General features: G+C 47.4%; 1 protein-coding gene across 1 annotated transcript; it reads left to right on the forward strand.

Annotated features, from left to right (window-relative positions):
* The first annotated feature begins 15,750 nt into the window (after positions 1-15,750).
* Positions 15,751-38,980, forward strand: CA1H13orf42 (chromosome A1 C13orf42 homolog). The gene is made up of 4 exons (XM_049647441.1): positions 15,751-16,167; positions 35,012-35,159; positions 37,403-37,643; positions 38,806-38,980. The coding sequence occupies exons 1-4, from the start codon at positions 15,751-15,753 to the stop codon at positions 38,978-38,980; spliced, it is 981 nt and encodes a 326-aa protein (XP_049503398.1).
* The last annotated feature ends 18,520 nt before the right edge of the window (positions 38,981-57,500 follow it).

A 57,500-nucleotide genomic window follows, 5' to 3' on the forward strand; every position in this document is an offset into this window, starting at 1 on the left:
CCCCATCAACCCTCAGTTTGTTCTCAGTTTTTAAGAGTCTCTTATGCTTTGGCTCTCTCCCACTCTAACCTCTTTTTTTTTTTTTTTCCTTCCGTAAGGGATCATTTTCTAGTGGACTACATTTGCACCTGTAGTTCAGACCTGCCATGTTTGTTTTGCAAACATCTTCACCCTATCACATTTGCTAATCAAGGAAGGTATAGATGAAGCCAGATTTCCAAGGGCTTCTCTGATTTCAGCCTATGGCTACTTCCTGTAGAAGAAGATCTCTCTCTGCTTTGGAAAAAAATTTCTGAGCAGCCTTCAGAACCAAATTAAATGATTGGAACTGTGAGCTGCACAGATGAAGGACCCCATCTAGTGGGAAAATATGAAGCTGCTACTGCGGTTATGGAGTGAAATTAGCAGGACCCTGGAAATTGCTGGCCAGCTCTTCCTGTGGAGCCCAAGGAGGCCCCTGTAGAAGCTTCAGTTCCAAATCTTAAAGAGACCAGCCTTTCTCTAAAAGCAGGTAGGGCAGCAGTGGGCAGTCCAGGCAATGCTCTGGCAAGGGAAGGAAAAGAGGCTTCCTTTATGTTGCAGGGAGATGCTCCCTGTGCCCCTCTCCAGAGTAAAGGGAAGCCTGATCTGGAGTCAGGAGCAGTCAGCCTGCAGAGAAGTCTGGGCCACTGGAAGATTCTGGAACCCCCGGCAGCCTCAGCGCTGGGGGAGCTACAGCATGGCGGGACCAGCCAGGGTCAGTCAGGGCCGGTCTGGCTAGAACCCAGGGGGAGGAGCATACTTCCTGGGTCCTGGTGCCTGAGGCCCAAGGGAATTTGCACCCTCTGCAGGTGAAGGGGTTTTACTCTTCTCTTTCCTAAGGCAGGTCTTACCCGTGGAAGTAGATGCCTGTCCATCAGCTGGAAGCCCCGCCTTGTGGTGGAGGGAAGGTGTCTCGTTCCTTCTCCACGCCACAGATCTGATCCCTAGGGGGCCATCTCACACCCTCGTGGGGCCCCTGGTGGGCCCGCGCAGGCTGCTGTCCATTTGTGAGTCTCCGGGCTCCTCCCAGCGCTGCCTCCCTTGTAGTTTATGGCTCTCCACTTAAATGCCACCTCCCCGCGGGCACTTCCGCTGCGACTCCAGGGGCTTACACCTCCCACTGTCAACAACCAGTGCTCTCTGCACGGCACCCTGTGGGTTTCCTCTGCGGTGCTTATCACAACCTGCTGTGTTGAGTAGGTTTTCAATGTCTGTCGCTCTCTCCCCACTGGGGCAGGGACCGTGTCTGGTGCAGTGCCCGCCGTGGAGTTAGGTGCTCCCGTGTTTGTCTGAAGGGATGGAGAGACGGCAGCCCAAGGGCTGGGAGGCAGGGTGGTGGGAAAGGCCCCCCAAGACCCCCCACTCTGCCAGCCCCGGGTGTTTCCGGCCTCTCTACTAAAAGTAATAATAGCGGCACAATTTACCATGGGTTGTTAAGGAAATCAGACGGGTCCAAAGTGCTCTGCAGATGCAAAGTGTTATCAAGTGCTGTTTCATTTCCATTTGCTCGGTTCCATTTACTGTAAATGCATCTGCTTTCCCGGATCCCTTTATTAGGGGAGACGAGGCGTGAGGTGGGGGAGGGCCCACCGTCACCCAGGGCCATACAGGGATGGCGAACGTCAGACATAGGGGGGCCCTCGGAGATCCCCCATCCAGGGCTCCCCAAGCCTGTCAGCATGAGCAATTTGCAGCCGCGGGCACAGGCCTCACCCCAGAGGTTCTGATTTAATTGGCCTGCAAGGAGGTGCAGGCACAGGCGTGAAACAGCTCTCCAGGTGATTCTAATGTGCACCCACGGCACACAGCCCTGACGGGAACCACCCTGTGCTTACAGACGGGTAAGCAGCGACAAGGAGGATGACAGTGGAAACATTTCCCAGGGCACCTGCCTCCCAGCCCGTCCCCCTCTCACCATGCCGGGGAAGGGAGCCGCCACAGACACCCCAGTGCGATTTGTTCCACACAGGACTCATCTGAGAGGCCGGTCCCTTGCATTTAGGTTAAGAACGGTGTCCCCACCACATCTAGCCCAAGGTCGGAGAGCAGCTCTGGGCAGAGCCCCCCAGGGTGGGCAGGTGGTCCGGACCTGGAACTTCCTTGGTGGTCCGGACCTGGAACTTCCTTGGGAGGGAGCCCCCTCCCGGCCCCTGGGAATGTTGCCAAAGCTCCCGAGCGCCCCCGCCCGTTGCCGCTGTTTCCTGCTTCCAGGAAGGGCATCCTGAGGTTGATGTAAGCCGGGCAAAGGCCGCGCGTGAGATTTCACACCGGGCAGACCATCCACGTGGGCTGCGTCAGGCTGAGAACTCTGGCCAGGTGATAGGTAGAGGCCGGAAACACACACTGAGATTGAGGAGAAACCAGAGCTCTTGGCAAAGAGCAACTTGGTTTACATTTGAGGGGCACAGGAGACCTGTGTTGTTCCAGGTGGAACATAGCTCGTGGATAGACAAAGGGCGAGGGATCCTCTGGTGCTCAAGTCAGTGTCCGGTGTTATCTCAGCCTGTGGCAGGGTTCTGAAAGGTCCTGATTCTGCAGACACTTATTAGAAGCTCTGGAGAGTCAAAGGAGGAACAGGCCACTTCTATTTGTTGAAATACCTACTACACAAACAATTTAGAAACTCTGAAACGTATGGACAAATCAGGGTGCGTTTTATATGTTTATATTTAACAAAGAAGTGCCTCTAACCGAACCCCAAGTGTGCAATGCAAAACAATTGTACTGCTTACAAGATAATAATAGGGTTTATAAAAGTTTGGAATCATAAGACACGTTAGGGGTGTGGTCTGAAAACAGGCAGCAAGTTTAAAGTCCAGTAGTCAGAATTTTTGTTTTGTGGGTGTAGCTGCATGGCTGGCTGTCTTAGTCAGTGCGGGCTGCTGTGACGACAGAGCACAGACCAAGCGGCTTAAGCAACAGACATGTATTTCTTACAGTTTTGAAGGCTACAAATCTCAGATCAAGGTGCTGACTGACTTGGTTCCTGGTGAAAGCCCTCTTCCTGGGTTACAGATGGGAGCCATTTTGCTCTGTCTTCACACAGGAGAGAGAGAAAGAGAGAGATCTGGTGTCTCTTCTTATGAGGACGCTATTCCTATCACGGGGGCCCCGCCCTCATGACCTAGTCACCTTCCAAAGGCCCTACCTTCAACAATGGGGACTAGGGCTTCAACATACGAATTTGGGGGGGGGGGACGCAATTCAATCCGTAGCATAGCATTTGGGAATCCCATCAACTGTCTTTATTTGAGACCCTTTGTGAATGTGAAACTTGAGTCAAAGTGCCCCCTGCCCCTCCTCTCCAGAGCCTGCCCAGCTTACTTATGTTTCACAAGAATGGAGGACAGAAAGTAGGAAAGGAGAAAGGGAGCTGGAGTGTGAGGGGGTCTGGACACTGGTGATCACATAGATGTTGATACTTCTGTCCCATAGAACACTGGGCCACCAGTAGAAGTGAAATTGAAGAGAAATATTCAATGACCCGAGGGAAGATACAGTCCGTGAAATACTGTTAAGTAAAAAAGCAAGCTTCCAAACTATATGCACGGTGTGGGCTGTGGGAGGCTTACATGCCAGAGCTTGGAAATGGAGGCTGATAGTGTAGCCATCATGAAATGATGTGAGACTTCTAGTTTCTTTGTTGTGCTTTTCCCAAATTTCTGGTTTCCATAAAGAATATTATGGAATACTCATGAATATTGCTTTTGTAATCAGACAAAACATATATATGTTGTTGGAAAATACTAATATGAAAGAAAGGAAGAAGGAAGAAGGAAGGAAGGAAGAGGGAAGAGAGGGAGGAAGGAAGGGAGGGAAGGAGCCCACCCCTCCTTTTGTGCTTCGTCGGTTGACTGTCCCTCTGTCCAGGGGCTACAAGAAGGAGGAGACAGGAAAGGACAGAGATGCCAGCTTGGGGGACAGAGGGTACATATAGTCCTCAGGATTGTCCTGTCCCTCGTTCCCTCCCCCTAGTGAGGGGAGGCACAGACTTGGTCTGTGTTGCTAGGTGGTACCAGTCACAGCCCCGTTCAGGCAGGCAGGATCCTGGAACCCACAGACTCAGCCTGCAGCCTGCCAGAGACCTGCTGTGTGCCGAGGGCTGCTCGGCTGCACATCCCAGAGGGCTGTTCAGGCTTTGATTCCGTTGTCGAGTACCTAAAACCTCAGTTATTAGTTATGGAGCATTGCTTAGAAGTTTAGCACAGGGCATAATTTTGGTTAATTAGTCGGTACAAACACATACACTGTTTATCAACACAAATAAATTACATAATGGGTTTGTTTAATTGCCACATGCACTTTCTTTGGTTTTTAGGATAACCAAAAGCTGCACATGGATGTGGCTATACTACACCCACAGACACACACACACACACACACACACACAGATAGACAGACAGACACACAAACACACACACACACACACACAGCTCTCCTCTCTTATGGGGCCAGGTGCCTGACTTTTGCTGCTCTCACCCTTCTCCCTCCCCTCCCCCTCCCTCCATCTACCTCACCGTGTCCCTGAGGAGCAGAGGCAGCCAGGAACTGACACAGGCCAGGGCCACATGGTCTCTCTCACCATGGTCTTGCCAGCACCTAACGCATTGGGTGCTTGGTGCATGTTTTCTGGGTGAACGAATGACGACATGAACGCATTCTCAGCACTTCTGGCTCACTCTTGGCCTCTGGGGGCCTGGCCTTGGGCGGGTTACCCTCCTGGCATCACCAACCTTTCCCCAGGGCTGGTGAAGAGGTCTGTGTCTGTGTGCCCTCATACCCTGGATGGTGCTCTTGCCTAGTGGGTACCAACTCTGGAACGCCTGAGCATCATTTGGGGAGCTTCTTTGGACACCGAGGCTGAAGCCCTGGAACCCACCCTGCGATCAGGCACATCTGTGGCAAGTGGCCTTTCTGGGAGGCGGCATTTTACGGTGGCCCTTCCTTTGACAGCCGTCAGGAAGAAAACTGACCGAACTCTTCGTTCCCAGCGCTCAACGGCTCTGGATCAGACTCAATGACTACGTACGGAGACTCCGGTTCTGGGTCCGGAGTACAGAGGAAGGGGAGGAGCAGCTGGGGTTCTCTGGAGGACACGGCCAGCTTGGGTTTTAGATCCAAATCCATCCGGGTTTCACCTTGCCTCTTCTTTCCGAGTGGCAGGGAGGTGTGGGCAGACTCCCCAGAGCCTGCCAAGCACAGGGGTGGGCAGGAGTCTCAGAAGGAGGCGGCCTTGGGGGTTTGCACATGGGGCGGAGGCTGAGGCCGCTGAGGGAGGATGGGATGGGTCTCAGGGCCTCCTCTCCCGGTCCCTGGCTGCCCTCCTCCAACCGTGTCCCGCCCACGCCATCCCCAGGCCGAGCGGCCCCTCGCAGGGTGGCCTCTGTCCCCACACCTCTTTCCTCCCAGATGCTGTGTGGGCACAGCACTGAGGCCCGGCTGCCCAGGGGTGCCAGGGGGCCGCGTAGGGCCCACTGTGACTGTGGGAGGGGCTAACCTCGCATTCACCCTTCCTCCCTCGGTGGCCCATAGGGACATGCTTTATTGTGTTCTGCTGTGGAGCAGTGGCCGGCATGGGACACGTGGCCAATGTCTGCTCCCCACCTACCCGCTCCTCATTTCTGCCCTCGCTCTCACTGCCCTGGGGGGCGGGAGAGAGGGAAGGCCCGGTGACTTCCTGTGGGAGACAGGAAAAGCAGGTGGAGGCAGATTGTGGAGGCCTCGAACCCCTATCTACCTCACCACTACTGTCACCATTGAATGAGTCAATAAATTGCCTAAACTGATGCCTGGAACTTGGTAGAATTCGTAACTGTTGGTTCGTATTCCTTCATGATGCGTCTACAATTTCCCTGCAGCGCCTTTCCTTTGCCCCCCCTCTCATCTTTTAAAATTCCTCACACACCTAGCACTTGACCCCTACTGAATTCCTCATTTGTCACAGCAGTCAGGTCTGGTCTTGGTCTTTGTCTGTCAAAAAAAAAAAAAAAAAGGGAAAAATTAGCAACGGTCAACCCTGATCTTGTGCCAGAACCTCCTTGGCAATCCAATCCTGTCGTCGTCTCTGGCCGTCTGTCTCCCTGGCCGTCTGTCCCCTGGGAGGCCACTTCCCAGGCTAGGAAAGTGAAGGCAACACTCTCACACATCTCTATTTTGGACCACATGAAGGGCTCCCTTTTTTGCACAATACCTCCTATTTTCGAATCTGTTACTGTTTGCAAATAAAGTGTCCCAGAACCCCGGGGTGCATGTGGGCAATTTAACAAATGGATCAGAAGCTAATGCTTTTTAAATTTGCAGCTCAATTCCAGAATGTCTTAACTGCAAGAAAATAATTTGAATATTCTCCCTTACATCCCTTCCTCATCATCAGACCATTAAAATAGAATTTGCCTGGATGCAGTTCCTCTATTTATTCTTTTTATATTACTATTAACAAAAAGATGCTTTATCAGCCAACTAAATGGGGCCAACAAAATTAGAGTGAAATGCTTATTTTGTTTAAGCATTAAGACAAATGCATTTCATTGGCACCGGTCTTCATGGCACTGGTTACAAATAATCCCTTGTTGAAAGAACAATTAGGGGCGCCTGGGTGGCTCAGTCGGTTAAGTGTTCGACCTCGGCTCGGGTCATGATCTCACGGTTTGTGAGTTGGGAGCTCCAGGTCGGGCTCTGTGCTGACAGCTCAGAGCCTGGAACCTGCTTGGGATTCTGTGTCTCCCTCTCTCTCTGTCCCTCCCCCCGCTTGTGCTCTGTCTCTGTCTTTCAAAAATAAATAAACGTTGAAAAAACATTTTTTTAGTAAAAAAAAAAAAAAAAAAAGGAAGCACAATTTCTGGTATGTGGTTGTTGCTCAATAGTACCTCGACCTTTCTGCAAACCTCCAAGCCGTGACTATACATGTTTAGCTCCGTCCATTCATACACGTACTCACGCAGGCACACACGGGAAATTTGGACACACAGATTTGGGCAGGTTCCTCTCATCCCAGTTCCCGTTCACCTTTAGTCCAGAGGCGTGGATGGTTCTTGCTTTACTCTCCGCGTGGACCAGAGCTGGGTTATTTGTGTGAAGGTGCTGTCCTCTGGTGGAAGTTAGAAGACTTGCATGTTTAGCCAAATGAGAGAAATGGCAGTCACCACCGTAAGAGCCCAGTAAATATTAGCGGATCACGTTGTGGTTGTGTTTATTTGATGACTGACGGAGGAAGGGGAAGGGGAAAGTCGAAGAAGACAGAGAGAAAGCAGCCACAGGAAAACCCCCAGAAGAGCCTGGGACAGGGATGAGCACAGAGTGACCTCCAGGAAATATTTGCTGCTAGATTAAAAAGCTAAGCCTGGGGCTGGGGGGTGGGCACCTAGGTGGCTCAGTCAAACTTCTGACTTCTGCTCAGGTCATGATCTCACGGTTCGTGGGTTTGAGCCCCGCGTCTGGCTCTGTGCTGACAGCTCAGAACCTGGAACCTGCTTCGGATTCTGTGTCTCCCTCTCTTTCTGCCCCTCCCTGTCTCACACTCTGTCTCTCTCTCTCTCAAAAATAAATAAACATTAAGATAATAATAAATAAACAAATAAATAAAAAGCTAAGCCTGGGGGCCGTAGATTCTGATTCATAGACGGGGGTGGGCTTTGATGGCAGCAACCCAGGTGACCTAATCCTGCACAAGCACTGAGAATTCTGCCGCGTTTCTTTGAAATTTGTCAATATTCATTTCCAGTAGTTGCTTAATCCACCTGCCATGGCTGCAGAGGTGTGAGGCTTCTCTCCATCAGCTCTTTGGGCTACGGCATAGAAGTAGCTGGCCATTTTCCCCTCGAAAGGAAGGAAAGCCTTTAGAGAGAAAATATGCATTCTTGAACAGTGCGATCTCTGCCCCGGAAACCGCAATTCACCCGGGCATCAATATGCAGGGTACAGGAGCAGTTTCCCTCCGATTCCAAGAAGGAGGAAATAACATGCTTTGCCGGAAGGGGCAAGCCGGGGGGCTGAGAATTTAGTCAGAAGATAATGCAATCATAGGTCAGGATGGACAGGTCTCTGGCACGTTTGCCCATCTGCTTGCAGACCTTGGGAGATTGACTGCTTCTGGCTGCACCTGTTCCTAATTTACTTGTCACAAATAAGAGTGGCGCCTCTGCCCAGGACAGAGGCTGTCACTGCGTGGAGAGATGAGGCAGGGTGCTGGCAGGTCCTCTGACGGAGTCTGAAACAATTCTTCAGGCCCCCTTTTCAGCTCAGCCTGAAGGAGGAGAAGAATAGCAAATCTCACAGAGAGGGTTTTCCTCCAGGGTCATCGTAACATGTTTCTTTGGGGGTATGACCAAAAAAAAAATTTCTTATTTAACTCTTAGGAAAAATAAAGGATGACTGTACATGTTATGGGTGTAGAGATTTAATATAGGAATTAGGGCTTACCTGAAGTGAGAAGAGCTGAGGGGGTGAAAGCAGCTGGAAGGTCACGGAGAGACCAGCGGGGGAAGGTCAGCGGGGAGAACAGCCTCAAACACCAAGGTGGGTGCTTCTCTAAAGTTTGGGGAGAAACTGCTACATTTCTTAAGAATCCCTGGGAGGTCTGCCAAATCTGGTGCTTGCCAGGAAGCCCGAGAACCTTGTGTCTGGTCTGACCCCTGTGACCTCCTGAGGATAATCGCCTCTCTTCATTTCCACCTTCCAAAGCTCAGGCAAGTTCCTCTCCTTGAAAGAGTAAGCTCCAACGTTACAAGGAAGGGGTTGCGGGAAAGGAAGGTCCGCTAAGAAGTGGATGCTAGTACAGCAAAGTTGACCACTGACGACACAACACAAGCCCCAAGCCCCTACGTTCTTATGTTGACTTCCTCATCATGTGAGACAAGTTATTAATTAATTAACTCAATAAACCTTAAGTACTTTCTGGGTGCCAGGCACCGGGCTAGGTGCTGGAGGCAGATTAACTCTGTAGAATTGAGTCCCGCCCTGCACCAGCTCACATCGCACTAAGAGGGAAGACTGAAGCTACAAACAAAGCGTTAGAACGCACAGAAGTTATTAAGGCTGTTCACAAATAGTCCGGCTGTCGCCCAGGCACGTGCTAGGATTGCCTTTCCCCACTTGCTTGGGAGCTGGGAGAGGGCACGTGACTTGCTTTTGTCAACGGAGTGTGGGAGGAAGAGAATGTGTCACTTGCACTGGAAGGTCTAGGAGTAACACACCCTCCACCATGCCATCTTCCACCTGCCATGGTAAACTCTTCTGGATGGGGTTTCTGTCAGCCTGAGGCTCCTGAGAAACTAAGAACAGAGGCCCCAGCCAACCTCAAAGGACGTGGAACGTGACGAAGAGGCAAGTCTGTGTAACAAGCCAATAAGAGTTTGGAGGGTTATTTATGACCACGGCAAAACTTGCCCATGCTACCGACAACATAACACAGAGTGAGCGTGATACATTGTGAGGGTGGCTGGGGTAGACGGAGGCATGGCTGCTTCTGGATCAATACGCTGATTGATCATTCGCCACACGTGGCTTTGATTTGGCTCGCTCTCTGAGAAGACCCAGAAGAGCCGATTGCTGAAGGAGGTAGAGCAGTGAACAAGACAGGTTCGGAACAACCCACCTCTCTCCCGCTGTCCTCAGCCGCACGGCCCCCTCCCGCTGCTCTGACTTTCGATGACAGCGAATTGATCCATACAAGACTGGTGAGGATCCAATGAGAAAGAGAGTGCTTTAAAAGATTATTTTAAAATAAGGATCAGGAACAAGAGCAGAAGTGAAAAAAAGAAGTGATAAGAATAGACACCCGCAGGGTCCCGAGGATGTACATTCAAGCAAGATGCATCACAGATTATTCGGGGAGCTTAGCGTATCAGTAAAGCCCATTTGTAGTGGGTGCAAATCAACTAAAGCACAAAACGCAGAACTGGCACTTTATGACAAGATGATAACAGTTAAGACATTTTTTTTTTTAAGTTTGTAAGTGCTTTCATTTTCTGATCATATATCCTGGCCATACATATATGCATATTTCTGATATATGTGTATTCTTCATATAAATATATAAGAATGAGACCTATTCCTTGCTTTTAAAGTTTAATTTGAGAGAGAGGGAGAGGGTGCGCATGCAGGGGAGGGGCAGAGAGAGAAAGAGAGAGAGAATCCAAAAGAGGCTCTGCACTGTCCGCCCGGAGCCTGATGCGGGGCTCGATCTCATGAACCTGAGCCGTAATCAAGAATCAGACGCTTTACCGACTTGAGCCACCCAGGTGTCCTGAGGCCTATTCCTATAGTGGCCTTTGACACTTGGTTTTGGATAAGGTAAACTATTTTGCCATTAATCTTAGCTGAATGTGCTTAGAAAGATAAACTGATTGGGGTATATAGTACACCTCAAGTCAAGCATAAATAATTCAGAGATTATCCTTAAAAAGGAAGATAGGAGATCATCCTTAAATAGGCTGCCCTCCAGTGAGGTCCTCACCCCTCCCCGGCTGGCCACCACAACTCCCTAACAGACAGTGGCAGGAGACTGCCCTGGTAGCCCCAGTGAGCCTGTCTTCTAGTACTCACATCCTTGGGTCGTCCCCCCCCACCGCTGCCCCCTCCTCTGAGCTAGTCCTGTGATCTGGCTTCTTCACAGAAGGCGGCGGAAGAACATGAAGTGCGTTCGCAGCTTAGGCCTTAAGACTGACAGATTCTACCTTTGCACTGTTGGAAGCCCTGAGCAGCCAGGCGAGAATTTTGGCTACCCTGCTGGAGGGTCCCTGTGGAGAAGAGAGGCCCACTGTCCCAGGTCCCCAGCTGACCCCAGCCCCAGCCTACCCTGAGTGCGGGCACAGGGGTGCCACTGACACCCCCACCAAAGCCCCACTAAATTATAGAACTGTGAGCAAATAAAATGATTGTTGTTTGCAGCCATTGAGTTTTGGGTTGGTTTGTACGTGATAATAGATCAACGAAGCGCTAACTTTTCTTAAATCTTATGGGGCTCCCACTTAAGGTTTCTACATGGAATTTTCTCACAATCCCATTTGCCACACCATCTTCTGCTCTAAATTCTTAACCGGTCAGGCTTGTCGTGTACAGTTATATGGGTTGTGCACTGTGCCAGGGTACCCCACCAAGAGAGCCAATGGGGACTGCTTGCCTGGCCCTCACCTCAAGAGGGCACTTTTTCTAAATTGCATGAATATGTCTTACCGACTCCCAGAGCTCTGACAAACGGTATTCAGCTGAATCAAATTCAAAGTTGTCGATCTGGCCCCTGAGCCTCCTTTCACTGCCTAATGCCACCTTTGCTCTCCCCTCTAACTTTCCCTCTCACTCTGCTCCTGAATCTTGGCCCAGCCGAGTTAGCCTACCTCCCATCCTGCCTTCCAGTTGGTGGCGGTTCCCAAACTGGGGTTGTGCCTTCTAGGGGCGTCTACAAGTGCAGCCCCCGGCGCTCTGTGCACTCAGGTGCCAGGACAGTTTTGGTCTTGTGAACCTCAGAGGACCTGATGTTTGCTTCCAGGCACATCTTAAGAGATTTCCAAGCCTGTTAAAGCACAAAGGCACGGCGAAAACATACGTTATTCCATTTTCAGACTCCACATGCAGAGAGGGCCAAGCACGGGGGTGAGGGTGGGGCGCTGTGGGGCTGAGTTTCTCTGCTTCCAGAAGGGCGGTGCTTCACTGGACAGAGGTCCAAAGGCACAGGGTCCTGCGTCTGAGCCACGGGAGCCTGTCTCCAGGGGAAATTCTTTTCCTTTCAATTCATAGCACAGCCCGAAGGCGAAATGTTCCGATACGCCGTGCAAGTGGACCAGAGCGACACGGGATACGCGTTGTCAAACTTTGTAATCTTACCCTTCATTAAATATTCAGCGTGGATGATTTGATCTCTTCCTTTTCTCAGCTCCCCCCTCTTCCTCTGCGTTCCCCCCTTCATTCCTCCTCTCTATTCACCTGCCTTCTGGGAAGTGCTGACTCAGGGTCTCTTTCGTGTCAGGGGCACAGCCAAGGGGGTGTCTAGACCCAGGGCGAGCGGACAGACCATCTGCTTTGACTCAGGATCCTGTAGGCAGAGCGGCTGCAGCCTGGCGGGAGGGGAGAAGCAGCTCCCTCGGGATGCGTGCCCCCCGCAAGGACTACCCAGGTAACAGTGCAGCCATGGTCAACATTCCCAACTCTGAAGGTTGCTCACTGGCTTTGTGCTGGAAGGGAAGGAGTGCCTGGCCACGTGCCCTCGACGCAGTGGCTGCTCAGCGTCCCCGGGGAAACACAGCACTGTCCGGGGCAGCGGGCTCAACTAGAGATTTCCATGCCCACCTTTCCTAAAGCGGGCCTCAGCCTGTGACAGCTGCGAATGCTGAAGGTTGAGGGGCCTGGGTGCAGAGTATTTGCCTGCAACGATGGTTTGGCAGCCTTGTGCTGGAAGCCGCAAAAGTAGTACAAGCAGTAATAGTATCTTGATATTATTGTATAAGTTAATTGACGCTTTTGACTGAGCGGATAGGACATGTTAAGTGCTCCCTCTCTATTGCCTTCTGTAATCATTATAACAACTCGATGAAATGGGTCATAGTGGCTTTTGCAGGTGAGAACACCAAAACCCAGAGTTGAAAAAGCGTTCCTATGCTGGGAGGTGGCAGACCTGGGACCCAGACCTGATTCGAGGGAGGCTCATGCTGGCATTCTCTCCTGCCAACGGCCCTGCCCCCTGGGCCTCGAGCATGGAGGCACGGACTAGGCTGGTGTGGGAGCAGACAGGAGCTCCAACACCCTCGTCCGCACCCCCCGCCCGTGGCCACCACCACCTGGCATTGGCACTGCCGTGGAACAAATCCCCTGGGTCCCTCAGGACCATTCTGCTGCCGCCTTGGGATTCTGGCCTTGCAGTTTGAGAAATTCTGGAATAAAGCAAGGTTGGATACACTGAGTCACCTTATGCCAATTCTCTGGGGGCTCTAGTCAAGCCTCAAGTCTCTTGATATCTACACAAAGAACGGGTGTGCTCTGTGCTGAGTGAGGAACACAGCTCCAGGACCAGCTGGCTCTTTCCTGTGCACAGCAGGGCTGACGTGGAGGGGCTGGGCTGGGGGCGAGGACGCAGTCGAAGGGCCCTCCCCACCTATGTGCTTGCCCCGCATTCTCCGTGATGCAAGGAAAGAGCCAGACCTGGCCTGATTTGGGATTTGATGGGCATTTGTAGGGTCCTAGAAATATACTTTTTAAGACCACAAGGTGATTTCACACCCATTTCTTCTGGCGAGGCCATGAGAAAATCTAAATGAGGTATAAAGGCAGTTGCTACTTGAGATGAACTTTCTTGAACAGAGACAAAAAATATTTTTGTAGAGAGAAAGTATTCTCTCCCTTCAACTCCCTGAGCAGGAGCTCTGGAGAGAGGGGTGGCTTCGAGGCTGCTTTGGTAAGGAGGTGAGAGTCAGCTAGCTGGGCACTGCCTACTGCCAATGTCATGTTCTTTTGTATTCACGAGATGCTCTGCAAGTGATGTCACTAGAATTGTCCATCAATTTTTTTTTTTTTTTTTTGTAAGGTTGGCCCTTAGGAAGAATCTAGCCAGGAAGTAGGAGCAGAGAGGAGAAAAATATAGAAGGTACTTTCATTCCCTTTGGGCTCAAGAGGTTAGGTTCTTGGGACGTTCTGGATGTGATATAGATTAGACTGCATTGAAAAAAAATTTTTTAATATTTATTTTTGAGAGACAGAGAGAGACAGAGCATGAGCAGATGAGGGGCAGAGAGAGAGGGAGACACAAATCTGAAGCAGGCTCCAGGCCCCAAGATGTCAGCACAGAGCCCGACGCGGGGCTTGAACTCACGAACCCTGAGATCATGACCTGAGCTGAAGTCGGATGCTTAACTGACTGAGCCACCGAGTCACCCCTACACTTCATTTTTTATCTATTTAAACCTTTTCTAAATTTATGTCGAATTAATCTCATCGTAAGCCCACTGGCACAGAAGCGACTGAGAAAGGTCACAGTCCCTGGATTCCTCTAGGAAGAAGTTCTGTCCGTTCTTGTCTATCCTCAGTGCTTCGATATTGTGCTTGTGCGGAGCCAGAGAAATGGGCGGGACAGAGACCTCAGAGCGTGTGACGTCACGAGTCCATGGCACCGAGGGGGCAGTGGGGCTTGAAGAAGGAGGGTTGGGTCTGAGGACAAGTTTCTCACTCACCGATTTAGACCTTAGGTAAGTCTCCCAACTGCTCCAGGCTCACTTTCTTCACCTGTGAATTGAGGACCAATAATGACAATGGAAAGGACTCTTCTGTCCCAAGGAAGCCATGACAGTTCAATAAATTAATGTGTGTGGAGGCACTTGATCAGCCCTGATGCCCTCTGCTACTGTACAACGTTAAGCGCTCCTGCACGTTCAGGGGCATGGGGTCACAGGGTCAACATCGGGTCTGGAATGCCACGCACGGAACCCGTGCTCAGTACGAAGATACTTACGATGTCCTTTGCTAGCTGCGTTTCAAAAAGCATAGCCATCGCTCTGAAGCAGGATATACACATTATTTTAGTTTTGTTTTTGTGTCACAGACCTCTCCAAGTGTCTGACAAAATGCCTGACGCTTTCTGTCTCTCTCTCAAACCAACCAGCAAACAGAACAAAAGTCCGGCAAAAATAAACCGTGCTGATACATCCAGGAACACTTCCCATTCGGTGTCTGGGGTCTCATCGTCTTCCTCTAAGAGCTGTCCCAGCTTCAGCAAATGCCTGTGCTAGAGATTTAGAGGTGTCAGTCCTCTGAGTAAAGAAGGGAGAGAAATAGACTGTATGGAGAAACGAACGTAATGATGACGTTTGCCATTTGCCAGAGAAAGATCCTAGCGGGGACATCCCTGAGATTCTAATGTATTCAAATGATGCTCTTGGAAAAGCAGTTGATGTCTGATCATGACTAGTCTATTGAAATGAAAATGTGTTCAAGCCGAAGGACTGAACACCCCGTGCACACGGCCACCCTCGGCTCACTAAGGCTTTTGTGCAGAAAGTTGTCCCGATATCTGAATCCTCCTGTCTCCACAATGGGCTGCTATCCGGTAACCGTGGCGAGGTCTCGTTACGGCAGGGCGAGGCGCCTCCAGGACGCCCGCATGCCTGCTCAGGGCCCAGCTTATCGAAGATCTGAGAGCCTCCTGCCAACGGCCCTGGCCGCGTCCACCCTGGCCTCTCTCAGGGGACTGGATTTTACCTCAAGCAACACAAGATTTTTGGCTTCGTGGTGTTTCTGCAAAGGAGGATTTCATTTTGGATGTGAGGCGTTCGGGACCAGAGCCAGCTCGGCCAAGGTGGAGATGTGAAGGTCCGCGCCAAGATCAAATCGAACGGAGTGAGACCGTGTCCAGGAGTGGAAAACGAACAGGAAAGAAAACAGCTGAGCAGAAGCAGCTTTGCCGCGCTTTCCGCATCCAGCTGGAGCCTTCGATGGAAGAGAGTGGAAGGTATTTGCATCCGGTGGTGCTTGAAGGCAGCCGGGGCCCTTGCTTTTAAACTCCCAGGGCACGTCCTCGTATTCCCGGGTGGTTGATGGCATCTTGGTCATTGGATGTAAACGTCCCCCCCACGAGAGGTGCCCCGGCTGCCTGCCTGACCGAGCCCACACTCTCCGGGATTGCAGAGACCCGAGGCCTCCTGGAAGGCGGATGGCGGGAGGCCCGTGCGTTGGCACCCCTGCCCCCAGCTAGATCGAGTGGCAGGGCGCAGGCGGCTGGAAGGCACCCGCAGAGGGAAATCGAGCACCATGCTCAGAAAGCTGCACTCCCTCTTTAACCCCGGCCCGCAGAGGAAGGCGGAGGTGGCCGAGAGTGCCTTCTACGACCGAGCCAGCCCCGCGGTGAGGCTGACCCTCAGCAGCTCCATGTACGTGGTGGGGGACCACGGGGAGACGTTCAGCGAGTCCTTAAAGAAATACAAAAGCACCGGCAGCATGGACACCAGCCTGTACTACCTGCAGCAGGAAGGGGACCGGGCGTGGCTGTACTCCCGCACCCAGGACTGTTTGCAGTATCTGCAGGAGCTGCTGGCCTTGCGGAAGAAGTACCTCTGCAGCCTCCAGGACCTGAAGCCGCAAGGCGCCCAGGGCGTCTCCTCTACCTCCTCCAAGTCTTCCAAGAGGGCGGAAAAGGCCCCTGGCCAGTCCACCTCCCAAGAAAGAAAGGTAAGTGCTGTTGAGATGTACACTCTGGATGAGAATTCATCCAAGAGCCTCGGGCGCGAGTTGGAACCTTGTCTCTCCGCCCCCATCCACACACAGCTTAACGAGTCTGCACATTCGGAGCAGTGCCTCAGTCATCCTGAGAGGCTTTGCCGCCACCTCCTCCAACTGGGGAAGGGTGGCTGGTCCCAAGCTGATTCTTTTCCGGGAGGAGGCGATGGGGAGGAGCAGTTAGCGGTATGGACAGAGCAGCCTGCGGGGAGGGCTTGGGCCTCGGTGCCAGGGGGTCCCGCGTTTGCATCGTGCCTCTGTCATTTACCGCCCGCTTTATGGACGAGAGAGCGCTCGCGTGGCCTCCAAAAATCCCCGGGGAAAAGTGACATCTTCATGAGACCTAGATGGTTTCCAATAACCAGGCGTTTGGCTGCATGGGAGCCAAGCAACTGGGGGACTTGTTCCACCTCCACCTTGGGCCCCGGGTGTGCTGGGGACTCAGGCACAGCCTCGAGGGCCCGTGACATCCAGGAGACTGCCTTGTTGGGCCCTGGAGGCTTCAGGCCCGGACACCCCATGCGGGAAATTAGTGCAAATAACTGGCAGTTATCTTGTTCGTACCTATTGTGGTCTTTGTACACATCATCTTTCTTGGAGCCATCTAGTAATTCTGGAAGGTCAGATGGGAGAAACTCCCATGTCACGGCAGAGCAAGCCGAGACTCGGTGACCTGCTCTGATAGGACCTCCAATTCATTAGGGGACTCATTCCTTCGTTCCTCAATTTTTTTCTTTTTTTTTTTCAAATGCCTGAGGTTTCAGGCTGTTTTAAGTTCCCATCAGTTGCTTCCCTGACGACTGCACTCTAAGGTGCTCAGAGCGGACCTGTCTTTCCCACGTCCGGTTTCCCCCCAGTGGGTCCTGTGAGCTGAGCAAGCCTCATTAACGCTGAATGACTGATGGGCCTGCTCCCAAATCCCTAGGGCTTGGCCTCGCCCGACCGGTTTCAACTGTCTGTATTTTGCCCCCAGGGTGGGCCGTTGAAATAACCACTTCAACTCCCAAAGTAGGTCAGTGTCCCAGTACCTAGCCTTCCGTTCCAGGACTGACCCTGTGGCCAGCCAGCTGCAGATTTGGGAGCCAGACACCCCTCCTTCGGGGTCACCTCCCATGACAGAAAGGGCTGCAGCGTGTTCTGGACTCCCTTCCAGCTTCGATACCCTGAGGGGTCTAGGCCCTGGTTAGATTCCCTCCAGGCACTGCATTTTCCTGAAGGGATGGGGTTCTCTCTTCCAGTTCAGCTGTCTGAAGATACAAGAAGGGCTGAGGGGCAGAGCCACCAGCTCTGGCCGAACGGGAACGGCTGTCAAGGGAATGACACGAAGCCTGGACTTCCTCAGGAGGTACCTCTTGCCATGGTGGAACCAGGAAAAAAAAAAAAAAAAAAAGTCTTAAACTGGCTCTGAAGGCAGTCAGCTAAAACTGAACGTTAGTTCTGAATGTACCGGCTGTGGGCCTGTTGGCCCCTCTGGGCCTCGGTTTCTGCAGCATACAAATGGAAACGAGAATATACCTTGTGGGGAAAAAGCAAGGGCCTGCCTGTGACAGACATAGGTGGTCCAGTGTTTACCAACTCTGAAATGCAAGGTGTGGGGGGCTTTTGAGCCACCTGCAGACAAGTGGTCTCCTTTGTGGCTCCTCAAGAAAGAGCTATATGCTGGGTGTGCCGGGGGAATAATGGTGCCGTCTCCGTGGCTAGCAAGTGTGGCCCGTGGCTGCCTGGCTCTGTGCGTGGCAGGGGCAGGGGCCCAGAGAGCTCCTTTCTTCCGGAATGTCATCACCTTCCTGCGTCGGTAGAAAACGCCTGCCGATGCTCGGGTTCAGGGCGAACACCGTTCGCTTCCCTGACTCCCTGCTGTGGGTGGACTTGTGTCTCCCCAAAATCGTGTGTTGAAATCCTGACCCCCCCCCCCCCAGGACCTCAGAAAGTAAACTTATTTCGAAATAGGCCGGTTACAGATGTAATTAGTTAGTTAGATTGATTGCAGGATTAGGGTGGGCCCCTAATCTGACACCACTGGGGTCCCTATAAGAAGGGGAAGTTGGGACCCACATGTGCACACGGAGACCCCCAGGCGAGGTCTGGAGTTGGCTGCCACAAGCCGAGGGCCCCCCAGAAGCTGGGTGGGACCTGGGAGTGCTTTCAAAGAGAGCCTTGCGCTGACAAGATCGTGGCCTCAGACTTCTGGCGTCCGGACTGAGACAATAAGTTTCTGTCGCTCTAAGTGGCCCGGCTAGTGGTACTTTGTTCTGACAGCCCTAGGAAAAGAGGCCAGCCCTCCATAGAACTAGCCGTTTCTCTTCTCCTCCATTAGTCTAAACACATCTGTGTTCTGGCATTTATCCCCTCCTGTGGCGGGTTAGCATGTGCGTCTCTGGGGGACGGCGGCAACCTTGGGGAGCTTAAGGAAGCGGACACGGGTTCTTCATCGTTTTTCTGTCCGCAGGGTGCAACAAGGAATGCTTCCTGGTCACTTAGGGATGCTTTGTAAACTTTAAGTCTGGTCTTCCGTGTGTAGATCCTGGAAGGGCTGGCCCCCACGTAGGGAGCGGGCAGTGCTCTCTGGGCATCACGGCACCACGCAGACTCCTCTCCCTCCCCACAGACACCAGCCCCTGGCCTTGGCCACAGAACTTAAGGTCCCCTGTCCAACTCTCTTTTCCGGAAAGATAACGGCTTTTAGGCTGTTCCATTTAAAACTCCCAGCAAGAAATATCGTTTAGGTATTGACCCAGTTGACTCAATAACAACCAAAACAAACATTTCATGAAATGCACGCATTCCTGTTCTCTGTTTGGTCCTCTGATTTTTTTCAAAACCTTCCATAGTCTTCTTGTCTGTTTTTGACTTTGGTCATGACACAGTCACTTGATTTCACAGGCTACTACAGGGTCAAGACCCACAGTTTCGGACACCCCAGAGTCAAGGCATTCCAGCAGGGCCTGTGGAAATGTCAACAATCTCTAAGGCGTGAGGCAGCAGGGTGCCAAATGGTCTGTGGTCCCAGCGCCTTGGAGATAAGAGAGACGGGATGTACCCACGTAGATAGATGGGAGGAGGAAGTGAGCACAGGCCAGAAGTGAGGCGAGCCTGGGGTGGGTGTGGAAGCCCCTCCTGGGTCCCTGCATGGGGGAGGTCGTGGCCAGGCTCTGTGACAATCTGCTCCTCCCTCAGAATAGATGATTACAAAAGTGAGCAAAACACACATTTTGCAACATTTTGAAATCAGAACAAAACCCCACATCTGAGGATTTTTGTGTCAGTCTTGGGTATGAGCTGTAGTTTGAGACTGACTGTGTAAATGTCCAAGTGTTAGAATTTCTGACACATGGGCACCTGGGTGGCTCAGCTGGTTGAGCGTCCGGCTTCAGCTCAGGTCATGATCTCATGGTTTGTGAGTTTGAGCCCCGCATCGGGCTCTGTGCTGATGGCTCAGAGCCTGGAGCCTGCTTCCGATTCTGTGACTCCCTCTCTCTCTGCCCCTAACCCACTCACATTCTGTCTCTGTCTCTCTCAAAAATAAATAAACATTAAAAAAAAAAAAAAAGAAAATAGATGTTCTTCCTGGGGCACCTGGGTGGCTCAGTTGGTTGAGCGTCCAACTTCGGCTCAGGTCATGATCTCACAGCTCAGGAGTTCAAGTCCCGCTTTGGGCTCTGTGCTGACAGCTCAGAGCCTGGACCCTGCTTTGGATTCTGTGTCTCCCTCCCTCTCTGCTCTACCCCCACTCACGGTCTCTCTCTCTCTCTCTCTCTCTCTCTCAAAAATAAATATAACATTAAAAAAAGAAGAATTTCCAACACAGTGCAAAATTCATGTGGCAGAAGGAGAGCCTATTTGAAATGGGTCCTGTCCTGGAACATAGAGTTTCTGAACCAGTAAGGTAAAGTCACTCAACCCCCTGCCCTGGGCACCTTGGGGGTTCCTGCCAGTGAAGACGAGTAGTGCCGATCTCCTCCCCACACCGCCCTCCTCCCCCACCACAGCTGCTCCTCTGCCACAGCCCAGGCACCATTAGGAACAAGCTGCAACTATTCCTGACTTCTAATCATCCTCTAAACCCAATATGTGGAGTATTAGCCCATTCTACAGGTGAGAAAATGGGCTCAGAGCCAGTAAGCGATTTATGTGAGGTCGTGCACCTGATGAAGAGAGAGCCAGGATTTAGACCCAGTGTGTGTGTGTCTGAGCTCACACTCTCGTCGATGTAGCCTCAGCGCCTCTCAATCAGAAAACATATTTTGAGCTTGTATAATATACATCGATGGGGGAGTGTGCACCTCAGGATGAGGTAAGCAGGTTTCTGTATCCTGCACGCCTGGGTCAAGGGGAGTCATCAGAGAGGAACCCGCGTCCTACTCCGCCTGGATTTTGTGCTAGGGTAAAGCTCTCTCATGGGAGCTGGATGGTTTAGTACTCCCTTGTCCAGGAGAAACCTCGGCCAGAAGCACGCCCAGAAGGCACGTATCAAGTTCTCTCCTCCCCACAATCCATGAGTCAAATTCCCCTCCATCTCCCTTCACCTTCCCTACACATGGCTACTTCTGAGTCCATTTTTATTCTTGGCCTCTGTAGCATTGAAATCCTGAGTTTGTAGTGCCTACTCTCGTACGAGGAAGAAAGCTGGGGAAACAGCGTGAGCACAGCTACAATGGGAACTTCACGATGGGACGGATGTGCCCTCAAATCATTTCAATAGAAATAGATTTTCATTCTTTCTAACTCATTCTACAAAGTATCTCAGGTGAGCCCCATACCAGCAGAAAGAGTAGCAGCAGAAACTGAAAAGTTGGGAGAGACTAAAACACCAACAGAAAATCAACATAAAAACTCAAAAGACTACGCAGATCGTACAGCTAACTCAGCGACTACAGATGAGCTTTAGATCTGGTTCTGCACCTCTTGGATGCTACAATAAAAAGAGAGCTGGACTCACTGAACAATTCTGAGAGGAACAATCATACCCTTTGGTTAGTGGAAAGGAGATTTTCCCCAGCTTTAAGTCCCCAAATTGTTCATATGGGACCTGATGAGAAAACCATGTGTGATGTGGTTTGTAATACCCTCAATCGTATTTACATAGCAACTCATCAACAGACGTGTCCATCCTTCCTTCCTTCCTTCCTTCTTTCTTCCTTCCTTCCTCCCTTTTCTTTTTCTTTCTTTCTTCTTTCTTTCTTTCTTTCTTTCTTTCTTTCTTTCTTTCTTTCTCTCTCTCTCTCTCTCTCTCTCTCTCTCTCTCTCTCTCTCTTTCTTTCTTTCTTTCCTTCCTTCCTTCCTTCCTTCCATTCTCCATCAATACATATTGTTGTCAGGAACAGGGTGTGTGCCAGGAACTGTTGTAAATACAGGTGAGCAAGTCAAAGTCCCTGTCCTCATGGGTGGTCACTCTTGTGGGAAAGCTAAGGCACTAAACCAGTGCACCTGTTTCTGGTGGTGACTCCTCGGAGCCCCTGCTGTGACAGCCCTGTGCTGCATCTTAGTGAGGGTCCAGAGAATGGCACCTGGGTACCTAAGTTCTGCCCGTCCCTTTTGGACCCCGCAGAGAATTCAGATGCCAGAGGTGTAGGTGAACCCCACGCCCTCCCAAAGATCTTTGTCCAAATCCTCTGAAGACGTGGAGCACTCACAAGAGAAGAAGGTTTGCAAAAAGTAAAAAGGTGTCCTGTTGTATTTCTTGCTATTTTTCCCTCTCATATCCGCATCCCTGAAAGTGAGTTGCTCCCCTCGCACTCTGTTTTGGGGTCTTGCCTGGGACATGACTGGCCTCTGCCTCTGTGTTTCTCCCCTCCCCTGGTTCTCTAGGAAATTTCTTCCAGCTGCTGGGAGGGGCTCTGGGTTATTTGACTTCTCTCTTTCCACTCCTCATAAAAACCACTTCTCTCAGCTTGGATTTATTTTTTGAAATAATAGCTTTAATTTACATACCATGAAACTCACCCTTTAAAGTGCACTACTGAGTGGTTGTTAGTACATTCGGAGTTGTGCAACCCATCGCCACTAATTCTAGAACATTTCATCACCCATTTCGGCTTTTTGTGTGTGTGGGCGGCAAAATAAACATAATATTTACCATTTTCAACATGGCACTTCTTGGCACCTTAAGTGAATGCTTTTTAGTGTCCTGATTATGAGTAACGAAGTGTATTGCAATTAATGAATTCTTAAGAAATTGACTGTTTCTCTTTGGATGATTTTATGTAAATTTCTTTTAAAGAGAGATGTGGGCACCTTTCAAATTGCTAATTGTCAGACAATAACCAGAGTTCTTCACACTAGTTTTTCATGAATTTCTCCAAATGATTGTTTCTACAAGCCCATAATAATTCACCCAGAAGACTATTAAGCCTGAGTTAATATATTTCTTAGAACACTTTATGAAATATATCAGTAGTACACCAGAAAATGAATCCATTAAGAGGTCAGGGAGGCTCTAAAAAGACTTCATTTAGGAATCAGGAGAATGCTTTTATACAAGGTCTGACAATTATTTCTTTATTTCTTTAAAAGATAAAAGCCTTTTCTCGTAGAATAAACTTTAGAAAGCTTTACCACGTTAGCCATGTTTTCAGTGTAGAATTCACTGGCAATGAAGCACATTCACAGTGTTGTGTAGCCTGCAACTCTCTATCCCCAGAACTTTTCCGTCATCCAAACAGAGAGTCTCTACCCAAGAAACGATAACTCTCCATTTTCCTGCTCCTCCCACTCCTGGTAAGCCCTATTCTACTTCCTGTTTCTCTGGCTACTCCTACTCTAAACATCCCGTATAAATGGAATCATACGGTATCTGTCCTCCTGTGCCTGGCTTCTGTCGTTCAGCATGTTTCCAAGTTTCATCCATGTTGCTGCATGTGTCAGAACTGCCTTCCTTTTGGACAGCGGAGGAGCCTGGGTTTTGATGGGTGGTGAAGAGGGACAGCTTGAGAGTAGGCTAACTCTGACCAGAGTGCTTGTTAGCATTTGGGGTCCTCACTGAGGACAGCTCCCCACACCGTTAGGGCCAGATAAACAGGGAAACAGCAGGCATCCTTCCCTGTATGAGAACTGGGCCATGTTGGATCCCAGTCTAGGTGGAGCACAGAGAAGAGCTCAGGGAGGCTGGCCACACACTCTAGGCTGGCCCAAGGAGGCCATTGGGGGTAGGTTGCAGTGCCCCATGGAACACTGCCCAGATGATTTGGGCTGGACATTTTCTGAAGCCAGGAATGTCAGTCCCCCACCACGGCCAGAAGAAATGTTATTAATTCTCCTGTGGATCATTTAGTTCTGAGCAGCTTGGATTCCTGATGTGTCTGCCTTGACGAACTGGCTGCAAATGCACACCCGTCCCTGCACCCTACCTCACCCTCCCTACCTCACCCCAGCCAAAGAAATTCGTCTGCTACAATGGTTTGAAAAGAGCCAATGGAATTCTAGAGAATGACTGCCCAAAGTGATTGATGTTTATTTAAAGTAGTTTTATTCTGGCAATAGTTTGTTTTCAGAATCAATTTTCTATTGAGGCCATGCAATCCTGCCTCATCAAATAAGACCATGTCAACTTTTGACCACGTCAAATAGAAGATTTTTTTCTCCTCTATGGCAGGAGGAGCTGAATCCAATTCATCTAAAAAGACTCCAAGTCACCCGTGTATAATATGTCTGTATAATTTCATATGGGATAGAAAGCAGGTTCTAGATCGGTTTTCACACCTCTAGGGATTATTTTTCAGATCTGTGGGGGAGACTTTATGCAAACGGTGATATTAATATGCAGGTTTTCTGTGAGCATCAGTTACTGGGAAAGTCTCTATCACTTGGCCTAAGTCTGGTTTGCAGATTTGAAAGGCACTACTAATTCGATATGAGCTGCAAAGAATATTCTATTTTGCTTGGCAGAGCTCTCCACAAGATGACAAACAGTATAACAATGATTGATAACAAAGCGTATAATTCCTGTAGCCCCTCTCAGTCAGACCACAAGACGGGTAATTACATTCCCCAACCTATTTTCCAGGCACGTGCTGTTTGCTCAGCCCAGAAATAATAACTTCCTCCTCCTTTTTTCCTCTCCAACCACACCTTGTACACCTGGCTACCTTCTTGTCTTTCAACAGCAGAGAAAGCACTTCCCCAGGAAGCCATTTCTCACATCCATAATCTAAGACAGTGGATTTCCCCTCCTCCTGTGTCTGACCCGCATCTCAACACATAGCACTCAGCCCCCAGCACTCAGCACTCAGTACCCAGCACTGTAATTGTCTGTTCATTGGCTATTTCTGCTACTGGCCATGAGCTCACTGAGTGGGGCCACTGTGTCTTGTTTACCTTTTAATCTCCAACCTCCTGCACGGCTCGAAGCACGTAGGGGACATTCAATAAAGCAACAACCCGAGAAACTCCGACTGTAGTTTAAGAAGGTTTAAGAACGAAGTTGTTACAAAATTCGGTGGCGGATCTAGAAAAGTAGTTGTTCTGTTGCTTTTGCCGAGTGCAAATGTATCTCTTATTTTTAGAGGCGTAGAATATAGTTTGAACATATTCATGTGGAATCATATCCTAATAACGAAAACATCCACTGTGTAATGGGTCAGAGTTCACCATCAAAAGGACACTTTGGGCAAACTTTAAAAAAAAAAAGTTTGGATGATAAGATTATATTTGCTCATTAGATGAAATTTATAAAATGCAGAAGAGTGTAAGGAATACAATAAAAACAACTTGGAATCTTATTTAGAGTTAGTCACTATACAATGTTTAGGTAGATTTTCTTCCAATCATTTATTTCCTGTATATTTGCCCATATGTATATTAGGGCTGTCTGCTAAAACAAAGGATGCTTATTTAAATTTGAATTTAAGATAAGTGATGGAGTTTTTTTTTTTTTTTTTTTTTTTAGTATAATTATGTCCATGCAATATTTGGTACATATTTATACTAAAAAATTATTCATTATTTATATGTGAAATTGAAATTTAATTGCTGTCCTATAGTTTTGTTTTGCTTTTGTTTTTGTTTTTTTTGAGAGAGAGCAAGAGTGTGAGTGGGAGAGGGGCGGAGAGGAAGAGGGAGAGAGAGAGAATCCCAAGCGGGCTCCACGCTGTCAGTGAGGAGCCTGATGTGGGGCTCGAGCCCACAAACTGTGAGATCATGAACTGAGCCGCAACCAAGAGTTGAACACTTAACTGACTGGGCCACCCAGGCTCCCCTGCTGTTCTATATTTTTATTTGCCAAATGTGACAACCCTAATGTATGTGTATGTATGAATTTACTAAATTTCATTATGCCATATACTTCTTAATAATCTCCTTTTAGTTAACATTGCATTTTGTGGATTCTTTCCCTCTCATTGAGTGTTTCTGATTATTTCATTTATTTGAGAGAGACAGAGACAGCATGAGTGGGGGAGGGGCCGAGAGAGAAGGAGAGAGGATCCCAAGCAGGCTCTGTGCTGTCAGCACAGAGCCCAAGGCGGGGCTTGAACCCACGAAGACGAGAGATCATGACCTGAGCCAGAACCAAGAGTCAGATGCTTAACCGACTGAGCCACCCAGGCGCCCCGGTAGTTCCATTTTTAAAAACCCAACTCTTCTGTCAATCAGCAATGTATTTTGACATGAAGGGGGAAGTGAGAATCCACCCTGAATTTTCCCCAAATGGCAAAGTTGCCCAACACCGTTTATTGACAAGTCCATCCCTTCTCCCACTGGATTGTAATGGCTCACTGGCTGCACGTGTATGCTTTGTACTATGCGTCAAGGTTATTAGTTCAGTTTAATCAGGCGTCTAACTGTTTTATAATTGTGAGCCAATTTTTTCGCTCCGTGTTTTGTTCAAGTGGATTGATCACTTAGATGACATGTAAGGTGAGCGGCTACCAGGTATTGGCAAAAGAAACAATGGTCTAAAGATGAAAAAGCAGTGAGGAAAAAGACCAAGCCTATGAGCCCGTGAGCCTACAATCTCCAATGTCAAAGGCAGAAGATGTGAGGCTACACTTCCAAAATGATTGCAATGTGTGGTTATGATAGGTAATGCCAAAGTTGAGTTACACTAGACTTGGTGACGAACTTTTTCCTGCTTTTTATCTCTTTGGGCTGACTTTCTCAGCTCTCTTGTCTGCTTTGCCAATTTTTTTCCTCCAGCTCAGGCAAGTGTGCCATTTAGCTTATCTGTTGAAAACATGTATGTGGGTATATGTATGTATGTAATTACATTTCAATGATTATACCTTTTTTTCATGTTGCTTTTTCTTTGCTTCTCAAAGCTTCAGTTATGTGTCATAAACACCCATTCTTTCTTTACAACCTGCCTCGATTATGGGTACACACTTCCTTAGGTGTTGGTGGAATATAAAAGGGATAAGGTAAGTATCACTTTGGACTTGGTCTTAAATATCCATTCCAAGGATTACAGAAGGCAGAGAAGATGTGTAAGAGATTTTAGGGTTTGGTCTCAAAAGCTTATTATTATTATTATTATTATTATTATTGGTAATGTTAAGTTGCTTGTGGATAAACTTGAGCTGTTTTGTATTTAATTTCACCCAGCTGAATGGCCCGAGGAAAAATGATCTCTCCAATCCAGACTAGTGCCCCATTTGATCCTGGAAATTTCATTGTGATATACTGACATCCGTATTCCCAGGTATTATATGCTCAAGAGAGTATTATCAGTACTCCACAAAAATAAGGAGTACGGAGTTCTTAAAATTTGCCAGTTGAATCCTAAAGGACACATTAGTAACATGCAAACTGATTCAAGAATGCAAACATTAGGTAATGGCACGTATGTGGCAGCATATATTCGTTCACTCAGTGAATAATTACTACCCTGTGCCAAGCACTGAAATAGGTACTCAGCATTCATAGGTGAAAAGGCAGTCTGTCTGCCCGGACACAGCCCAGGGTCTCAGGCTGCAGTCCTCACCATCATTGTCTGAACCACACTGGTGTGTTGACGTTCCTTGGCAGAGAAACAGGTAGAATTTCAGTCAGAATGGTGGGAGTTGTGTATATCCCGCAACCTATCTCATGTGGGCAGTGGCTGGTGGAGAGCATCTGTCCCGAGAGTCTTACCTGTGAGTGTTAATTGCCAAAGCATTGCCAAAGACGAGGTTAAAGATCACCGGCCTAGTGTGCTACCGAGGACATAACCCAACGTGCTGCAGTGGACTATCCACACCAGACGGGACATGTGCATAGACAGGCTATGCCTAGGTCCGTCTGCCAAAGGGAGCTGGCCCTCCTGAGGACGTGAGGGGGACACGCAAACAAGTGAGAAGAAGGTAGATGTTTAGTGGAGGCCCTCTTGGCTTTGGGTGGGTTTAGAATGTCCCCCGACTCTAACCTCTGACAAACGATTGTTGTTTACAACTGGAAGTTCAATTAGTAGAATCCAGACCTCTTGTAGACAAGAACTGAGAGGTCCCAGAAGAAAAATAACAAATTGGAGAAACCCAGGTACCCAGATGGCAGATGAAACCAGGCAGGGTGGCAGCTGATACGAAATGCAGAAAAAATATAAACTGCACTGGGGGACTCAGAAGTTAAATGAGACCTGCCGTGGAGTTTGGTTTGGGAAAATGCCAAGGGCTCTATCTGGGAAAAGTAATCTGAGACCCGGGCCTGGTGTGAGGGGGCCGTGGTTCAGGGAGGCTTGGAAAGTGATAACCCCAAGGCCGCTGGAGGTGGAAGGTGAAAGGCAAATGGGAATGGAGTCGGCAATGCAATCCGGATGCTTTCACACCGGGTTCCTTCTCCCTGGGGCTGCTGTGGGGCTGAGAGCGAAGGAACATGAGCCCTGCGAACTGGGGCCTAAGCAGGTGCAATAGGAAACCGTTCCAAAGAGGTAGTTAAGAAATTCTGGGCTAGAGGGGTGCCTGGGTGGTTCAGTCGGTTGAGTGTCTGACTTTGGCTCAGGTCTGATCTCACCGTTCATGGGTGTGAGCCCCGCGTCGGGCTGTGTGCTGACAGCTCGGGGCCTGGAGCCTGCTTTGGATTCTGTGTCTCCCTCTCTCTCTGCCCCTCCCCCGCTCCCACTCTGTGTCTCTCTTTCTCTCTCAAAAATAGATAAACATTAAAAAAAAATTCTGGGCTAGAAAAAAGGTCAAGACTGGGAGCGAAGCAATCCTTTTGTACCTGGCCTTTCAAGTTCAGAGAGGGAACAGTAACTATATTGCATCTCACCCAGGGGTGCTGACGATTCATGGCCCATTTTGTACAACTACCTCCTCATAAAGTAGATTTTGCTGCGATATCAGTCTGCAGCTTGAACCCTGCACCTCAGTTGTTGCCACTCTTGTGCCAGAGACCAAGAGAATGTGATAGTAGAGGTGGAAAGAGGCCTCTTTAGAGGCCTCTAGTAGAGGCCCATGGAAGCTGTGGGAAGGCAAAAACGAACAGCCAGAATCGGTCTGGGCTTAAACCAGGACTCGAAAAGGCCCAGGGAGTCCAGACTTGGAGCTTAGCCTTGGTGCTCAGAAAACTCACTGCAGCCTTCATTTGGAGACATGTAAAAGTGTGCTTTCCAAGGTACACCAGGAACTCTGTGGACCAAATCCTGTGTAACTGGCTTGCCAGGTCACTCGCTGCTTACCATGCTCTCCAGAAGGCACAGACACAGAGAGCTGAGTGCTTGCAGTCAGAAGCCTACCCCAAGCTGGGGTATTATTGGCAAAATGCAAAATGACATATGCATATGGCACTACCTTGAACAGCAAAAGATGACGAAGAAGCCAAGGATCTGACAACAGGAGACCGTGGTTTCTTTTGATGGTGGGTCTGCACACTGGAGCCCTAGGTAGTCTACCAGGGATGAGGAGGGTCTCTGTCTACTGCTGGGAAGGCATCCTCAGGACACAACGAGTGAAGAAAGCGATGTTTACAGAGGTATGGTGTGGGCTACCTTTTGTTTTTTTGAAAACAGTGGGTAAACACAAGTATAAATTCACATTTGCTCACATTTTCAGAAACAATGGAGGGAGAAACAAGAAACGTGGCATAGACGCAACATGAAGTGTAGCGGAGGGTGAATGGCAAACATTAAACCCAGGAAGCAAACAAAGTTGCAGGAATACAAGGAGAGGGAATGCCTCCCCAGGAGGTGATTTTAGGTCAGGTTTGGGGACTGGGGGGGAAAGGTAGATGTTGGGTAGACCCCTGTGGGGGATGTTGTATACTCCCTGCTGGCACGGGAGCAGAGGGCAGATGGAGTTCCTCTACTTGGCCCTCTGTGTGCGGAGGACACAGATGAACCTGGGCCCTGAAATCCAGGGCTTCTGTCCTCTTTCTTCGATGACCTGTGTTCTATCCCTTGGAGTCCTGTCCCTTGTGTCCTTGTCTTGACAGAGGCATTCCTGCCGGCTCTTGCAGAGCCAGGGTGCAAGACTGGCACGTAAGATTTCTATCCTAAATAAGACCATGGGGTGGGGATTCATGGGTGCTCTTGTTCCGTCCCTGATGCCGGGACTGCCATCGAGTGGTGGGTCTCAACTGCTGTGTATTAGAATCACTTGATTGTCTGAACTAACTGGTCTGGGAAAGGGCCAGGTACAGGCATTCTTTAAGAGCACCCAGGAGATTCCAATGTCCAACTGGAATTGGGCTCATCTGTTATGGAACCACCCCGACAGGGGTGAGGGAGGGGTGTACCATCACCGTCTCCCAGGCCAGTCTCTCAGACCCATTCCAGGGATGCTGCTTTCACTTGCAGGGACGGAAGACAGGGCTAAGGAAGGAAGGAAGGAAATCAATTATTTATTCATTTGTATTTATTTTATGCTCCTGATTTATTCCATGAAGGGTTTGGGGGTAACTGCTGAAGGCAGTTGGGGCAAGTGGGAGAAGCTGTCCTTTAGCATGAGACTTGGTCACACAGGTCTGTACGCGTCAGCCACAGATAATGTCACCAATGTCTCATTCTCCGGACACTGCAGGATCCAGAAGCTCTTTGAACAGAAGCAAGTTTTATAACGGCGGTGCATTGGATGGCCCGGCAAAGACCCCAGAAGGGGGACCTGAAAGAGCAGACCCTCCAGTGCTGGCCGAAGAGCGTATTTGTTAGGCATATTTGCCCCCGGAAGGCAATCACTCCTCAGCCTGGTAGAAAGGGCAAGGCATGGGAAGGAGACCTCAGTCTCAAATCCTAAAGCTTGAGGCTTTGGAACCAGGCAATAGAGTTGAATATTGGGAATGAACCACACGTGTGGAGGTAAAAGGGCCCCCGTCCACTAGTTTTGATGGACAGAAAGCACAGAGGCTAAGGTGGTAGTGATTTATTTCTTAATTTGTAAATGTGATCCTCGAAGGACAATATGTGACAAGATTCTGGGGATGTCCAAGAGGCCACAGTCAAGGACACATATCAACATAACTAATGGTGGTGATCTCATTGGTTGCTGAGCCTTTGTTAGTTAAGACACCAAAGCGGACTCTTTTCTAAACTCTTTAGTAAATGAAAGCAGCTGATCCAGGTGGCTCTGAGCTGCTGGCCAAAGTCTACTTCCTGGAGACACTGCGGAATGAAGAGTTTAGATCATATTGCAGGGTGACCCCCCATGAAAAAAGAATGCAATGTTCACATGTAAGGCTGAGACACTTGCATTAAGCCAAACACTGATGGAAGTTGCTGCCAGAGATTCAGAGGCGCCCTCTCCGTGGGTTCTGAGATACCAAGACCTACAGACCTTGCACTCCTATTAAATACTATTTATCCTTCCTTTTGGGGTTTGGTTCAGATTGTGTGGCTTTCTCCATTCATCGTTTCTCACTCTTTCAGTTCACAAAAAAAATCTCTAAAATGATATGTGTTGTAGAAGAATTAGGTTCGGGATGAGGACCATAGAGCCTAGAGGAGAGAACTGTCCAGGAGAGGGGCGGTCTACCTGGAGAATGAGCTGACCCGGCCAGTCCTGATCGATGAATAGGAACCAGCTCGGTGAAATATTCAAGGCCAAGAGACCAGTAAGAAGAAACACAGACAGGACAAGAATATTGACTTGCCATCAGAGATGAGCCCTCCTGTCACCGGCCTGCAGGAAGGGTGCACAGTGATGTGGCCTGCTGGGCTCATACAGACTGCCAACCAGCCCTTCAAGTTTTAGTCCTGCGCTCCACCCCCAAGCCTTGGTGAACCTGGTGTTGCCAAGTCTGGTGCATTTCCCATTCCCAAGGGTCAAATCGTACCCTTTTTAGGTGCTTGCCTGACCCATGATGTTCTGGAGGGCTGGTCCCTTTGCTCTTTTACATTAGCTCCCCCCTTCAGTTGCTTGGCAACTGCCAGAAGCTTTTAAAAATCTCTCTTTCCCCAATGGCCCTCTCTTCTTCTCTTTGTCATTAGGGGTTTCTTCTTCCCACTCTCCCTTCTTTCACTTCAGTGGGCTTGCTGAAGGGGGAGGAATAAGGACATGTGGATAGTTGTCCACTTTTAACAGAGAAGATTCAGGTCTATGTTGTGCTTCTTCAAAATTTTCCCAAAGAAAGCACCTTACAAATATAAAAGGAAAAACTCCTTCTATTTAAAAATGTTTTCTAGTACTACAAAATGCATCCATTTTACCAACATGTATTTGTACATACAGGTGTCATTATTTTATTTCCCAACATTCTAGTCTGTAATTTAATCCTATTCACTTTTAATACCATCCTCTCTTTAAAAATGCCCACGTATAGCACAATAACAGATGCATATATCAATGGCACAGAATAGAGACTCCAAAAATAAACCCATGGTCATATGGTCAATTAATCTATGATGAAGGAGGCAAGACCACACAATGGAGAAAAGACAGTCTCTTCAATAAATGTTGGTGGGAAAACTGGACAGCGACATGAAAAGGACAAAACTGGACCACTTTCTAACACTGTACACAAAAATGAGCTCAAAATGGATTAAAGACCGAAATGTGAGACCTGAAAGCATAAAAACCCTAGAAGAGAGCACAGATAGTAATTTCTCTGACATTGGCTGTAACAACATTTTTCTAGATATATGTTCTAAGGCAATGGAAACAAAAGCAAAAATCAACTTTAAGATAAAAACTTTTTGCAGTCATGAATTTAAAGAAAGACTAGTCTGGGGGTACCTGGATGGCTCAAGGGTTAAGCATCCAACTTTGGCTCAGATCACGATGTCAGGGTTCGTGGGTTCAAGTCCTGCATTGGGCTCTGTGCTAACAGCTTGGAGCCTGGAGCCTGCTTGGGATTCTGTGTCTCCCTCTCTCTCTGCCCCTCCCCTGCCTGCTCCTGCTCTCTCTCTCTCTCTCCCTCAACATAAATAAACGTTTAAAAAAAGAAAAAAAAAAAACCTTCGCACAGCAAAGGAAACCATCAACAAAACAAAAAGACAACCTACTGAATGGGAGAAGATATTTGCAAGTGATATGTCTAATAAATTGTTAATATCCAAAATGTACAAAGAAATTATACAACTCAATACCAAAAAAAAAAAAAACAAAACAAAAAACAAACCCAAACAATCCAATTAAAAAATGGGCAGAGGACACAAATAGACATTTTACCAAAGAAGATATACAGATGGCCAACAGACACATGAAAAGATGTCTAGCATCACTCATCATCAAGGAAATGCAAATCAAAACTACAATGAGATACCACCTTACACTTGTCAGAATGGCTAGAATCAAAAGGACAAGAAACAACAAGGGTTGGCCACGATGTAAAGAAAAAGAAACTCTTGGACCCTGCTGGTAGAAAGGTAAATTAGAATAGCCAATATGGACAACAGTATGGAGGTTCCTCAAAAAATTAAAAAGTACTATACGGCCCAACAATTTCACCACTGGGTATTTATCCAAAGAAAATGAAAACACTAATTTGAGAAGATATATGCACCCTGGTGTTTATTCCAGCGTTATTTACAATAGCCAAATTATGGAAGCAATCCAAGTATCCATCAATAGATGAATGGATAAGGAAGCTGTGGTATGTGTGTGCACACGCTCATGTGCATGCACACACACACGCACACACACACACTGGAATATTACATGGCCACAAAAAGATGAGATTGTGTCACTTGAGACAACATGGATGGACCGAGAGGGTATTATGCTAAGTGAATAAGTCAGACTGAAAGAGACAAATACTATATGATTCCACTAATATGTAGAATTAAAAAAAAAAAGAAAACAAATGAACAAACAAAAAGCAGACTGAGACCTAGAAATACAGAGAAAAAAACTGAAGGTTGGCAGAGGAAAAGGATGGGGCTGGTGGGCAAAATGAATGAAAGAGAATGGGGGACACAGGCTTCCAGTTCTGGAATGAGTAAGTCATGGCAATAAAAGGCACAGCACAGGAACACAGTCAATGATAATAGTGTAATAGTGATGTAGGGGGGACAGATTGTAGGTACACTTGTGTGAGCATAACATAATGTATAAACTTGTCAAATCACTATGTTGTACACCTGAAACTAATGTAACATTGTGTGTCGACTATACTCAAATAAAACAAAAATAAATAAAAATGTTCACCTAAAATAACTCTACACATGGTGAAAACAGCTCAGGTTAACATATATTGTCCCTTTTGTCCCCCTCTCTGAGTTTTCTTATTTCCTAAATTCCTCAGACAGCTCATAAGTTCACATGCTGATTCTGTGCCTTTCATTGTGAGTTCTCCATGGAGGTCCGCCATGGTGCTTGAATTTCCATGTTGGTCCTTGGAGGTTGTGAAGATGATGGTGATGAACCAGATCATGAAGAAGAACAAATCAGGACAGAGCCTGGAACCCAGTTAGACATTCAGTAGACTTCTTTTCTTTTTTTAAAATATTTTTTTTACATTTTATTTATTTTTAGGAGAGAGAGAGAGACAGAGAGACAGAGATAGACATAACACAAGTGGGGGAGAGGCAGAGAGAGAGGGAGACACAGAATCTGAAGCAGGTTCCAGGCTCTGAGCTGTCGTCACAGAACCCGATACAGGGCGTGAACCCACGAACCACGAGATCATGACCTGAACCAAAGTCAGACACTTTAACTGACTGAGCCATCCAGGTGCCCCTCAGTAGACTTCTTTTAAACTCTGTATTTTATTATGTCTTACACTTTTTTTTACTGTTTATTTTTTAAAGAGAGGGAGAGCGTAAGTGGGGGAGGGGCAGAGAGAGAGAGAGAGAGAGACAGACAGACAGACAGACAGAATCCGAAGCAGGCTCCAGGCTCTGAGCTGTCAGCACAAGACCCCCATGCAGGGCTCAAACTCAGGAGCTGTGAGATCATGACCTGAGCCGAAGTTGGAGGCTTAACCGACTGAGCCACCCAGGCACCTCTATTCCATATACTTTCCAAAGAATCATGCTAATTGCTTTTCAATTTATTCCATGACGAGTCCAAATTTGGCCACTTTAGGTACTGACAACTCTTTTAGAGCATTTCCAGTACATCTCGCCCTTTCTTTCCTACTGCGAACGTCTCATCGCCTTCCGAAGGAGCTGCACGATCCCCTGTTTATCAGCAGGGGAAAAGGCCAAAGGAAGACTAAGTATTTTGCCTCCAGGTCAGTAACAGTCCCTGAGCAAGAAAGAGGTAGATCTTCTTATTTGTCTCTCTTTGAGGTAACTGGACATCCACTGACCTACGGCAATCGTGGAGCAGGGAAATCCACCTTCCCCTTCACAGCACACTTACTCAAATTTACGTTTTAAGTTCTGCAAATTCATAACTTCACATACATTTAGTTTCAGCAGCACGGAATTCTTTTCGGCGGTTGTGGCTTGCTTGCGTGTGGGTGCTCAGAGGCTGGCTCAGGCTACTTTCTCTCTCCTGCCCTTCACCTCTAGCAGAAAGCAACCGCAAAGAAATACTCCCAGTTCAGCGCGGATGTGGCGGAGGCCATGGCCTTCTTTGATTCCATCATTGCGGAGCTGGATACAGAGAAGCGGCCGCGGGCTGCCGAGGCGGACCCTCCCAATGAGGATGTGGACTTTGACGGTGAGTGCTGGCCGGGGGTGGGGGGGTGGTGAGGAGGGGAGGATGGACTGGGGGTGGGTGACGGCGGGGGGGGGGGGGGGGGGGGGGGGGCTCTGGAGTGGGCTAGAAGATGAGCTACCAGGAATCTCACCTCCCCCTAGAGGGAAACTCGCACCTGCACTCTGTAGCCCAGCCTGGGGCTCGCTCTTCTCCTCGGGGCCCCTTGCTTTAGTTGTGCCAGAGGCCAGCACCCAGCCTACCCCTACAACACTCGCAGCCATATTTGGACAAAAACCCCTTCCGGCAGTCCACTGGCCCCAACTGCGACAAATGAGTCAAGAAAGGGATTGGAGGGGCGCCTGGGTGGCTCAGGCAGTTAAGTGCCCGACTTCGGCTCAGGTCATGATCTCGCGGTTTGTGGGTTCGAGCCCCGCGTCGGGCTCTGTGCCGACAGCTCAGGGCCTGGAGCCTGCTTCGGATTCCGTGTCTCCCTCTCTCTCTGCCCCTCCCCCACCAGCACTCTGTCTCCCTCTCTCTCAAAAGTGAATAAACATTAAAAAAATTTTTTTTTAAACATAAAAAGTAAAATCTTTAAAGGAAAGGGATTGGAGGGGGAGGTGGTGTTATATGGGTGTAAAGACAGAGTTTTGGCGTTGTAAGGCGAAGGACTGGGCAGCTGTCCCTCAAAAATGAGTATATTCCACGTCACTGCACTGCACGCCCAAAGACGGCTCAGATGGCAAATTTTATGTTATGTGTATTTCACTACAGTTTTTGTTTTAAGAGAAGAAAAAGAAACGGAGAAACTGTTTAAAAAACTGTCGACTCTGCCTGAGCGAGTTTGGCAGTGTCCACACTGGGCTGACTGATCCTTCATCTGGTTTGTCCCCGCTTCACCCAGCACCCCCTCTGACGCCCTCGGGGTCAGCACTCTGTGAGGACGCGCAGGGCAGGACAGGGCCAGGGAGCCTGCCTAGGCCAGCCTGGGTCTTTGGAGAGAGAGTGAAGTGAGGGCCGTCCTTGCCAACGTCTGTCACTCACTGGCTGTCTCCTGGTGGAAAGCAAACGATTCAATCACATTCGTGAGTTCAGCCTGCTTTTAAATTCCATTACTTAACGGTCTGTTTCTTTTTAAGTTTATTGTATTTTGAGAGATAGCACATGCAGAGGAGGGGCAGAGAGAGAGGGAGAGAGAATCTGCACTGATGGTGCGGAGCCTGATGCAGGGCTCCAGCTCATGAACCGCGAGATCATGACCTGAGCTGGAACCAAGAGTCAGACGCTTAATCGACTGAGCCACCCAGGCGCCCTGACTGTCAGCTTCTTTAATCTTTGACTTGCCCTCCCTGGTGTAAGTGATGGCAATTTTTTTTCAGGGGTTCCTGGCCCCCGTTACTGAGGTGCTAGCTTTTGGTGCCCATACTAAGCAATGCTTGAGCTTTTTATCTAATGCTCAGAAGACTGGATTCTTGTGGTTTGCCAATGCTCTGGGCTCAAAAGACCTACATCTGTGAGATTCAGGTTCTCATTGGGTTTGGTGGGATTTCACAGAAGGTTAGTCCCACCTCCCCCGCAGGCTCACTGTGCCCTGCAGGCTAATCTGCCCACCTTCCTCCTGGACTGCAGCCCCTCGGTCCCTGACGGAGGCCAGCCCTCCTCTTGGGAGTTGGACCTGGAAACCCAGGACACTGGCGAAAGAACAGCAAAATCCACTGAGGATGCAAATGTTACCTTCCACGATTTTTGAATGAAAAGGACATTATGGTTTTCTCTCATAACAATAGCCCTATACGTTCATTGTTAATCTAATGAATCAAATGATACACCAAAATACAAAGAAAGGAAAGAATATGGTCTGCAATACTACCACCCAGAGATAATAACCACTGTTAAACTTTGGTCTATGTCTTTCCTTTCCAAAAGGTTTTAAACATACACACACGCATATACACACACGCTCACTTAATTAAAAACAATAGGACCTCTGCTATTTTGTCATCTGTTCTTTTCACTTAACCATTTATAATACATCAGGGGTTGTCTTTCCATGTCAGTAAACATACATCTATGTCTTTATTTTTAATGGACACATAAATATCCCACCATATCCCTACCCTATCATTACAGGGTCAGATCATCCCCCTCTCACTTGCCTTTCCCAGCCTTTCTAAGAATCTGCTGTTGTAATATAAGCGTTTGTTGTGGCTTCTCAGCCTGGTTCACCCTCTCTTGCTCCTTCCCGGGCCCCTGCTTGTCTCTTCCAGTGGCCACCAGCTCCCGGGAGCACAGCTTGCATTCCAACTGGATCCTGCGGGCACCACGCCGGCACTCTGAGGACATTGCTGGGCACACTGTGCACGTGACAGATAGCCAGTTTCGAAGGAGCGTGGAGCGCAGGACCTTCGGCACTCAGAGGAGGCTCGAGAGGCACCCCATTTACTTGCCCAAGGCTGTGGAAGGGGCATTCAACACCTTGAAATTTAAGCCCAAAGCCTGCAAAAAAGAGTAAGTACTTGGACCAAATGGTATAACTAAGATGTTTTCGTGTCCTCCAGACTCCTGGGGTGGTTCTTCAGGTGCCTTGAGTCCCTGTCCTATTTACCAAAAATTATTCTTACAGATTTTGGGGGAAGGAGATCTTGGCTAAAGATCTTTTTTTTCCCTGCTAGGGCTGCCTGGGTGGCTCAGTCGGTTGAGCGTTCAACTTCAGCTCGGGTCATGATCTCACGGTTCGTGAGTTCGAGCCCCGCATTGTGTTGTCAGCATAGAGCCCGCTTCGTGTTCTCTGTCCCCTTCTCTCTCTACCCTTCCTCCACTCGTGCGCTCTCTCTCACTCAAAAATAAATAAACGTTAAGAGTATTAAAAGATGTTTTCTCCTAGTCTATACGTAAACTCCAGCCTGGTTCACTGCTGTCTCCTCCCTGTGACTTCAGCTCTGGATCTGCCGGCCTTGCCTCTGGCCTACCTGGCCCACATGCTTTGTGACACCCTCTTTCACTGTTGCCCCCCAGGGCCACGGACACCCTGTGTGCTACGAATTTTTTATGAGAGTTTGGGGTTGAGGAGGGCAAAGCGCCAAGAGGGAACCAACACCAGACTAACCAGACGCCCCTGCCTTGGAAAGGCGTTGACCTGACTTAGCTGGAGAACTTCTTGCTGGCCGGGCTCCCCCTGGCCGCTTCGCCACCATCTCTCGGCCTCTTTCCCTCCAGATCCAACTCTCCCGAGACGAGTTCCCATGTTTAGCCTCCAAATTCCTGTGACCTACTCATTTGGAGCAGTCAGTGCTCTCTAGCTCTGGCCACTGCCGCCCATGCTGCAGGGACCACACCTTTCACAGCAGAAGGGGGTCTATCTGGGTTCGGGTTTGTACAAGAGCCATTCAACTCTGATGGATTCAGAGCTTTTCTAAATAGCACTTTCCGCCCATAATAATGGACTATGTAATGGACGTACTGAAACCAGGGCTCATCATCCAATCATCCGTCCTTCCCCTTCAAGGCCAGTCTGGGGTCCAGCCCCCATGATGATACCGCTTTGTCCGCCACAAGGCCCAGCCCTGGGGGGCATCTGATGGTCTCCGTTGGAATAGTGGATCAAAGCATGCCTTCTCTGTGCAGCCGGCCAAGCCAGACTTAAACCCTCTGCCTCATTCCTCCCTTCCAGCCTGGGGAGCCCCAGACAGATCCTCCTCAACTTCTCAGGAGAAGACACGGAATGGGATGCGGAGCTCTTTGGCCTGGAGTCCCTGGTGTCTCCGGGGGAGGACTACCACGAGACAGAGAACCCCAAAGGGCAGTGGCTGCTTCGAGAGAAGCTGTGGGAGCGGACAGTGCCCTGAGGCCCTTCAGGCCATTCAGCTTGACTCAGGCTGGGTCCCTGAGAAGGTGGCTACTTTCAGGGCAGCACAGGTGTTTGGCAGAATCAAAAATGGAAGTCGGAACAAAGTCAAGCCCACGAGCCCATCAGCACTGCCCACCGGTGCCCGATTAGTGCCAAACACACGCGCGGTCTCCCAGAGAACCTGCCTTAGGAGACTCTGGAGCCGGGCTTTCCCGGCATGGCAGGTTGGCAGGTAGTTACAGCTCGGCGGGTCTCCCAGCAGGGAGTGGGAGTATCCAGGCTCACTCCCTGGTCTCCCCTGGCCTGTTTCAGTTCTCTGTGCATCTGTCTGAGTGGCTTCTAACACTGTGCTCAGGACAGGAAATGAGCCCACCCCTGGATCTCTGGCCAAAGTTTTCAGAAAGGCGGCTCCTGTCTCTGCGGGGCTCAGGAATACCCTGAGGTATACACAGAGGTTGCCTTCCTTTGTGCAGAACACGGTCCCGGAAGCAGCTCCTTCTGCACTAACACTTTCACGGTTCTAGACATTTCTAGAAACATCTGCTGGATTACACGGAAGATGGGGCCAGTGCCCTGGCATTGGGAAAGAGTGTGCCAGGGCCCTGCCTTGGGACCACGCTATCTCTCCAGCCCCGAAACCCAGCTCTACTTCCCACAGGTGGTGGGCTTTCTTCTAATTATCGTCCAGACTATCCTGATAGACGCCATATGACCAGCTTATGGCCGGCTGTGCCTCTCCCCTCCCCACTTAAGAGGAAAATCAGCATCCCTGAGTTCTTTTGGACTAGAAAGGATTTGTGATTTTCGTAACTATCTGAATTAGAATTACATCTTAAATATATTCTTTGCACTTCTCACATACTTTTTCCTGCTCGGGTTTGAGAACCACTGGTCTAGAGAACACATTGCATTCTGTTCATTCCTATCACTTCTTCTGGTGTTTTCTTACAAAGAAAGAAATCGTCCAGTTGGTACATGCTCATGAAATGCCAGAGTGCTCTTGGGGGTAAAGGAGGGAGACAGACTAGGACAAACCAATAATCTAAATTAAGCCCAAGACGCTCTAGGCTAAGGTCACTCTGAGAACTGAATAGAGCTTTCTTTCTGCCAGGCCCATGTAATGATGGTTGTATTGTTCAGTTTTTTATAAAGAATGTTTTATTTATGTGAACTTGACTATCTGAATCTAAGTATTTAAAACTCCTATGGAAAAAAAAAACTAAAAATTATGTGGCATTCTTAGCCATTTTATATCAACACATTTCGGGTGAAAATATACTGGAAACGTTTTAATACTTGTCTTTATTATTATTTTCTTTTTGAGTGCCAAGGTCAATGTTTGGGAGATCTCTTTCATTTTGTTGCTTATCCTAAGCCCACTCTAGCCAGAAGCTTGGCTGAAAAATAAATGTTTGGGAGATTTGTTTTATAAACTGCATTAAAGCACACCAAGTTAATATTGCCACGTATCTTCCTTTTCCCCAAATGTGGCCTTGTTTTGAAGCCCCACAAATAAAAGTTCACTGCTAAGGATAAGTTCAGAATGAAGGTCTCTTTACCCTGCCTCTTATCAAACTACAGTTTGTCATAGATTCGACCCTGACATTATGTGGTGAAGACTTTGTGTACATTTTGCTTTTACAGATAAGAAAAAAAATAAACAGGACAGAAAGGATGTTTGGAGTCTTGATTTTTTTTTTCTTTTAGCATTTATTGCTTATGGGACACGAAGCCATGCTTTCCTCTTTTGCTTCCCATTTTGTATATTTTTGTCTTTAATGAGACTATACACAGACTGCCTGAAAAATTCCATGATTCAGAAACAGAAGGCTGGCGGGTCTTTGGGATGATTTTAGGTATTTGAAATTGGCGATAAACTGCAGGATGTGGGCTTTGTCTAGGGAATCCTGAGATAGTGTCTACTGAGGTCTTAAGAGAAATAAAATTCATGGCAATAAAAGTCAATTCAGTAAAATCAGCTGAGGTGATTGATTCTTTTCCCCCACGAAATGAGCAGTTATTCGATCAGCTGCTCCTTGAGAAACAATGGTAGTGGCTACAGCTTTCCCAGGATTGTCTCAGTTTTGATTTATGGAAATCTACCTATCTCTAGACCTCTATCCAAAAAAGAGGATGTGAGCTCCTGGCAATGGACTTATACTTCAGGCTTTGTTGTCTAGCTCCCACCACAAAATGTCTTCTTCATGCAGGAAGATACATGGGAGTTTAGTTTGAATGGTATATACCCAACTCTGAAGGGTACCTCTGCTACAGAGAACATGGCTTCCAGGTGGTTCTAACAGGAGGCACATTCGTGTCATCACGGATGGCCCTTTCATGGTGAATTCATTTCCTCCTGCTGTTGTAACAATGACCACAAATGCAGGGGCTTTATTCTCTTAGAGTCTGGAGAACTATAATCAGGCCGACTGGGATAAATCAAGGTGTGAGCAGAGTTGATTCCTTCTGGAGGCTTTGAGGGGATCATCCGTCCCCTTGCCTTTCCAGCTTCCAGAGGATGCCCACATACCCTGGCTTGTGGGCCCTGCTTGACATCACCTGCACCTTCTGCTTCTGTCTTCACATCTCCAGCTACTCACTCTGATCTCTTGCTTGTCCCTCTTAAGGACCTTTGTGATTACCTCAGTCCCACCTGGATGATCCAGGATGGTCTCCCCGTCTCAAAAACCTTAACTGAATCAAATCTACAAAGTCCCTTTTGCCATATAAGGTAACATTCACAGTTTCTGGGGGTTAGGATGCAGCCATCATGGGGAGGCCATCATTCAGTCCACCACACATGGAACCACAGCGTATTCTAGTCCTTCAAGGCTGGATGAATCTATCAAGTCCTTATTAAGCTGTATATCGAGCAAAATAGTATAAGACACACTTTCTCTCCTTTGGTAATCGGCAACTCAATGGGGGAAGTTAGGACAAACACGGATAAAATGGTGCTGAGCACTTACTGCTTCATGGAGCACCTCTGCCCGCCCATAAGAATAGCTCTGCAAAAGCAGAAGCCCATTTAGCTCAAGACGTCAGGGAGAACTTCACAGGAGAGGTTCTCTTGAAAGACAGCTTTAGTCTCTGGCAGAAGATTGCTAAAGGCTGTCATTTCATGCAAAAGGACAGTTATTAGGAAAGTCACAGACATGGTAGTGGCCAGCAAGGGGATGCCCTTGACTGAAGGGCAAGGTTTTTACTGAGCATCCATGGAAGGCTATATTGATAGATGTCAAGTAGAATTGATCAGATGGGGGTAAAGAATTGAGTGTTATCTTGTTCTTGAGCCGAAGCGTAGAGAGCAGAAGCCTCAGATGATGCAATACAGTTATGGGGGCGGTGGGGGTGGTGGTGGTGGTGAGCCTGGAGAATGGCCCCTGAAAGGCTGTGGGATTAAACCAATCCAAACTTCCCATAGCTTCAGGAAGAGAGGATCTCAGGCCCCAGATCTGACTTCTGTGGTAGATCTTGCCCACGGTCCCTGTGCGGTTCACATGCGTTCTCAGGTGGTATCTGTTTCCAGCTATGGTAGGCACCCACCCCCCCCCCAATCAAACACAGGGTGCCCTAGACCCCCCTGTTCCTCATCAACACCCTGGGTCAGGGCAGCTCTCCTTGAAAGGGGCAGGAGGAGAATAGTGGTGGTGAGGGGAGGGTTTGGGCAGACGCAGGGTGTAAATAAATGTATGAAGCCATTTTGGTTGACCTCCCAGGCCATGGAGGATGTCAAAGCCTGCCGGTCATTCTCTTGGGGGAATTCCTGTGTTCATGTATCCATTTGTTTGTCATTTGACAAAGAATGTTGAGCATGTACTATGTCCCACCCTATGTCTGGGGACAGAACATAAACAGTCTCTCACGGAGCTTTCAGTTTGGTGGGAGAGACAGACCTTAATCAAAGGATTACAGCAGTACCATGGATCAGAATTGTGGTAAGGATCCCGGGAGGAGGCCCGTGGTGTCACAGGGAACTTGTAAGGGGGGGCGTGTGAGCTGGTTGGGGCGTCTGAGTGGCTTGGGGAGGGCTTTCTAGATCCCATATGGCTTCACTTGTCCTACTCAAATACTCAAATGTCACCTCCCCAGAGAGGTCTTCTTGACCACCCTATCTCAACTATCGCTGCTATTTTTTTAAAAAAAATTTAAAGCTTATTTATTTATTTTGAGAGAGAGAGAAAGCAGGAGTTGGGTAAGGGGAGGGAGGGAGGGAGGGAGGGAGGGAGGGAGAGAATCCCAAGCAGGCTCTAAACTGTTAGCGTGGAGCCTGACATGGGACTCAAACCCATGAACCGGAGCCAAAGTTGGATGTTTGACTGGGCCATGCAGGTGCCCCTCAACTATCACTGCTCTTAATCTCTACCATGGATCAGCTGGCTGCGCTGTGTTTACTATGATCTAACATGTGATTATACACACACGCACACATATACACACTCACACATACTCACTCATATACATTCACACATGCACGCTTGCCCCCATTAAATTGTGAGCTCCATGAGGGCAGTAGCATAGTCTATTCTGTTCATGCTCTATCCCCTGCATCAAGAAGAGTGCCTACACCAACAACTGTTTGTTGACTGAGTGACTGATTGACAGATTGCATAAATGAATTGAAATGAAGTGAGTTGAGATCTTTAGGGGGATAGGAGGCATCAGAATATAAAGGGTTGGGGGCTGTAGAGAGGGATTCAGGCTGAGGAAATGTCATGGGCAAAGGATCTGTGCTGGAGGGACTATGGCACTGGAGGGAGTTCAAAGACATCACTGATTTATTCGCAAGTTATACTGAGTACCCATATATGCTCAGAACTCTCCCAGACCCTGAGAGTAGAACACTAAGACTAGATCCCTACCTTCAGAGCTTAGAAATTTGGTGGGAGAGGTATGCAGGCAATAAGCCAGCATACATTATATGCATATATTCAAATGTAATAACATGTCAGGTAATGATAAATGATGTGAAGTAGAATAGAGAATGGGCTAGAGAGTAGATGAGCAGAAGGTGGGGGGTTTTTAGTCAGAGAAAGCCTCTCAGAGGTGGTGATGCTTGAACAGGGCCCTGAATGAGAGACGGATTAAGTGAGACCAGGGGAAGGACTGGTCAGGCCAAGGAGGGAGTCCGCACAAAGGCCCAGGGGCAGGATGGCATCAGGGAGGGGGTCTTGAGGAGGCAGGAAGGAATGTACTGGGTGGTTCTGAACGGGAGAGTAGCAGCTTCTGATTTCGTTTTTAAAAGAGGATTGTGGCCGCTGGGTGGGGATCTGCCTTAAGGGCTCAGAGGGACAACTTGGGACAGCAGCCGGGTCACTCTGCAGTGGGCCGGACAAGAGACGACGCTGGCTGCCTGGATGGGGGGAGTGGGCTGCTACAGAGGACTGGGTTAGAGAGACTCCGAAGCAGGACAGGTGGCTATTTAGGCTTGCCGCGAACCGAATATAGAGACACGGGGCTCTCTCTTGAGGTGCAAGTGACCACAGATACCCTTTATTAAGCTGATTGACAGAGGGGCTGATTAGCAGGGGGGTTTTGGGGGGCGGTAACCAAAAGTCATCTCTTGGATGTATTAACTTAGAGCCTTCTGTGCACTTCCAGCTGAGGAATCAGACACTTTGGGTGGAGCTCAGGGGAGCGGCTGGATCTAGGGGTGCAAAACTGGGCAGTGGTGCCATAGAGACAGAATCTGAAGCCACGAGGAGCTGCAGTCACCAAGATACCCCGTGGAGATCTGAAAGGAGGTGAGGTGAAGGATCCGCTAGAGACCCCAATATTTAGAGGCCCAGAAGAGAAGGAGCCCGTGTGGTGTGAGGGAAAGCAAGCTCCTGAGGTGAAGAAAATGCTCCACGTTTGGGGGGATGGAGCATAGACAGCGGAGGGGGGTGGTGCAGGGCCAGCAGGGCATGCGCCAAAGCCAGGTGAGAAGAATAGTCTTGACCTTGATTCAAAATGGTACCGTCTACATCCAGAGAGCTCACTGACCCTACTCGTAAAACCCAGCTCCAGATTCTTTCTGGCTCTTTCTAAAACTCCAGTGGTCCTGAGAGGCAGTGGGGGGTAACAGACCAGAGCTTCAAGGATCTCGCCGGCAGCCAGTGTCGGGGGGCGGGTGGGGGGGGGGTGGTGGTGATGGGTGAGTGGGAGGGGGGTGGCATCAGGCCCTCACACCTCCTCCTCCAACGAGCAAGACCCGCTCTCACCCCGTGGCCCTCTGCAGACCATGCAGGCCCGGGTGGAAAAGCAGGCCAGCGACGTGGGCTCCCTGGGCCTCATTTTTCTCAAACGTGAATTGGGCATGATAATACTAGCTCTTAACTTGCAGTGTTGTGATGAGGGTTAAAGGGCCTGCCAGACAGTAACTGTTAACTACGGGCATATTCAAGGGTGATGATTTGCCATCCCTTCGAAGAGACAAAAATTCTGCCACACACCCTGAAAATAGCTATAAAAGAGAAATTCTAAAAATTTTGAAGACTGGATTAGAGGTAGTCTAGCCTCCTGAAATAAACATTTGGAAAGGCAGCACTGAATCAACGTGAGGATGGAAATGTGCTCTTGAGTCAGAGGTCTAGCCGGACTCTCAGCTCCCCCACCCAGCAGATGGTTGGCCTTGGACTTGATGCTTGACTGCTTTCCGCCTCAGTGTCCTGGTTGTAAAGTATCACAGCACGCGTGACTCCCTCACGGGGTATATGAGCACCTAATACGACAATGCACATAGAGTACTCTGCACAGTGTCCCGCACACAGCAAGCACACCATAAATACTGCAGTTAAGGGGTGCCTGTGCAGCTCAGTCAGTTAAACATGCAACTTGGGCTTCGGGCGTGATCTCGCGGTTCATGAGTTCGAGCCCTGCGTCGGGCTTTCTCTCTGCCGTCAGCACAGAGCCTGCTTCAGATCCTCTGTCTCCACCTCTCCCTGCCTCTCCCCCCACTTGTGCTCTTTCTCTCTCAAAAACAAATAAACGCTAGAAAAAATTACCATGAGCTCTTGGAAAATATCAGTATATAAGTTATTACAATGTGACAATCCTTTATTGTCATGCTTCCTTTACATATGGCCTCCAGATCATCCCATTTATTTGCAGCTTTCCCCCAGATTAAATGGAAGCATAGATCAGGTTACATTTGAAGTCTGCTGAATTCGGTCTTAAAGGAGCCTTCAAAGGAGTGTCAGAGCTATCGTTTGGTTTGACTCCTCATCTCCAGGCTTGCCTGGCTTCTGTATGTGATTTGTAAAGGTAAACTTGTCTTCACTTTGCAGTTCCTGGAGTTCCACCCCCTGAAAATCACAGCTCCGTATTACATTGAGGGGAACTGCTGTTTGGGGAGGACAAACGACATTTTCATGATTAATCCATGCCTTGGGAACCAGTCCCAGAGGGAGGACTGAGAGCTGAGTCCAGTCTTCTGAGCTGTGTTCCTCCACTTGATCTGGATTTGTGACCATTCAAAGCCACATACCATGGCCTCCCTACAGCAGAACAATGATACAGCAAGCTGTTGGTATGTGATCATTTGGCCACATGGTGGCACTTCACGCCTAGTAATTCTGTTGGTCCTCTTTCCCTAGCCCTGAAGGTTTGAAATAAAAAACAGAAAGAGAAAGAAGCATGCCCTCTTAGAATGGCACAGGCACCATTGCCAGAAAGCACAGGGTTCAATGAGGAAAAGGCTCAGCTCTTGCCGTTTTCCTCAGTTCTAAGGGGAAGGCTCTGGTCCCAAATGGAAAGACCAAGAGTTCTACACGCAAGAGCCCATTTTCCAGGTTTTGTTTTTGTTTTTTTCCCCCACAACACTGCACTAATTCCAGGTCCAAAGTAAAATGTCATCTACCAGTGTAGCAGATGAAAGAAAGGGGGCCCCCATGGGCCAGAGTTTGACTTTCTTAGAAAAAGATTTTTCTGAAGATACCACCTGACTTCAAGACAGCCCTCAGCTGCTGAAAAAAGGAATGGGATTATTACCCACCATTTTAATTCTATGACTTAAGGATCTAAAAATAAATAAATAAATAAATAAATAAATAAATAAATAAAAACCAAAAGGGATTATTACCTACTATTTTAATTATTTTCTTGGAGGTTATAGAGACTTGGGCCTGAGTTTGAATACCACCTCTGACATTAACTAGTTTTGGAGCCTCAAGGAAGCTACTTAACTTTCTCTATACCTCATTGTTGTCACTTTTAAGGGAGTTCATGATAAAAGGACCTACCTTATAGGATTGTGGTAAGAATGAAATAATATTAAGTGGAACCAAATGAGATTGCCAGTATTCAAGTCTTTGGCCCACAGGAACAGGAATTTCATGTAGTTCATGCTTGGGCACATAGTGAGGCTTGGTAGAGTGAGCTATTACTATCACAGCTTGCATGACAAGAAGTCAACAAGCACTTATTGTGAACATTTAGAAATAAACCATGACAAATGAAAATGGAAGCATAGCATAAAAGTTCTTGTGGGATGCAGCAAAAGCAGTACTAAGAGGGAAGTTCATAGCAATAAATACCTACATCAAGAGGCAAGAAAGATCCCCAGTAAACAACATAACTCTATGACTTAAGGATCTAGAAAAAGAAGAACAACTGAGCTTAAAGTTAGCAGAAAAAAGGAAATAATAAAGATTAGAGCAGAAATAAATGAAATAGAAAATGGAAAACAAAATAGAAAGATTAACCAAACTGTAAATTGGTTCTTTGAAAAGATAAACAAAATGGACAAAGCCTTAACTAGACTAACCAAGGGGGAAAAATGAAAGGGCTCAAATCAACAAAATTCTAAATGAAACAAGAGACATTACAATCAATACCACAGAAATTCAAAGGGTCATAAGAGATGACACAAATAACTGTATACTAACAAACTAGACAACCTAGAAGAAATGGACAAATTCTTAGAAATATACAACTTAACTGAGACTGAAGAAAGAAAGGAATAGAATAGAAAGAAATGAGGAAATAGAAAATCTGAATAGACCAATTACTAGTAAGGAGATTAAATCAGTAATAAAAATTCTCCTAATGGAGAAAAGCCCAGGGCCCAATGGCTTCACTGGTTAATTCTACCAAACATTTAAATAAAAATTAACAACAACATTTTTCAAACTCTTCTAACATATTGAAGAGGAGGGAACACATTCAAACTCATTTTATGAGGCCAGCACCATCCTGATACCCAAACCAGAAAAGGACACTATTAGAAAAATACATACATACATACATACCTACACACATACTACAGGTCAATATCCTTGATATATATAGATGTAAAAATTATCAATAAAATATTGGCAAATTGAATTTAGCAGCACATTAAAAGGATCATACACCATGATTAAGAGGGATTGATTCCTGGCATGCAAGTATGGTTCAAAATATGCAAATCAATATGACACATCAAATTAATAGATTGAAACAAAAGAATTATATAATCATCTCAAGAGACACAGAAGAAGCATTTGAAAAATTCAGCATTCATTCATGATAAAATCTCTTAACAAATTAGGACAGGAGGAATATATTTCAACATAATAAAGGCATATATGAAAGACCACAGCTAACATCATGCCCAATGGTTAAAGGCTAAAAACTTCTTTTAATATCAGGAACAGGACAAGGATATCCACTCTCAACAGTCTTCTTCAACATCGTACTGAAAGTCCTAGCCATAGCAACCAGGCAAGAAAAAGAAATGACAGGTAAAAATATGTAAATAAAATAATAATAATAATAATAATAATTGGGAAATTATAAAGAATAAAAGGAAATAAAAGGGATTCGAATTGAAAAGGCAGAAGTAAAATTGTGTCTATTTGCAGATGATATTTTATATATAGAAAATTTGAAAGACTCAACTAAAAATCTATTAGACTTAATCAATGAATTCAGTAAAGTTGTAGGATATAAAACTAGCATACAAAAATCAGTAGCATTTCTATATGCTAACAATAAATTTTCTGAAAAAGAAATAAATTCATTTCATTTACAATAGCACCAAAAATAATGAAATATATAGGAATAAATTGAAAGAAATGAAAGATCTCTACTTTGAAAACTACAAGACACTGATGAAAGAAATTAAAAAAAAAACAAATAAATGGAAAGATTGACTATGTTCATGGATTTGAAGAAATAATACTGTTAAAATGTGAATACTACCAAAACCCATCTATAGATTCAATGAAATCCTTGTCAAGATTCCAATGGCATTTTTTACAAAAGTAGAAAAACACTCCTAAAACTTACATGGAACCACCAAAAACCCCAAATTGCTAAAGAAATCCCAAGAAAGATGAGAACAGGAGGCATCACACTTCCTGACTTCAAGCTCTACTATAAAGCTATAATCATCAAAACAGTATGGTATTGGCATAAAAACAGACAAATAAGCCCATGAAACAGAATCAAGAGCCCAGAAATAAACCCAAGCATGTATAGTCAACTGATATTTGACAAGGGAGCCAAGAGTACTTAATGGAGAAAAGACAGTCTTTTCTATAAATGGTGCTGGGATAACTGGATATTCACATGTACAGGGATGAAAATGGATCTACATTCCACACCACCCACAAAATTTACTCAAATGGATTGAAGACTTATATGTAATACCTGAAATCATGAAACTCCTAGAAGAAAACATAGGAACAAAGCACCTTGACATGGGTCTTGGTGATAATGTTTTTAGATGTGACATTTAAAATCCTTAAACACAAACAACAAAATAAAAAATGAACAAGAGAAATGACATCAAACTAAAAAGCACAGCAAAAGAAGTCATCAACCAAGTGAAAAGACAGCCTGCAGCATGGGAAAAAATATTTGCAAACTATACATCTGATAAAGGGTTAATATCCAAAATATATAAAGAATTCATACAACTCAATAGGAAAAAACCCAAACAATCCAATTAAAAAATGGGCGAAGGATCTGAAGAGACGCTTTGCCAAAGAAGATGTATAAAAGGCCAACAGGTACCTGGAAAGATGCTGAACACCACTAAGCAACAAGGAAATGCAAATTAAAACCACAGTGAGGTAGCACCTCATGTCTGTTAGAATGGCTATTATCAAAAAGACAGGGGGTGATAAATGCTGGCGAGGATGAGGCTAATGGGAACCTGTAGAGCTGCAGTGGAAAACAGTATGGAGAATCCTCAAAAAATTAAAAATGGTACTACCAAATCATCCAGCAATTCCATTTCTGGGAATATATCCAATGGATATGAAAACAATAACTTGAAAAGATAACTGAGCCCTGCTGTTCATAGTAGCATTATTTACAATGGCCAACTCATGGAAACAACCTAAGTGTCCATCAATGGATGAGTGGGTAAAGAAGTTGTGTTGTGTACACACACACACACACACACACACACCCTGGAATATTACTCAAACATTAAAAACAAGGAAATCCTAACATTTGCAAAAACATGGATCGTCCTAATACGGCATTAAGCTATGTGAAATAAGCCAGACAAAGAAAGACAAATACTGTATGATCTCACATATATGTAAAATATTAAAAACAACAACAACAACAACAACAACAACAACAAAACCTCCTAGAAAAAGCGATCAGACTTAATGATTACCAAAAGTGAAGGATGGAGGGAGGCGAAACTGGAAGAAGAAGGTGGTCCAAAGGTACAAATTTCAGTTATAAGATAAATAAGCACTAGGGGTGTAAGTTACAACATGATGATGGTAATTAACACTGCTAGACAGCATATAGGAAAATTGTTCAAGGATTATATCCTGTGAGTTATCATCACAAGAAGAAAATTGTTTTCCTTTTTTATTTTCTTCTTTTTATTGTATCTCTATGAGAAGTGGCTGTTAGCTGACCCTATTGTGGTGATCATTTCAGATCATATATAAATCATCCCATCACGCTGTATACCTTAAACTTCTATTGTGATGTATGCCAATTATTCCTCAATAAAACTGCCAAAAAAAAAAAAAGCCATCACCCTGTCTTCTGGAAATATTTCCCTGAAGATTCTTATTGCTAAGTACCCTATTGCTGCCGTATGCTAAAATTCCAAATATGAAAATATGCCTGAAAGAAATCTGGCTCTGTTTCACAGCCCTACCTGTAGCCAAGTAATCTCTACCTCAGGCTGTCAATGAGATATTAGTCCCACTGGGAGGAAATCAAGGCCAACGGCGCGGCACCCATGGTGTGAGTAAAGGAAAGCGATGCAGAACTCACCCCTCCGAGAGAGCACCCTGTACCTTGGGCTGATACCGAAATTCCTCCTCGGTCTGTCTGATGCACTCCCATCAAAGTTTATCTCTTCTATGTTCCAGTGCCTCTTAGCAAGCCAGGTGAATACTAGCTAATGCCAGTTTCTCCCTCTTGGGCTCACCAAAAGTAAGGCAGCTACACCCCTAGAAATGCAAAAACAAACACAAACCAGATGATGGTGATAGTTTATCAGAGAAAATCTTCCTCCCACATCCTCTTTCTTTTGCTTCTTGCAGATCTTTCCTCAAACTGTACAGATTGGTCTAGTAAACTCCCTATGGTATCTCACCTTCCCCCGTGTCATGGGCAAAATGGAAACTTGTGCTTCTCATTACACATAAGTCACAGACTGCAGACCACAAGAGATGAGAGTGTCTTACAGGGCTTCATTGTGTATCACAGAAGATGTGTAAAGGAGCATGCATTTGCAGACAGACGTCTAACTTGGGGAATGAGTTTCTTCAATGCACCAAATGGGCTAAAAGTTAAGAAGCCAGATGCAGAAGAGAACATGCTGCATGACTTAATTTATAGGAAGTTCTGAAGTTCAAGAGCCAGCAAAACTAACCTATGAGGATCGTCAGAACAGTAATTGCGGGTGGTGGGGCTGATTGAGAAGGTATGAGGTATGTGATGCTGGAGAAGGTTTGTCTTTTTATGTCGGTGGGATTCTGTGAACTACACAGGTGTAGACACTTGTCAAAGCTCACAGAACTGCACCCCGAAGACCAAAAGAAATAGCAGTGAGAAGTGGCCCCCAGAACAACAATGACAGGGTAGGAGCCCCTTTTGTCATGGAAGAGAGGAGGGAAGTTCCTCACTGGGCTGTCGATGCAGTTGAAAAACATATAAAACGTCAGCCAACTTTCCAGGCAGTTTCAACATCCAGGGACGTTTTTCTCCACGCATACACTGCCTATGTCTTTTCAAATGTTTACAGAGTATTTACAAAAAGTAGTCCTTTGGGTGGCGGTTGTAATTAGGAAAACTGGCAGTGAAAATTAACACATACCATACAAGAGAGATAATCGCTTCACTGCCATATACAATATTATTATCAAATGGTATTCGCCAAGGAATCCAATTGGTCCATACAAGCTCAATCTCGTTGTTCTAGGAAAGATCGCCCCTTCCTTGTTACCCTTGAGGACGAAGCTGCCACAGCCCACGAATGATATGCCATATGGCACTTAACATCAGAATCGGAATGAGCTTGTGCTTTTTGTGTGAGATACTGAAATTTATTAGAAAATCAGAAAGCCTAATTTCCACCAAGTTCCTGAGACCTGCCATCTGCTGCGTGAGAAAGAAAATGGAGATTTTTTTTTTTTTTAACCATTTACTTATTGTGAAATGTAAGAGTGCTGGCGTGTTTGAAAAAGCAGGGTTGAGGGCTGGGGGTGCAAAAGAGAGAGCCAGAGCAAGCCCACTTGGCAGGGGAGAAAGAAGACTGTCAGCTGAATGGTGGCAGAGGCTTGGGAAGCATAATTATGGAAATCACCTCTTCCAGAGCCTTTTTTTCTCCTCCTGAGCACATGTTCCTTCCACACAGGAATAGCACAGAGAAAGGGCAGCTTTTGAGAACAAGCAGTCTCCATTGCAGAAAGGAAGAAGAAGGGTCTTAAATAAGTACCCGTCTGTCTATTAGGTCTTTCCATAGAGGGGATAGTGTGAGGAAGACAGGAGGAGGGTGACAGACAAGGGAGCCCAAAAGGCCTACTGGGTGGGGAGGCAAGGAGAGCTTTCTAAGGGGGCTGCAGAAAGAGGGGGAGGCAAGACGGGAGATGGATCTGAGTGGGGGTGGGGAAGGAGAGCCTGCTGAGAGGAGAGGGATCTTTCAACATCGTTTGGAATTTGACTGTATGTGTTGGGTGTTGGGGGTACAAAGATAAAGATGCTTTGTGCTTTAAGGAGGGCATGCCAGATGTCTGGGCATTCGTTTCAGAGGAACGCCTCCGCTCCTGGCATGGTAGGCTCATGAGATACTGCCATGACATGTGTCACATCCATGTGGCTGTCCTACACCCTCCGTAGAGCAGAGCAGTGCAACCTCAAGGGCTTACCCAACCCCTTGATCCTGTTGTATTTATTTCTACTCTTGTTTTTACACCAAAGCTGGCGAGTCTATGGGAACTGCCGTAAGCAGTTCACCCTGGACGTGGTTGGTGACTGTGTTTCTCACCTCTGATCACAACCCTGAGGAAATAGACGCCCTAGGAAATTGGTTACCAGAGCCTGAACGGAGTGGGGATGGGGAGGCAAGTAAGGCTCTAAGGCACCAGGGAATCTCATGTTATATTATAGAGTCAAGTTCTGGTCAAGGCAGGGCCATTTTTGGACCAGGTCCAAGGGGGTTTAATTAAAGAAGAACTAAAAGGAACTCTCAAAAGGTAATGCCATCTGCAAGGCAGTCTTCCAGCGGGATCCCAGGGGCATCCTGAAAGTCGGGTTCAGGGTTCTAAGAGTGGTCTGGGGTCACAGGGCCCCCTGACCGGCCACCTGAGAACACACCCCCATCTCAGGCTCTGTACTCCGGAGGTGCTCACCGTGGTGACACCACACAGATAGATGACTGTGATCTGTCACCTGAAAGGATGAATGACTTAGCAATAGCCTCCTGGGCTTCCGGAATCCTGGCCTCCCACTTAGGCCAAGCTAGGAAAGGATGCGTCAGAGAGAATTAGATGCCAACTTCTCCGTGGGGGAACCGGGTGGGAGAGGGAGCCAAGTAAGGTTTTGAGTTTGCAGCAAGATGAGGTGGGAAGCAAAAATTAGTCCCAGAGCCCAGCATGATGAGGATGTGCTCATCCTCGGAGCCTTCTCCCACATGAGGCGGGCAGACCGGTGAGGGCTGTCACCTCCCCCGGGGGCCCTGCGGGGCTCTGCTGGCTCTGGGCCCTGGGGCTCCGAGCTGCCGGCATGGTGCTGTTTTGTGTTGGTACCTCTGGGAGAAGTTCAAGTTTCAGGCCGAATCCCCAAGGAATTAGTAATGGGGTTATGCACCCCGCGGGGAACCTGGCTGCGGGTCCCATGCAGCAGCTGGTGGGGGCAGCCTTACTTTTTGCTCCCTTGGTGACTAAGAACTCAACAGTTAGCTCCTTGCCTGAAGGCCAGTGAGCAGCTCCTGATTTCCCTGTGGATGCCCAGACGCTACAAGACAGGCTTCTGGGGTTGCCAGGGGTTCTTGTGAATGATTGGGGGTTGCCTGATAGTCAGGAGCTTGGCGGTCCCCCACGACTGCTTTTGCCTGAAGGCAGCTGCTGCAGCAACATGGTAAGACCCTCTCAGCATCCTCTGTCCTCGCTTCCCCTCGGCTTCCATTTGTTGAACACTGATTGTTATCTAAGAAAAATGGCTATCATTTCCTGAGCATTCGCTACGTGTTAAGTGCCTCACCCCTACGCTCTCATTTAATCCTTGCTACAACCCATTGAGGAAGGGGCCGCTGTTATCCCATTTTCCAGAGGAAACAACCGCGGATGAATGAGATTTGCTGAAGGTCCAGGGTCAAGCCGCTGCTAAAATGTGGGGGTGGCTATCCACCCGGGTAGCTGGAATCATCGCTCTATAATCCTAAGAATAGTACTGCAAGAGAGTAAGCACTATTATTTCACTTTAGCTCTTAAGCAGACAGGGCTCAGAGAGGTTAGGTAATTTACCCAAAGCCACGAAGCTGTAAGGCCCAGAGACTGAAAGCCATCTGGCTCCAGAGTGCAAGCTATTTCCTCTAAGCCGCACCCCCTCTCTGGGCTGAGGCTGTATTACATGATGGGGCTCCCTCCCCCAGCCAACAGATGGCAGGCCCGGGGAGCTGGATTGGATATGGAACATGCAGAGATCTTTACAGGAGAAACACTTAGCTAAACTTAACATTTTCTGACTTTTTTAAAAAAGGAAATGATTACTTCTTTTGAGCACTGATGTTTCTTAAAGGTACCATAGCTACTATCCAAGAGGCCCTCAAAAGATTTGGATGCCGCCAGCCAATGAGCGTCCCGACCTGCTTGACGATCTAACTAGTTTAATGGTGGTAGTTCCTGAGTGTTAGAGAATTTGGGTGCTATTTGTCATTCTCCCCCATTCGAATCGGGCCCTCCAATGTATGAAGAGTATGTCTTAGCGAGACTATCTGTGAGCTGGTGTGTGAGAAGCAAATACAAAAGACCTCTGACGTGTGCAGGACCAGCCTGTTGTTTGTCTCTTTTTGGTCTCTCCAGGGGCAGAGACAGTCCTCCGATGGTAGCATTTAAGGGAAAGGCATATTTATAACTAGCAGAGGGTGAGAGGGCTGCTCTTTGACCTAAATGCTCGGGGGCTTAAAGCCCCCAAATGCTTATCTATGCCACTGGCTTCAGGGACCAATGAACGCCTAAGACCAAGTGCTGAAGTGCATGTCCCAGTGACCCTAAATTCACTGAATTTTGAGATACATTATCCCACACGGTTATAACCCACCAGCAGACCTCTGGGTTCCCTTGTGCCTTGGTTTTCTTTGTCATACACTAGAAGGCTTAGGCAGCAGGCAAGATATTTTCATTGGCCTCCGCACTCTTCTGCAAACATTGCTAGGATAAACAGTTGCTATCTTTGTTAACATTGAATTGATTTTAAATGCCTGGAGGTATTTAAAAATTTTCATGGCTTTCAAACTCAAGGCTTTCATTCAGTACTTATTTTTTCTATAAGAATGTATCAAATATCTACTCCGTGTCAGGTACCATCTTGGTACTTTAGTTGAAATACAGATCAATTACACCTACACCCCGAGGAACTTATAATTTAGCAAAGGAGAGGGGAAAATATATGTAAAAATGATGTGCGTGTGTGTGTGTGTGTGTGTGTGTGAGGGTTGATAGATACGTAGATAAATAGGAAATATGTATGTGCACATGCGATATGACATAATATAACATACATAACATAATATAACAACCCTGTGGTGATGACGACAAGGAGAGTCCAGCGGTGAATCTGGGACACAGGGAACGCCAGCCAGTATCTGACAGAGGAACAGGGATGGGTTCTAGAGACAAGGCAACAACTGAGCCAAGGCTTGCCACAGAGTGACTGAGCAAAAGGGCAGGAAACACCATCAGAGAAGTGCCCTCCGTGTTTGGGGAGAAGAGAAAGGCATTTTGGGTAAGCCTAAAGCAGCAGTGGTAGGGATAATGGAAACATAAATTCAGAGGCTTCTAGAGAGTGCTTTGAATGGCAGACTGCAGAGTGGTCTTGTAAATGAGTCACACACATGTGGTGGACAGGTAGAGCCAAGAAGAGATGGAGTGAAGGGAAAGGACTACAGTTTGCTGTGGAACTGAAAACACAGCCAAGCATGGTGTCCATTCCGTTTCCAGAAAGAACTGTTAGAACTCAGACCCCTCTCCTTCCTGTTGGCACTGGCCTCTTTTCCTTTAAGAAATCCCCATATATAAACCTCCAAACTTATAAGTCTTGGGCCTGACATTTGTGAGAGAGATTCTCACAAATATTTGTGAGAGGATTCTTTATTTTATGAAGATTTTTTTTAAATGGAATTCCCTTGATGTTTTCAAATATAATCCAGTTGCCACAGCCCTTAGTTTAGGTGTCCCCATGCTGTGGAGACGGGTGGCCTACATGGGCTGCACTGCCCTTCACCAGGCAGAGGTATTTATAAGCCCTTTTTTTATTTAAAAAGTTTTTTTTTTATCTGAAGAAGGGAAAAAGGAAGATAACAGATTAAGGGGCACACCAGGTAGAAAACTGTTAATCCCATTGTTCTTTCTTCATTATTGTTTTTATCCTCTCTTTATTTTCCTTCACATTTTATATCTTCTTCCACAAACATGCCCATCCCTAACTTACTTTTATAAAGAAAATTGTCCTTTCACTGCCTTTGTGAAATGATATGACACGAGTGCCCTTCCTCATCCCCAGCTCTAACACCCAACCCCATGCTACTGTTGTGTTTTTGAACTCTTTGTTCTAACCAAAGGATTTCCTTTTTTGGAGACGGTTACATGGAACCTCTTTTTTTTTTTTTTTTTTAATTTAAACCCAAGTTAGTTAACATCTACAAGGAAGCTCTTCTAATTCTAGTCTGATTTCAAATTTAGCTCCTTAGGTTTTCTCTATGGAAATGGCTTCCCTTTAAGTTGGGAGAAAAAGCATAACTATCAAAGAAGTAAACTCAGGAGAAACAGGGAAAAGGTGTAATTCATTTCTTCCAGAAGATGCCTTTGCAGTTCTCCTAAAAGACACCATTCAGATGTCTACGACTGGGGATT

This window comes from Panthera uncia (assembly GCF_023721935.1).
Source record: "Panthera uncia isolate 11264 chromosome A1 unlocalized genomic scaffold, Puncia_PCG_1.0 HiC_scaffold_16, whole genome shotgun sequence".
Lineage (NCBI taxonomy): Eukaryota > Metazoa > Chordata > Mammalia > Carnivora > Felidae > Panthera > Panthera uncia.

Coding starts and splice junctions, on each gene's coding strand:
- CA1H13orf42 (XM_049647441.1), top strand. CDS start 15,751: ATGCTCAGAAAGCTGCACTCCCTCTTTAACCCCGGCCCGCAGAGGAAG. Junction 16,168..35,011: donor CCACCTCCCAAGAAAGAAAG/GTAAGTGCTGTT, acceptor CACCTCTAGCAG/AAAGCAACCGCAAAGAAATA. Junction 35,160..37,402: donor TGAGGATGTGGACTTTGACG/GTGAGTGCTGGC, acceptor TGTCTCTTCCAG/TGGCCACCAGCTCCCGGGAG.